Source organism: Polypterus senegalus, chromosome 5, assembly GCF_016835505.1.
Source record: "Polypterus senegalus isolate Bchr_013 chromosome 5, ASM1683550v1, whole genome shotgun sequence".
NCBI lineage: Eukaryota > Metazoa > Chordata > Cladistia > Polypteriformes > Polypteridae > Polypterus > Polypterus senegalus.
The window spans coordinates 182,100,987-182,173,075 of record NC_053158.1 but is presented as its reverse complement, the minus strand read 5'-3'; the positions used below and the strand labels follow the sequence as shown (position 1 = coordinate 182,173,075).

Here is a 72,089-nt window from a genome sequence, read left to right as displayed (position 1 = left end):
TCCTCCTCGCACAAAGAAGCAGATACCAGTCCTGCTGCTGGGTTGATGCCCTTCTTACAGCCCTGTCCAGCTCTCCTTGTGTAACAGCCCGTCTCCTGGTAACTCCTCCATGCACTTGAGACTGTGCTGGGAGACACAGCAAACCTTCTTGGGAATGGCACATATGAATGTGCCATCCTGGTGGAGCTGGACTACATGAGCAACCTGAATTGTCTGCAGTTACCGCCTCATGCTACCAGTAGTGACAAGGACTCTAGCAAAACGCAAAACTAGAGAAGAATCAGTCATGAAGGATAAGTAGAGAGCAATTGTCTGCAGCCACCACCTGTAAAACCATTCACTTTTTGGGAGTTGTCTTGCTGTTGCCATTCCAGTGCATCTTTTGTTACTTTCATTTGCACAAAAGCAAATGAAGTTGATTCACAATCGCTCACTAATAGGACAGAGTGATATCCCTGAAGCTTAACTGACTTTGTGTTAGACTGTGATGATTAAGTGTTCCCTTAATATAAATATATAAATATACAGTATATATGGAAGCAAAAGTCTGTGAAAAGTGTCGTTATATACTACAATCCTAATTCACCTGACCAAAGAGATTTTACTGCCAAAACTAAACAACGACACCACCATAATGGCATGAACGCAGCTGACCACAAAGGACATAATGCATCTATCACTTTGCCTAAAACCCACTTCTATTTTAATGGAATATACTATAGGGAGGATGAAGGCATGTCAATGGGATCTCCGTTATAAGGCTGAACTGATTATGTAGCAGTTTGAAAGCATGGCTCATTTTCGTCTGTTCACATCAAAAGGCTACCCCAAGACATTTACTGAACAATGCCCATATAGGAGATGCCCCAGACCTCAGCAAACAGTCAACTCCAACTTGGTCCCCCACCGCACTTACCACACCCTCCCTTATCATTGTGGCGTGTCAGAAAGGACAGCATGCATCCTGTCCAGGTCTGGGATCAAGATAGTGCACAAACTGGCACTTTACAGACTGTCCTTTTCAATGCCAAAAGCAAAACATTGACCACAGAGACAAGAAATACAGTTTACAGCATTCCATGCAATGCATGTCCAACAGTATACATGGGACAAACATCTAAAAGACTTGCATCAATTATACAGGAACATCGCAATGCCATTAGAAGGAAAGACACATGTTCTCTGATTCACACACATTCAAGTTCCACCGGACACATGTTTAACTGGGACACTGTGAAAGTAAAATTTAGAGCCAATACTAATAGTGTCAGAGAGCTGGTCGAATCGTGGCTCTCTAATAAAAATGCCATTAACAGACACTTGGACTAGAAACCCAGCATATGCAGGCTTAAAAAGAAGAACATCCAAATAATAACAAAAAGACCTAAGCCGAATCCCATTGTATTAAAACCTGCTATATATTGCCTTTGATTCCTGTATGTCTAATTATTTTCCTCTGATGATGACACCTTGTAGGTTGTCGAATTATTAGGAATAAAAAACTATTTTAAGATATGTGACTAATTTTTTCCCTTTGTAGATCTCTAGCTACATTTACTATATATATATATATATATAAAAATATAAATACATTTTTTCTATTAAATTGGTACAGGAAAATAGATGAGCTCATTCTCTATTAGAGTGGTTCTAAACCAGCGGGCCATGGTCCAAAAGGCCGCCTCAGTAAACTTCCAGGTAGGCTGCAAGACGAGTGAAAGTAATTATGAAATACCAACAAAAATGCTTAAATCACTAAAAATGAAGGTTCGAAAGAGGGTGTCATACTTACGCAACTGTCATGAGGCCTGTTTCTTTAATGTTCAAAACATATCACATGTGACTTGCAATAATGGTCAGTTTTCTCAAGGACCCCATTTAAAGTGTGTTTTATATATACTGTAGATTGTATCCGTATATAGTTTACATTCACACCTGCAATTTAAATGCATCTCCAGTCTCCAGTTTCACCACTGGCCTTCTCTATACTTCTCCATTAACATCCTCAGAGCAAACATTACATCTGTAATGCTCTTTCCTGGCATGAAACCATACTGCTGCTCACCAATCATCACCCTCTTCTTAACCTAGCTTCCACTACTTTTTCCCAAAACCTCATAGTGTGGATCATCAATTTTAACCCTGTAGTTAGTGCAGTTCTGCTCATCTTCATTATTCTTAAAAATCAGTACCAGTACACTTATTCTTCACTCCTCTGGCATCCTCTCACATTCTAAGATTGCATTAAACAATCTGGTTAAAAACTCCACTGCCATCTCTCCTAAACACCTCCATGCTTCCACAAGTATGTCATCAGGACCAATGGCCTTTCCATTCTTCATGGTCTTCATAGTTGTCTTTACTTCCACCCTGCTATTCCGTTGCACTTCCTAATTCACTATCTCCACATCATCCAACCTTCTCTCTCTCTTATTCTCTTCATCAGCCTCTCAAAGTACTCCTTACACTTGCTCAACACACTCTTCTCGCTTGTGAGTACATTTCCATCTTTATCCTTTATCACCCTAACCTGCTGCACATCTTTCCCAGCTCGGTGCCTTTGTCTAGCCAATCGGTACAGGTCCTTTTCTCCCTTCTTAGTGTCCAACCTCTCATACAACTCATCATACTCCTTTTCTTTAGCATTCGCCACCCTTCTTTTCACTTTATGCCTTATCTCCATGTAATCCTGTCTACTTTCTGCATCTCTCTGACTATCCCACTTCTTCTTCGCCAACCTCTTCCTCTGGATACTCTCCTGTACTTCCCCATTCCACCACCAGGTTTGCTTGTCCTCCTTCCTCTGTCCAGATATCACACCAAGCACCCTTCTTGCTGTCACCCTTACTACTTCTGCTGTAGTTACCCAGCTGTTTGGTAACTTTTCATTGCCACCCAGTACCTGTCTTACCTTCTCCCTGATCTACACCATGCAGTCTTCCTTTTTCAACTTCCACCATTTGATCCTTGGCTCTGCCCTCACTCTCTTCCTCTTCTTGATCTCCAACATCATCCTACAGACCAGCATCCTATGCTGTCTAACTACACTTTCTCCTGTCACCACTTTGCAGTCTTAAATCTCCTTCAGATTTACTGTTCTGCATAGGAGGCAATCTACATGTGTGCATCTTCCTCCACTCTTGTACATCACTCTATGTTCCCCCTTCTTCTTAAAATACATATTCACCACAGCCATGCCCATCCTTATTGCAAAATCAACTAATATCTGACCTTCTGCATTCCTTTCCTTGGCACTATACCTACCCATCACCTCCTCATCTCCTCTATTCCCTTCACCAACATGTCCTTTGAAATCCGCTCCAATCACCACTCTCTCTCCCTTGGGTATACTCTCCACCACTTCATCCGACTCTTTCCAGAAATCTTCTGTCTCCTCCATCACACACTCAACTTGATGGGCATATCCACTAACAACATTCATCATCACACCTCCAATTTCCAGCTTCATAACCATCACTCTGTATAACACTCTTTTTACTTCCAAAACACTCTTGACATACTGTTCTTTCAGGATAAACCCTACCCCATTTCACCTCCCATCTACACCGTGGTAGAACAATTTGAACCCACCTCTGATCCACCTGGCCTTACTTCCCTTCCATTTAGTCTCTTGCACACACAATATATCAACCTTCCTTCTGTCCATAATATCAGCTAACTCTCTCCCCTTACCAGTCATACTGCCATTTCTACATTCAGTTCCACTCTCTTTACCTTCCTCCTCTCGTCCTGCCTCTGAGCATGCCTTCCCCCTCTTCTTCTCCTTCTTTGGCAAACAGTAGCCCAGTTTCCGCCAGCCCCCTGTTGGCTAACAGTACTGGTGGCAGCCGTTTTTAACCCAGGCCTCGACCGATCCGGTATGGAAATTTGTATTGTTGTCCGCATATTGATCTGACAAAAGTTTATACCAGATGCCCTTCCTGATGTAACCCTCCCCATTTATCTGGGCTTGGGACTGGCATGAAGAAACACACTGGATTGTGCATCCCCTGTGACTGGGTTGAGTGATCGAGTCAATGAAATTTGCATTAAATATACTGTATATATAGAGAGAGATTTCTATACTATATTAATTATTCTTATTGTGGAAATCCCTAACAACTATTCAAACCTAATTATTCCTAAAAGATTATACAAATTGGTCATTTTATTATTTTGGCTCTTACAATTTGACTTTTCATTTTTTGATCTTACTCACATAGTAATGTGTAACATGTTGCCTTTCAAAGTTAAGATTGCTGTTGTTTTTCTTTGGTTCTTGAAAAGAAAACTTTATGTAGTGATCTTCTTTCAATGTCCTGGAATAGTTATCAGTCTGTTTTGAAAAGAAATACACAAACTCTTCTAAAGTCATTTTAAAATTAATTGAATCACACTGATTGATCAATATAACTAATTCACCACTTTCTGTTTTTTGTATATCCGCATTTGTAAATGGACTTGGCCAGGTTTTACTCACATATGAGATTGTGTATCTTTATATGACTATCTGGCTTATTCAGTGGTAAGTAAATAAAATGCTGGCTTCAACTCTTGAGGCATTTAAGGATAGGGCAAGCGGAGGTGAAGCAGAGTGCAGCAGCAGTCTAATTGCTCATATAAGCCATCTTTTCATATTTTCATTAACTGTACTGATTTGCTCTTTTTAGCTGAAATGATTAATCATTTTAAACAATGAATATTGTTTATTTTAAGTGTAAAATAGCAGTAATGAAGATTAGAATGTAAATAACAAGAATTTGTCCTAAAAAGTCAATAGAATTGCTACAGTAGTCCATCCAACTGCTTTCAGACCTGTTTTATCCAACTGAGGTCTAAGCAAGGTGGAGCCTTTTCTAGCTGCATCAGGCACAAAGCACGAAACAATCCTGAATAATTTGTCAGTCGATAGCAGATTGCAAAAGGCCAGTCTAATAATATAGTGAATTAACCTAATTATGTTGAGATGTATAAAGAAAACTGGAATACCTGAAGAACATTCACTGAGACATAGAAAGGACAGGCCAGGATCTGAACCCAATCTCTTGACAAATTGACAAAGAAGAGACAACTATTGTGCTACCATGACACCTGCTAAAATGTACTAATTTCTAGATTTCCATATTTAACTCTGTGGATTTTCATGATTTACTAAAATAGTATGTTTGATTTAAAAAGCCACAGGAAAGAAAGAAAGGCCTTTTTTATGGAAATGGTGTTTTGGGATTGCGTTTCCCAGAAACATGTCAAATATTTTGGCAATAAGGGATAAAAAACAGGCCCTTCAAATTAACATTTACATTGCTTTTTTTTTAGCTCTATAAAAAGGCAGTTCAGGACAGACTTCAGTACGCACAACGGCTCTTTTACAGAGCGCTGTTTGAGTCAAACCAGCCTGAAACTATTGGCATAGTCCCAGGAAGAAATTCTGAGAAAGAAGGATGTTGAAATTGTGAGAGGCCAAATGAAAGGGTGTGCAGATCCTTGGGTTTGCTATGTTTGTCGCTGACCTGGCATGACACAAAGGTATTCACTAGGGGAAGACTGACACCTGCTGGTCACTACTAGTAGAGCCATTTGGCGTCAGGCCTGGTTACCCAGCTGTTTAAAATGATACTTCAGTAAGAGGGAACTCCTTTTAACCTGGTTATTCCTCAATACTTTTTTAACAATGCCTTTTACACAACAAACAAAGGACTTCATGTTTTAACATAAGAGTATTTTAGGCAAACCATCTATAAATAAATACTAGCAGTTAGGCAATGAAATGGAGAAAATGCCATATGAACCAGGCCAGAGAGCAACTGTGGCATTTTATTGCATCCTCTTTAGAGCTACAGACTGAACTCATACTCTGGAAGTATAGAATCTATCTATCTATTTATTATATAGTGCCTGTTATAATCTATCTATCTATCCATATGTTTGATATTTGGTACACTGTATTAATCATATATATATATATATATATATATATATATATATATATATATATATATATATATATATATATATATATATATGTGTGTGTGTGTGTGTGTGTGTGTGTGACCATCGGCTTAGAAGCAGGCAATACAATGCAAAAATTAGGGGTACTACCCTAGTAACCCCATTTATTTCTTAACGCAAAAGAAAAGAAATAAAATTAACAGAAACAGTCCCGACAATAAATACAGGCTTCAAAAGAACTGAAATGGTAATATTTGTCATATTTTGTCATAACTGAAATCTCCTATATAACACATAATTGTTCATCCAAGCTCCTATCTTCTCCGTTGTCCTCTCAAAACAATACCAAATTCCCGTGGTTCCGTTTTTTATGTCCTTGGGACATGAAGGTTTGGGCCTTTCTTCTGACCTTGCTATCAGGATGGGTTGCCCTCTATCGTCCAAGAGTAAACCTGCTTAACTCAGCTGAGCTGATCAGGGTGCCCTCTGCCTCTTTCCAGTTTCCTAAAGACAAATTTACAATCTCTTCTTCCTCTTTTTTCTCCTGTTTACAGATTAGATTTATTCTCCGTACGTGTGGAATAGGTTTTTCTTCCCCTGTTCCCAACCATCTATTATTTGACTGCTTTGTTATCTTTACTCTCCACCAAACGCATTTCCTCTCTGTATGCCTGTCTTCATGATTCTATTATTACATCTATTCTAGTCACTCAGAGATGGATCACTGAACTACTGTATCCATGTCAATTCCATTGTGTTGGAACACAATTTTCAAAAACAAGTACATTTATTCCAGAAAGCTAATTATCAACACATCCAATATCAATTTGTTAACAGAGTTTATCACTATCCTAGAAAGTGTTTCCTTATTAGCACTTTTCTCCATACATCCTGCGAATGTCCCACTATTGCATTTCTCTGGGCCTCAATTATTCTTGTTCTCCTCTCCATTTTATTTGTCTCTTTCCCTTGCTGCTCTACCATTCTCCTCTTTTTAGATTTTTCTACTCTCTTTCTCTTTTCAACAACAGCTACAATAACAGCCACAATCCTTATAGTTTCCTGATTGAAGAACCGTGACCTTGTTACTTTCTCTGTCTGGAGGTCCTCTTTTAATCACCTTGCTCTGTTAGAACTGTCAATGGTGTATCGGCACAAACCATTCATGAGTAAGGAGACATTATTTCTGTGTTCAGGTCATGGATGACAGCAAGCTCATCTTCTCCTTCTTCTTTCAGCTGCTCCCATTAGGGGTCGCCACAGCAGATTATCTTCTTCCATATCTTTCTGTCCTCTGCATCTTGTTCTGTTACACCCATCACCTGCATGTCCTCTCTTACCACATCCATAAACCTTCGCTTAGGCCTTCCTCTCTGTTTCTTGCCGGGCATCTCCATCCTTGGCATCCTTCTCTCAATATACCCAGCATCTCTCCTCTGCACATGTCCAAACCAACACAATCTCGCCTCTCTGACTTTGTCTCCCAACTGTCCAACCTGAGCTGACCCTCTAATGTACTCATCTCTAATCCTATCCATGCTCGTCACACCCAGTGCAAATCTTAGCATCTTTAACTCTGCCACCTCCAGCTCTGTCTCCTGCTTTCTGGTCAGTGCCACCGTCTCCAACCCATATAACATAGCTGGTCTCACTATCATCCTGTAGACCTTCCCTTCCACTCTTGCTGATAGCCGTCTGTCACAAATCACTCCTGACACTCTTCTCCACCCATTCTACCCTAAATGCACTCTCTTTTTTACTTCTCTTCCACAATCCCTGTTACTCTGTTTATTTAAACTCATCCACCTTCTGGTCCAACTTAATTTGCAAATTTTATTTTTTTCTCACTCATGCAGATGTGAGGGCTTCTGGGCTTTGTCAGTGACCTACATGCTTTAATAATTTATGTTTAACTGTATGGCTCTGGGATGAGTTGGGATGAGGATTTGCGACTGGATGAGGGGGGATGCAGTGGGTGGAGAGTTCAAATTAACATATGAAAATATTTTGCTTTTCTGTATTCTTTCGATATTTAAAATCAAATCAAGAAAAATGTAAAAAATTAGCACTGCTTTTACGAATCGCATAACAATCGGCATATAACAAATTCTCCATCCATTGGAATAACAAATGCAATCCATTTTATCACTACAAATTTTTTTGTGATGAATAGTCTATTAGAATGTGAATAGATGGTGCACTGCAAACATTAACAATGAGGTCTACATTGAAAAAAGATTTCTATCCGTCTTAGATGGGTAGCACAGGTTGGCCAGCCATATCTGTGGATATATGGTTCCAGGACCACCCAGGGACAGGCTCATGACTTATATAAAAACACTAGCAGAATACCCGCGCTTCGCAGCGAAGAAGTAGTGTGTTAAAGAAGGTACGAAAAAGAAAAGGAAAAATTTTAAAAATAACGTAACATGGTTGTTAATGTAATTGTTTTGTCATTGATATGAGTGTTGTTCTCATATCTGTCTATATATATATATCTCTATCTATCTATATATATATATATATATATATATATATGTTGTTCTCATATCTATCTATATATATATATCTCTATCTATCTATATATATATATACCCGCGCTTGGCAGCGGAGAAGTAGTGTGTTAAAGAAGGAAAGAGAAAGAAAGGGAAACATTTTGAAAATAATGTAACATGATTGTCAATGTAATTGTTTTGTCACTGTTATGAGTGTTGCTGTGATATATATATATAGCAAAATACCCGCGCTTCAGCGATGTCATGTGTTAAAGAAGTTATGAAAAAGAAAAGGAAACATTTTAAAAATAATGTAACATGATTGTCAAAGTAATTGTTTTGTGTATTTGGCGGCAGCGTCAGGAAGTTGTTTTCGGTAGCTGCATCAGAAAATGTACCACAACGTCTGACACGCCTCCTTTTTACTGTTTTCTCACAGCTTGGATTGCTGCTGTCATATATATATATACACACACACACACACACACACCTAGCACACACTAGGGACAGTTTAGAATCGCCAATGCACCTAACGTGCATGTCTTTGGGAGGAAACCGACACAGACACGGGGAGAACATGCAAACTCCACGCAGGGAGGACCCAGGAAGCGAACCCGGGTCTCTTAACTGCGAGGTGGCAGCGCTACCACTGTGCCGCCCCCACCAGAATCATGCTACTTAAAATGATTTCAATCTCCAGAACATATTAGGTTATAAGCTTTCAATGAAGGTTCTAGATGAATTAGTTTGCACTTTCACTTATCTTCACTTGCAGATATCTTCTTCAAGGGATAAGGAAACAAAAATGAGAATTAAGCACGACTTTGCTTTAAAGAGGAACTCAGTACTATATTGAGCTTCCTACTTAAGTTTTTAATGGTTTTTTAAGCTTTTACTTCTCCTTTTCAAAAATGAATCATTAATATCTAAACATTATAAATACCTCAAAAATATTTTAACATGTACTAAATAGAGTACATGTTGAAGGACTAAAAGAGAATAATAACCCACAAAGGATTAACTTTCATATTCTTATAGTGTGCTTACATGACATTGAAAAACTTTTTTAAAACTATCCCTAATTTTTGCTTACTCACATGTGGATAGTGTGATTTGCTTTCTTAATTTTATATAATATTATGATAAAGTATGCACTTAGAAAATCTTATAAAATATTTACCAAGTCTGAACCAGTCATGGATCTTTAGAAAAAATAGTTCTACTTAGGAAAAACCTAATCTACTATGTGAGTATTCTACTCAGGGAGTGTCTAAACAGGACTGATCAAGGAGAGGCCTGAATACGAGAGGGGAGTCAGCCCATACACTACGACTCCCCATTGACCCAAGAGGTGCATCAACCAAGCACAAGACTAGCATAAATTCATACTAGTTGAGACGCTCCACCTCTCTAACATTCCATGCATCAAGGGACCATTCTGGATCAGAGGCCAGCAGTCCTTTTCTCTCATTCCGTCCATCCAGAGGCCATGCTGGAGACCAGTCAGCTTACAAAGATGAAGAGCCACCTGGTTATGTAGGCACATTTGATGCCTACACTCCTAGTAAAAAGAGCTGCTATCCATCCAGGTTGTATTTGGTTTGATTTGTCACACTAATTACTTTGCTTCTGTTTTAGGCACATTAGAAATTTTAAGTTAGAGAATGTTAATCTATAATACATCTTGTGGACTATGGCCGGCAGATTATCCCGGTCAATACCCCCAAGCCACCAGGTGGAGCTCTCCCTGCAACGTGGAGATGCCCCGAATTCAGGCAGGGCGTCATGGACCTTGGAGTTTTCCTTCACAGCCCTGCTGGATACCATGGGGGCCACCAGGGAGGCTCAAGGATTTGTATTCTCCGTATAGCCCGGAAGTACTTCTTAGTCATGAGGACAGAAGAAATAAAGTATTTCAAGACGAGTTTTCACCTGAGGGATCAGAAGCACTTCCGGGTCAAGGACTATAAAGGATTATGGGAAACCCCAGCAAGTTGAGCTGAGTTGGGAGGAAGGGTGACAGCACATCTGGGAGTGGAGGATTTATTGTGATTATTGATTGTTTATTGTGTAGTAGAGATTGAGGTGCTTTGTGCACTTTATTGTATTAATAAATTCATCATTTATCTGGTGTCTGGCGTCTGGTCTGAGGGTTCAAGGGGACGACAGCGCCCCCTATCTGTCACAATCTATAATGCATGAATAAAAGTGTAAGTCTTCCCTCCTGCTTGATTTAGTGCTCTGTCTTGTTGTCTAAGGTCACATATATAAGAAAAAGAGGGAAGTATTTAGCTGCAGTAGCAGTCAACTCTGATGGAGACCTTAAGGGGAGATGCACATTACGACTGCATCTTTGTGACAAGCTGTTCAGTGTAATCATATGAGGGCTTAAGTGGTGATTTAGGAAACTCTTTCAGGTCTGTATTATAAAGTCTGAAAGTGAGAATAGGGTCACCCTAGGATCCTTCCACGATAAAAAAAAACACTTTGCCCTTTAACTTTGCTGGTAGTGGTTCTGTTGTAAATACATTTGTCAGTACAGTAGTGCTCAAGCTTCTAGCTGCTAAAGAGATGATCCACACCTCATTTGCTCCTTGCATTCTGACCCCAATTATTTCGAGTTAATAGAATTGCAGATGGGTCTAATGATGTCACTCCATTTCCAAGTTTATGTACTTGTGGTCTATGAAAGAATGCACAGCCCCGGGTTTTGGCTTCTTGCTCAGAGTCATCTCTACTTGTTTAAATATTTACATGTAAGAGTCCACTTATGGTGACATTGATGACACTCTGTGTTACATACTAAGTATGTACAAGAGCAAGTGTGTGTTATCATAGTAACCTTTTAATTCCAAAAATGATGACAAAAAGATCAAAGTCAAACCAGATAAAAGAATCAGACAGGAGGGTTAAATGCAGGTGAAATACAAAAGAACGAAACAAAAAGAAGACTATAGCATTATGTCTGCTGAATCTTTAGGTGTACCTACCCACAAGGACAAGAGTGATAGCCAAACACAAAAGACAATCACCACTAAATAAATAGCAATTGATTAGCCATTTAAATATGTGTCAAAAGAAAAAAAAACTAAAATGCAAAAACATCCATCCATTGTCTAACCCGCTGAATCCGAACACAGGGTCACGGGGGTCTGCTGGAGCCAATCCCAGCCAACACAGGGCACAAGGCAGGAACCAATCCTGGGCAGGGTGCCAACCCACCGCAGGACACACACAAACACACCCACAGGCCAATTTAGTATCGCCAATCCACCTAACCGTCATGTCTTTGGACTGTGGGAGGAAACCGGAGCGCCCGGAGGAAACCCACGCAGACATGGGGAGAACATGCAAACTCCACACAGGGAAGCGAACCCAGGTCCCCTAACTGCGAGGCAGCAGCGCTACCACTGCGCCACCGTGCCGCCCATAATGCAAAAACACCACAGTACATTACAAATAAATAATCAGTGAACAATAAGACTAAGCTGGTGCTAAGAAACAAAATAATCCAAGAAAAGCAAACACTTAATTAAAAAACAAGCAAAACACCAAAATCTTGAAGATAGAAATCTTAAGTCACAAAACAATAACGTAAATCTTTATTACAAAATTCACTGATTAATTTAAGAAGAGAAAATTGTCCAGAAGGGGCAGCACGGTGGCACAGTGGTAGCACTGCTGCCTCGCAGTTAGGAGACCCGGGTTCACTTCCCGGGTCCTCCCTGCGTGGAGTTTGCATGTTCTCCCCATGTCTGTGTTTCCTCCCACAGTCAAAAGACATGCAGGTTAGGTGCCTTGGTGATTCTAAATTGTCCCTAGTGTGGGCTTGGTGTGTGTGTGTGTGTGTGCGTGCCCTGTGGCGGGCTGGCACCCTGCCCAGGGGTTTGTTCCTGCCTTGTGCACTGGGATTGGCTCCAGCAGCCCCCCTGTGTTAGGATATAGTGGGTTGGATAATGACTGACTGACTGAAATTGTCCAGAAATTCACATGCAAAAGTGCTAATCATTAAATAAGGCATAAATTCACTAATCCTACATTGATTTCCAAGTGTTATGATTCTTGTTGTTTTTTGTTTGATTATCATTTTGATATTATTTGTGCATTATTTTTCTGCTATTTGTTTTATTTTAATGCTTGTTCTGGTGACACCATTTTATTTTATTTTCACATGGCCACAGTTGTAATTATATACTCATTTGAGATGATGGTGCCCTGACCTCTCTATCCAGGGGTCAGATTTACAAAGCTTATATGTGCACAAAAAGAAGCCCGGAATGTGCTTACATAACTTTCCATGTAAAAGTCCCATTCCAGAATCACTTCAGGGATCAACAATAGGTAAGTAAAGTTTCTAGTTCTCCAAGCTGCACTCCTGCTTTAAAACCTTATGCTGCCATCTAATGGCTGCAGGGACACATATGGTATTCTGCTAGTCCTACATTTGGCAGCACAACTGTACCATTTCTGTGTCCTTGACCTGTTAACTGTCCAAATCCTCTTTTTTTATATTAGGTTCCACTTTTCTCTTTCTGTTATGGACTTGTTTGTGCAATCTTACATGCTTTTTACTAGCCTGGAGATCTTTTGATTCCTTTATTAACAAAATGGCCCCTGATTACAGTTATCGTCTTCTACATCAATTGGTCTAGTTTATCTTGGCACAGTTGCTCCATAATCTCACAGGTCATCAGGCCATCACAACTTTAATATGGCAGAAGTATGTACAGTTAGCATGCATCACTAAAGAAGCTGCCAGAGTAGAAGTAATATGAGTCAAGCATTGACTACGTGTTTTTCTGTTTGACAAAAATATATCACAGCATATTTTCTTAAATCCACCTTTACTTACAGTGCCACGGTTTCTTTTCATTAACCATTTGTTCCAAGCAAGTATGTCTGGTTCTGACACAGTGTTTACTTCAATGCCATGCTACGCCCATGGCTTCTTCTTGTTTGCTTTCTGTGATCGTAAAAGTAGGTATGTCCCCGACAATAGATATTCAGTTTTTGAGCTAAATCACTAATGAAATAAGTTAGAAAAAAGAAAAACCTGTTATTGTACTTTAGATAGAAGAGAAAACCTTTCCATTGTTCATTCAGATTGATGTTCTCTTTGGACTTAAAGCTGGTCTTTTTCTCTGATCTCATACTCATTTTCATGGGCTCAATTTCCAAAAAGAGGAAGGAAGGAGGACGAGGAGGTTAGAAGAACACACTGATACAGCGCATTGCCGCACGTACCACATGACAAGCCAACTCAGGATCCCAGTTTAGGACCCGAGTGCAGCCATGCAACAGGTGACACCTCGGCACCACACTGGTTCAGATGGAATGGACCAGTGTGAGGTTATTAATGGTGGCCAATTCTGCCACCAACCCCCAGGTTTTTCCCTGCAGGTTGAAGGGCCTACATGCAGGGCTGGATGCAGATTAACGTTATACCTAGGATGGAATTCACAAAAAGAAACTAAGAAATTACTTTAGATGCACACTTTATTATGGATAAATTTGCTATTTATGCACATCAGTCTACACTCAATAAACCATAAAGACAAACTAAAAACATGTTTCAGGAAGGTTGCACTGTGTTACACGCTGTGATTGTGGTCAGGGTGCCCTGTTTGATTGTGAATTGCAGATTTTATATACGCAGGTATGTGTCTTTCTAAACAAAGCTCAATCAATTCGGTTTGCCACAGGATAACTAAAGCAAACAGGATGCACTGACCACAATTTGTAGTCTCATTGCAAAGGGTCGGAATACTTCTATGAATAAGAGGTTTCAGTTTTTGGATTTTAATAAATTTGAAAAAATGTTTTGACTTTGACATTATAGGTTATTAAGTGTAGATTAATGGGCATAAATGGCAAATTTATCCGTTTAAAATTAAATGTACTACACAATAAAGTGTGCAGAAAGTGAAGGGTGTGAATACCTTTTGAATTTATTGTAAATCTACTCCATGTCTGCATAACCATCCATCCATCCATTATCCAACCCGCTATATCCTAACTACAGGGTTATGGGGGTCTGCTGGAGCAAATCCCAGCCAACACAGGGCGCAAGGCAGGAAACAAACCCCGGGCAGGGCGCCAGCCCACCGCAGTTCACACGTACACCATGCACACACACTAGGGACAATTTAGGATCGCCAATGCACCTAACCTGCATGTCTTTGGACTGTGGGAGGAAGCCGGAGCACCCGGAGGAAACCCACGCAGACATGGGGAGAACATGCAAACTCCATGCAGGGAGGACCCGGGAAGCAAACCATGGCCTCCTAACTGCAAGGCAGCAGTGCTACACACTGCACCACCATGCTGCCCTCTGCATAACCATTTAAAGCACATTATTTGTTATTCCTTCTCACTACAATACTGTACCTACCTCTATTGCGATAGTATTTATTGTCAAAGAACAAACATAAGAGAGAGGAAAAAATAAAAATTAGTAACATAGATAGAAGTAACCCTCAAAAACCCAGATCAGTAACTGTAGCGGAAACAACCTTGGTTTTATTATTAGCTTTACATTCTCTTCACACTTAATATAAAGTATTTTTTGTGTGATCCTTGAACTGAGCCGGACCTGTTCAATCGGTTTATATTTCGTTTTTAAGTTTCTTAATCAAAAAAATATATCAAAGTATCTTTAAGAGACATCTCTCTCAAGCACAAAACAGAAACTTACTTGACTGCCTTTTCACTCAGAAGTGAGTTTTCGCCTCATCTCCAGGCATAAGGGTGGGCCTGTGGCCCAGAGCCAGAAGAGGCTCATTTAGGGCAGATATGCAATGCCTGTGAATCGGTGTTTGCTTTTCAGGGTGAGCAGGTATTCCCTTAAATAATTTATACAGAAGAGAGGCAGAGGCAGACCTGTGTTTCATGTAGCCACAAGAGAAGCTTTGTAGAAAACAATAATAAAATGACTGAACAGACATAGCAGTCAGAAAACAGCTAAAACTTAAGTAGGCCTTTAAAACATGGAAAAGAGCGATGGAACATTTCCATATTGTATGGAATCACAGCTGTCCAACATTCGAATGAGTTGAGCTTCAACCAAGTTGGTAAACTACACACAGTGGCCAAATATATAAAAGGGACAGTTTTGTCTTGGAAAAGCTTTTCGGAACACCTCTCCTTTTTGAATTCACAGATTCTTTTTGATGTGGAGCCCTGGTTATATAACACACCTCTATTGGTACTTTTGTTTGCCTATTCATACACTTACCAGCCTTTGGGGATATGCAGTTCAAAGTTGAAATGCACTTGCGCCCAGGACTGGAGTCCACTACCTTCTGTCAGCAGCTCCTTCAGACTTCACCCCGGTACGACTGTCATTGTAGCCTTCCTATTAGGTGTGTGCCCCAGTTGACCTACACTAGCTGAGTAAGAAACTTGATTATCAGCCCTCAGTGGTATAATAAAGTGAAATGTGCAGTATCTATTATAAAAAAAAATACGGTCGGAGGGAATAACTAGGAGACAATACGTGATCTTCATGTTAAGATCATGGAAGACAAATAAAAGACCCGCGAGACGAAGAGCATGGTCAAGGAGAGTCTCGCGTGGATATAGAACATGAGATTCTAGCAAGACACGCCCTACTTACAAGCAATATCAGATCACGGCCAACAAAAAAAATCAGCAGTGTAAAGGCACGCAGCACACACAGATATAGGGGTCTCAGTGCATATAAAGCGTATAAAGGACAATATGTTATAAATGAAACATCGACGACTAAAAGATCACATTAGCGCAAACAAAAGGAAATTAATAATCAGGACCAGGTGTAATTAAAAAGTTGCAGGACAAAGCGAGGTCAGAAATAAAAGGAAAAGAGCAGAAAACAAAGTCTTTTCGCATTCGCATCATTCAATGCACAAAACATAGATTTACATAATAATGGAACATATGCTATGAGAATCTGTGGTCCTGCAACGACAAGTTTAATTTCAAAGAAAACACAATTCGGTCAGGTGTGTATTTATGATGATGGGGAAGTGATCACAACGCAAGCAGCAGAGATACGAAGTGGCAAAAAGGACAGCGGCTGTACAGGCTTTAAAATGATCGAAGGACAGCGCGACAGCAGCTGATCCAAAACGTGAGTAGTGTTATACGTCCTGCAAGAAAGAGATTTAACCACACCCGGGGCCGGAAATAAAGGACAATTATTGTTTTTACAATGTAGACAAGGCAATGAGAGATCATTTAAAACAAGTCCACAGACATCTAACCTAGCAGTTGTTGGATTGCCTTTGGCAGACAAGCATCATGTGCTCCCAGCTCTTAAAACAAAGACATGCAACAAGCAGAACAGGCAGCTCGCAAGCAGCAAAAAGACAGCAGATAAACCAAACACGGGGGGTGGGCAAGCAAAGTGAGCAGGGGATGGAGCCCCCTAGTTGAATAAATTTTAATCTTTAAGCATTATTCAAATAGAGCAAAATAAGTTAAATAAAATGTGGCAATACTGTAAACACCAATATGACCTTGTACTACTGCTAAATAATCCAGGCGGCTCAATTCTTGCATTGCTTGAAGAGTCTGCAGCAAGTCAGAGGATTCTTGGCATGACTCTTCTCACTTCCATTTTCTCCTCTGATCAGCATTTTTTGTACTGATTCTATAAAGCTACGCTAAGTGTGATGTGGTCATTCTGTCTTCAAGAAATTATAATTAAATTTCTTGTCTCCAAAAATCTTTCAGAGCTCACATACTTCTCCCATTAGAGTCAGGAGGCTATTGGATGGTGGGCTTGTGTAACTAAGAACAGGGGTTGAAAGAAGTGCTCATGTGCAATCATGCAAAGTTCATATAACCTCTAAAATCAGCTACTTTAGCTCATGACATATTAGATGGGAACCAACAACAGAGAATGTTTGTATAACTTTTATAACAACTTTTGAAATCACACAAGCATTATTGTAGTAGTTACTGTATCTAAAACAAAACATGCATAGCCATGCAAGGCAATATAGCAAAGTAAATCACACTTTCTGCTAATTACCTGGTAATTCTTCAGCAAACACTAAAGCAGTAAGAGACAAACTACAATCTCTGTAGCCAAGTAACATGACAGTAAGGCACTGTAGTAAACAAAAGAACAAAACAAACAGAAAAACTAGAAATCTTTGTAAAGGACTATTCTTTAAACACTACCAGAAAAGTTCTGCTGATTTCTCCAACAGGGAGGAGTTTCCTTGATCAGTTCTGTATTAGATGAAGACAGGTTCACTGGCTACCTTAGTGACATCACCTGCATGAATTCCAGTTTATTAACTCAAGCATCTTAACTTGTCGTCCTAGAATATTAGATTCTGTTATACATGTTATACAATGTCAAGATCCAATACTGTGGATTTGAAGTCATGTTCACTGAGCACACATTTTTTCTCAAGGTGCAAAATGGATGGGCAGAGGATTTGTCTCGTACACCTCAATTAACCCATTAGACCCCTGAAAACTTCAAAATCAAGTTCAAGGGTGTTCCTTAAAAATATCTGTCTGTATAATAAAGCACTCCCATCTATGTGTCAATCTGATTCATTCATCCATCCATCCATCCATCCATTATCCAACCCTCTATATCCTAACTACAGGGTCACGGGGGTCTGCTGGAGCCAATCCCAGCCAACACAGGGCACAAGGCAGGAAAACAAACCCCGGGCAGGGCGCCAGCCCACCACACATCTGATTCATTAGATTCCCTAATGTTGCTTAGTCAAAAGAGATTGAAACATGAAACACCAGGAAAAGCAGGTTGACACACATGAGGATATTGAAATAAAGGGGCTGGAGGAATGCTGAGAGTCACCTTCAGAAACAGAAAGTATTTACAAGAATACAAATGATATTTTCATGCCAAATAATGGAAGCCCGTCTGCTATTGGTTGTAGTCAAAAAGCTGACAGGAGGTGAGCAAGATGCCTCAAAATAACAGTCTGAAAAGGAAGCTTTATGGGAGGGAGCGCTGACCAAGACAGTTTGAGATACTCAAGGATACAGAAGAAAGATACACCTAAGGCTCGATATATCAAATATTTTTAAATGTATTCTTTTGCCTGATTTTGACAAGTAAGGTAGCTAGTTTTTTATAAAGATCCAATGGTGTTTCAGAGAAAGTACTTGTTTAAAGTACGGATTTTTGTACGACTAAACAGATCAGAAGATGATAGTAGAAATACCGGAACAAAATACATATAGTATAACAATGGCACTATACCAGTGCCTGACTCAACACAGACAGACACAGGAGGCACACTTAAAAAACAAATATTTTATTTTTCTTCACCTGTGGGCAACACCTTCCCCATTCCCACAGGCACAACACAGTCTCAATAAGCACCAAACACAATCACCACAAAACTTTTTATTCTTCTTTTCTCCTCCACTCCTGTCTGGCAAGCTTTGTCTCCTGACTCTGGCTCCCGGAGTGGTGGCTGCTGGCTCCTTTTACAGCCCACCTGGAAGTGTTCCAGGTGTTTGCTGACCCATTTCCAGCTGCACTTCCAGGTGTGGCAGAAAACGCGACCACATGGGCTCAGGAACCACTGCAGTGCCCCTTTGTGGTGGCCACGGACCCCAACAGGATTGAGTTCCAAAATCCCATGCCCGTGGCCCCGATGCAACCCAGGGGGTCTGCCATCTAGCGTTCCAGGGGAGGTACTGTCCTAACCAGGCTTGCTCCTCCAGTCCATAGAATGAAGAGGCGTCCTGGCCGGACAAGAACCCCAGCCATCTGTGACAACAGTCAAGCAAACGGTCAAAACTAGAATAGCACGAAACCCAGTTTTAGTGGTGAAACCAGTGATGCCTTATAAAGATGCTAAAGTCAGAAAATGAAACCTCCCAGCCACTGTTGTTTTGAAAAGTGAACTAACAAAGAAAGTCTTGCAAAAAACAAAGTTTTATTAACCACAAAATAAACTGGTGTGTGTAGAGGCTAACTGCTGTACATTTGGTTTGGAGCTGGCTGGTAAGGGATCCATCTCATGCCATTAATCTTAATCCCTTAGTTTCCTCTTTTCTTATTCCTTTTCTCTGGTGGGGCTTGCTGTTTCAGTCTGGCCTCTCTTGCCTGTCCGCGTGGACATCAGTAGTTTTTAATCTGATATGGAGCTCTTTTTACAGGGCAATTTTGGGTGCCATGTGGGGGTTGTTGTTGATAATCTGTTCCTCTTTGAGCAATTCCTAAAAGTGTTTTTTGTGATTACTGAAAAAATTTTGATCACAAAAAAGATAAATCATTGTGTGATCACTGCTATATTTATACTGTCACATTCGATGACATCATCAAATGCGATGATTGCAGTCATGTGACAGGAACCAACATGGAGTCATGCAAACAAAGAAAAATAAAATTGTAACAATAGTGTTTTTAAAACAATACCAAACCCAAAAACTAATGCTAAAAATGAATCCCCAGTAACAAAAAGCACACGTAAGGACAAAACAAATCTGCATACTAGTAACTTAAAGGCCAGGGGAAAAAATCAACTAAAATAAAAACCAGAATCATACAGCAATAGTGCTGCAGCACCTGGCAGACAGCTTTTCACAGACTTTGTAAGACGGCAGTGATGTACGAGCATTTAGCAGCAGCCCATCCAGCAGAGACTTTCATAGAAAATTAATAAATACAGCAGGTGCCATTAGTTCTCTTGGTCTCTGTGATACAGAAGAGTGTGATGGTGCATAGAAGAACATGATAGAGATTGCTGATATTGGCAGTCCTCACTCTAGGGGAACACTGCTTTACCCTCACAATGACCTGCTTATGCCATCTGTGCTTTTAACTAATCAGAGCTGTAGCACTGGTCTGTGGCAGGGTGGCTGTTTGGTTCATGACATGTAGTTAGCTCAAACCACATAATCAAATAGCCATTTTAGCATTGCACATACAGCATCTAACTATATATTGTCAGGGTTGGGTCACACAGTTGCACAGATTCATTCAGGGTTTTCAAGAAACATAAACTTTATTCTTAAACTGCATAAGAAAGCATAAAGCAGAGGATGTCTCTGGGAGAAGAAAGACAAGGCAATAAGACATAAAGACATCTGCTGCACAGGCTTTTAAATGTTTGAAGCGATGCGCTAGATGCAGATCACGCGACACAGGAGCTGCAGCAGCAACCAGCAGCTAATTGAGCACAGAGGAGGTAAAAAACTGTATTTGTTTCCCATTGTATCACTGTTTAGGAGGAGGTTTTGGTGGAGTGACCACGTCTTCTAGGAGTGCATTCAGCCCCCCTCTTCACAATACAGTATGTAATGAAAAGTGGATGTCTAAGGTGTTGCTGGTCAGAAGTAAAAGGTCTGGCGATTGTGTTTCAATGTATGATGCAATTTACCTACATAAGATATTCATATTCTAACTGATAACATTCTTCACACTTAAATTATTGTATACTAGCTGAAATACCCAGCGATGACCGGGAGGGAAAAAACATAACTTTAAAAATAAAAATAAATTAACAAACAATAAACCTAGGTTCGCTTCCCGGGTACTCCCTGTGTGGAGTTTGCATGTTCTCCCCGTGTCTGTGTGGGTTATCCTCTGGGGTGACCCTCAATAATAATTTGGTTAAAAGTGGGTTTGTTGCTGTCATCCAAAAACAGGAGTAATGACACAGGGAAGGAGAATTTTTCACTTCAAATTGGTCATATTACTTGACTAGGCATTGTCAAATAATACATATTAAACCAGACATGTTGCCTTGAGCGCAGTGGGTAGCGCTGCTGCCTCGCATATTCTCCCCGTGTCTGCGTGGGTTTTCTGTGGTGGGCTGACACCCTGCTCAGGGTTTGTTTCCTGCCTTGCGCCCTGTGTTGGGTGGGATTGGCTCCAGCAGACCCCCATGACCATGTAGTTAGGATATAGTGGGTTGGATAATGGATGGATGGATAAAGACTCACTAATGTGCTTGTCTTGTGGTGTTGTATGTATGTTATCATCCAGTTGATGCTCTGAACCAGCCAACTATATATAATTTAAAAAGCAACAGGGGTGCGGTGGTACTCAAAAATTAAGAATGCTGGCAGTCATCTCCAGTTTGCCTTCGTGTTTTTTTTAATTGTTTGAGAAAAACATAATTAAAAAAACACAATGTTGTAAATCTAAATAAATTAAGAAAGAAACACTCACTAATGTCCTTGTCTTGCGGTCTTGTATGTATGTTATCATCTAGTTGACGCTCGGAGCTGGCCAACTGTATTTAATTTGAAAAGCAACAGGGGCGCAGTACTGCTCATAAATAAAGCATGCTGGCAGTTGCCTGGTATATACTAACTGTGTAAGCCCATGCTGTTAAAAGAATGGGATCCTAGAAAGTATTTAAATCGTCAGAACTACTCTGGGCATCTCTCTGCTAGAAGGACTCATGTTGCCGAAGTGCTCGCATCGTTTGTGCATTAGCAGCTAAGCGACTGTCTTTCTTAGGAGGTTTCCTTTTGCTGGTGTGCTGGCCTCGCTTGCGTATCCTCGGAGCTGGAGCCCTCACCCCGACTCTATGTCTCACTTCCAGGCCGGACAGACACACACACTTCCTTGCGTAGAACTCTATTTAATTTCAAAAGCAACAGGGGCGCGATGGCGCTCAAATATAAAGAATGCTGCCAGTCATCTCCAGTTCGTCCTCTGGTAGTCATTCCAAGTGTCAACTGGATGATAACATGCATACAAGACCGCAAGATCACCCCCCACCCTACCCAGAAGGGGGTGGGTTATGGTTGATTTCACCCTACAGTATTTTTAGTCGACCAATGAGGAACATGTGTGACACGTTTCATGAAAATCGCTCCAGCCGTTTGGACGTGATGCTGGAACATACATACACACATTGACTTTTATATACTGTATATACAGTAGATTCTTCCCCTGTACCCCTGTACATGTGTCCTTTGTTTTTTATAAACAAGATGTCTTCTTTTATAGTTATGTGGAAGACATTCAGATCTGCTACTAAACCAAAATGACGAGGCTTTGTGAAATACCTAGTAGGCTGGTTGGAAGACATTAAAACCTCGATGTCACAGAATTTTCTTAACCTGAATGAAATAAAAAATGAAATGATAGTTTGGACCCCATGATTTGGCTGATACTCCTGAATGTATCCTTAGCCCCATTGACACCTTACGATAAACCTACTGTAAAAAAAAACCTTTGAAGTATTATTTAATAAAGTCATTTAAATTTCAAAAAGTAGACAAAATTAGTTATTAAATTCAGCTTTTTTCAGCTGAGCTTTTAAGTCAAGGTTAAGCCTTTTCTCACTTTGTTCCTCACTCATCTTGGTTTGATTTCAGTAACTCGTTGCATACAGGAATCAGTCAGTCATTCATCTGTCACTTACAGCTGATCTAAAACGCTGCTGCTCTACTCTTGACAGACACGACTCCTATTCTGGATTCTCTTCATTGGTTGTTTTAAGACTGATTTTTAAAATTTTACTGTTTGTCTTTTAGTCCTTTCAGTCTTTTATTGCACTCCTGCAAGGTCACTTAGGTCTTCTGACTGGACTGTTGTTCCCAGGTTAGGAGCATAAGCTGATACAACACATTACTGCACCAACCACGTGACAAATCAACTCAGGATCCCAGATTAGGACCTGACTGCACCCATGCAACAGATGACACCTCACTTCAGATGGAATGGAACCAGTGTGAAGTTTTTTTATGGTGGCTGGAGTGCCAATTCTGCCACCAACCCCCAGCAGATGCTGAATGCAGATTAATGTCATTCCTGGGACCGAGCAATTGCAGGTTAAGGGCCTTGCTCAAGGGCCCAACGAAGTAGAGTCACTTGTGGCAACCTTCCAATTGCCAGTGCAAATCCCTAGCCTCAGAGCCACTACTCCGCCACTCTGTTGTTCCCTGACCAAGGTTGAAATGCCGGGGTGATCATACCTTTTCAGTTGCTGCCCCACAATTCTGGAATGCACTGCCACTTTACATTAGACCTGCACCTCCTTTAGCTGCTTTTAAATCACACCCTAAAACTCATTTTTATTCTGTATTTTGTAATTCTCATTAAATTTTTGATTGATTTTCCCATTTGTTTTATTAGGTTTATGTCTGATTTCAATTTTTATGTTATGTTTACAGTTTTTATAGGTTTTACTTGTACAGCACCTTAGTCTACATTTTCTGTTTTTCAAACATACTGTACTTTATAAATAAATCGACATTATTCCATAGTACCAAAGTAAGACTGCAGTGTTCAGACAACAATGTAACACTGATGGGACCCTCAGTTACCATAAGGTATTTCACATGCTGCTTGTTCTTGGCAGTTCACATTGTAAAATGTTTATGATGTCTTTATCACCTCTCATCTTGTTTAGTATAATTTAAAATGTGGCCACTAGAGTCCAAATGCCGTTACCACATTCCACCTCATTTGGCTCATCTTCACTGGCTTTCTGGCAAGCTATAAAAGTGTTGTGAATGACTGAGCTATAAAATTCTACTATGAATGGGTGAGTTATAAAACTCCACATTTTACAGCTCCTATGTGCTGGAATATTCTGTATGAGTCTGTTTGTGAGACTTAAGCCCCGTCTCTCATCTGATTCTCTGTATACTGTAACTATCCTTCTCCTATTTGCTCCCATGACATGGACTCAATGGTGTTTTACTATGGTACAGCTTCTCTAGTTTCAGATGTTTTTGTATTTCCACAAGGCATTGTATGCATAATGTCTTGTCCTTTCCTTTTTCCCAGGGTTCTAATAAGTACTAAAGTTCTACTTTGGCTTTATTTTTTTATTGTGGTTGTCTTTTTAAAACTGGCAAAATAATTGTAAACCACTTCACATAGGAGCATGCTGTTTACAATGTTGTATATAATAAAAATGTATTTGACTGATTGATTGATCCTGCTCCATAATGAAAACGCCAAGAACCCATCACTTTTACAACCATGGATCTGTGAATAAAAACTACAGGAGCACTCATCTGTTTGTTGACAATGTTGTGACAGATGTGCCACCTGACATTGTCACTTTTCACCACGACTTTGTAGCTAATGTGGCATGTACACATGTACAGTACATTACCTGGTTTAAGACCCACCAGTTACAGTATACATCTCTATTGAATACTCCCCCAAAAACACGTGCTCGTGCTTCAGCCTGAAACCTTCATTCAGTTGGTTTCCTAGACTAGCACTGAATATTTCAGTCCACTGTCTTTCAAAAACGGGGTGCCTTTTATCTGTTACCTTCAAGATCAGTTTATCCACCCATCCTCAAACCCTAGAAATCTAATTATACTGTTACAATGAGACATATTCTGGTAGCTCTGCATATAAGGCAGGATCAGCTCTAGAAAGGCACACCAGTCCATCGCAAGGCATGCTCATGCTCAACCTGGCATGTGTCATAATGTTAATATTTATGTATGTTCAACCTTGTCACATTTTGCAGTATTACTTTTGTTATGATGTTTTATTTTTTGATATTATCATGGCACTATTTGGTTTAGCATTTTCATGGAGGCCTTCAGCCATTCTGCAATGTAATTTTCATGATGACTGCCATATTTGTTCAAAGCTACTCTGTTGCCATCATGTGACTGATATTGGCATTATGCCCTATTGCTGCTATTTAATATGGTGGCACACACGCTCAGGTATCAAAACTTTGGATAAAAAAGCTTTTTTAATGGTAATTAATAGTGTAGACAGGGGAACCACTTAGTTCAGGCACGATGAGTTTTTCTCTTTTTTGACTTTGATTCTTGACTTCTGTTTTTCTTTAACTATTTGTTATCAAATTCCAGTCTGTTCTAAGTAATCTTCCTTGCTTTTGTTAACATCTTCATTTCCTGTTCCATCTTAATTAAATCCTTAACTTCTAAGAATTCCTAAATTCTTAATAACCTTTTGACTAGCCACCTTCAGCAGAATATAAGCATGGAGCCTGGGATCTGGAATAAAAATCTCAGCATCCGCAGAAAAATTCAAATGGACACAGGAAAATGTATAGACTCCAGACACAGTGACATTGCTGGGGTTCAAAGCCAGATCCTGGAGCTGTAACGCACCAGCACAAACCACTGTGCCACATGAACCTAAAGAAAAGCGAAAACTAATGTAGCCTGGTCAATACATGTTTTAAATGTTTTAAATATAGTTTGCACTATATACTTCATCAGCACATGAAGAGGGGCTCCATCTTGCTGGTAACTGCTCAATATTTAATATTTACATATTACAATTATGTTATAATGCAATTATAAGGGTTTCTCTAATAACTAATTAGCATTTAAACTGACTAATTAAGGATAAGCTAAGGAAGTTGATCATTAGGACACTGAAGGAATGGCTGCTGAAAACAGGACTTTATAGTTTTATGCCAGTCAGTCAGTCATTCTCAAACCCGCTTTATCCTAACACAGGGGTCTGCTGGAGCCAATCCCAGCCAACACAGGGAGCAAGGCAGGAACAAATCCCCGGGCAGGGTGCCAGCCCACCACGGGGCACACGCACATACACACCCACACACCAAGCACACACTAGGGACAATTTAGGATCGCCAATGCACCTAACCTTCATGTCTTTGGACTGTGGGAGGAAACCGGAGTACCCAGAGTAAACCCATGCAGACACGGGGAGAACATGCAAACTGCATGCCGGGAAGAAACCAGGAAGTGAACTTAGTTCTCCTAACTGCGAGGCAGCAGCGCCACCGTGCTGCCCTATAGTTTTAAGTGAATGATAAATTAAATCTGACATTTCATGTGGGAACAGCCATTAGAAACATGTTCTGGCTGCGTTTTAAATCAATTAAATGGTATCCTGATAAAAAATTGATTTCAATATCTATCATAAACATGAACATTTGTGGGTGTGTTCAAATCAATACATGTTCAGTGGATATACAGGTATATTTATGTTTAATTATGTCTTAATTAAAGCAGAATATTTTGTGGTGTTCATATATATACATGTTTAGTTGACTAAATAACATGAAAGAGTGCCTTAACATCTAATAGAGAGTGGTTTATTTAATGTAAATGTTATTTAAATTCATATGTGAATGAGATGGGTTTTAAGTACTACAGTAGATGTATTTGTAGGAAAACAGGTGAAATTTCATTTTATTTGAGAATTCTGCCAGCACTACATCTACTAATGAAGGTATCACCACAAAAATAAAGATTCATGTAACAGGATTTACTGTGAAAGAACAAGAACCTGTGCACTTGAGATACTGTGGTGGAGACGGCTACCAGAAACTTAATAAGCCAAGACCCGGCCCTATAGGGTTATACAGTGTGAGGTTAAAGCAAATGAAGGCTAAGAGTTGCACTAAAAAAAAACAGAATCCTGTTTTCATTTTTAATCTCAATGCAACCTATAAAATTTAACCCTGGCTCTTAGCAAAAGAAAATGGCAGTTACTGCCTCAAAAGTGGAATAACAGTAACAGAGGGGAAGTTGTGGCTAAATTGTTCAGGCAAAATATACATTTAAAGCAACTGGGATATGTTTGTAATACAATGTAAAAATTGCCTGGTAGCAAAAAGGTACCTTGCCATCATGACAGGTTTTTGATTTAGTACAATTCCTTTTGAAGTGAGTTAAGTCTGTTGAGTATGTTGAGTCTGCCCTAAAAGAGATATCAGATTGATTCATGTCATTATTAAATTAAATAAAACAATAAAGTGGAAAAAAACATTAAAGGCAAGGTGAAGAAAACAATACATTTGAAGAGCCTGTGTCTTGAAGAATCCAGAAAACATTTGAAGTGTTTTGAAGAATCCAGAGAAAATTTTAAGGTCAGGTCAGGTCAGGGATGACAAAACAGCTCAAAATTCCAGTTGACAACCCCTCAAGCAGACACGCGGTCCAGTCCCACCCTCCAGTAAGCATCCCTTTGGCCTGATCAAGCTCCTCGAGTGCTCAACGACGAAGATCCTATGAGCCGGATTACCCTCAAGGAGTCGCACCACATGGCCATAGTGCTGTAACTGATGCTCCTTCACAATGCAGGTAAATGTGCCTCATTCAGGACTCTGTGAGCATTAAAAGAAGAGAAAAAGTTCATTGGAGAAGCCTGTCTAGAAGAAGGATGAAAGAAGTATGTAAAGAGACAATTCACAAATACAACACAAAGTGTATTTTAAAAAGGCAGAGTGGTGGCTCTGAGGCTAGGGATCTGCACTGGCAATCAGAAGGTTGCCGGTCCAAATCGTAAATGCCAATAGGGACTCTGCTCTGTTGGGCCTTTGAGCAAGGCCAATAACCTGCAATTGCTGAGCGCTATGAGTAGTGAGAAAAGCGCTATATAAATGCAAAGAATGATTAAAGAATTATTACATGTATATCAAATCATCTCAGAAATAGCTATTCTTCTGGCATTTTCACACACTGTAAAGTCTAGACAGAGCTGAGATGGGTCAGATTAACAAAAACAACCAATGACTGGGAGTTCTGTGGACAAAAATGCCTGATTAATGAAAGAGAGCAAAGAAAAATGGACAGATTTGTTCAAGCTAATAGAAAAGTCACAAATACTCAAATAATACAACTTTAAAATAGTCATGCACAGAACAGCACCACTAAATGCACAATGTGCTGTAGCAGCAGAACAATATGATGGTTCCACTTCTGTTATTTAAGAATGTGTAGGTGAGGCTGCAGTTGACACGTAATCATGAAAACTGGATGACTGAATATTGGAAGCATGGTGTCTGGTCTGACAAATTTTAGTTTCTTTTTGAAGAGTCAGAATTTGGTATAAACTGCATGAATCCATACATAAATTCTGCCTTATGTCAACAACAGATTTAAAGGTTTATATGTGCATCAGTAATGGCGCTCTGCCTGATAACATGCAGTGAATACACTTGACTTGAGCATTCCTAGTTTTCATACTCATTCTCTGTATGTTTAGCATTTGTTTGCTCAGAGGTTGATGTGCTTGCTGTTTCCTGAGCAGCTCTTCTTTTCTCCACCTTAGCAGCCTGCTCTTTCTCTTCTTCCGTCAGCATCTTTTCGCATTAAAACTGATTAAGTCAGTGCTTGTATTGCAATTACTTAGTACGTTTTCCTTAATTTTTCGCTTAAGCTGGCACTTAAGTCTTCAATCTACCTCAAGAATGATTTATGAAATGAAGAGGTAGGAGAAGTGACGGCAAAAGTGGTAGGGATGAGAATGGCGCCCGTATGCATGCGGTGCATGGCCACCCTGCTGGCCGCTGCTGAGAATTGATTCTACAATAAAATAAAATAAAAATAAAAAGAGGAAAAACCTTGGAGGTCAATCATCACCCCAAAAGCGGATTGCAGATGTTACGTAGTATATGTGTACCACATTTCAGGTCAATAGGTCAAACAGTTTGCGAGCTACAGATGATTTAAAATTCTGGACAGACAAACGAACAGCCACGGTAGCATATTATATATAAAGAATATTGTCACTTGTGCAATGAAATTATCAGTTGCATGTGCTAATCTACATGCAACACATAGCCACTCAATTGCCATGATTAATAAGTATGAGTTTTACCTCAAAGTTTTTGTCTTCCTTACCTGAAAAAGCTCAGAACTACTCAGCATGAAGTATTATTATTGCTACTCAGAATCAGTATTTTAGGAGAGAATTCCAAAATAGCTTACAGATATTCTTAAGCAATACACCTTCTTTTCTTTTTTGCATTTTGTTTCATAATATGAATAGCAAACCTGTTATATACTCTTGACATGTTTGCACTGGGAGAAAGTGAAAACTTAAAAGGAACAACAAGTAACACAAATTGGTAAATTGAAACAATAAGACATCAGAGGCTTAAGGATGTAAAACGGTCATGTTATTGATGTTGAGTATGTTATATATTTTATTATAAGTACAGTCAATTCAGAAAGTATGTAGACAAATTGACTTTTTTCACATTTTGCTATGTTGCAGCATTATGCTACATTCATTTAAATTATTTTTTTCTACATCAAGTAATACTCAGTAACCCGGAATCACAAAGGAAAAACAAGGTCATATACATTTTTGCAAAAATGCAAAACATAAATAACTAAAATATCATATTGACTGAAGTCAGACCCTTTGCCATGACACTTTAAATTTGTCTCAGCTACATCCCATTCTATTGATCATTGTTGAGATGTTTCTTCACCTTGTTTCGAGTCCACCTGTGGTCAATGATTGGACATGTCTAGCAAAGGTACACACCTGTGTATATAAGGTGGTGCCACATTTGACAATGTGTATCAGAGCAAATACCAAGCCATGAGGTTGAAGAAACTGCCTTCAGAGCTTTTAGACAGGACTGTGTCACGGCACAGATCTGGGGAGACCTACAAAACAATTCATACAGCATTGAAGGTTCCCACATCCACTATCTAGGTGATTTAATGTGGTGTGCAGTACCTCTGCAATAGCATTAGTAGTTTACAAGGTGTATAATAAAGAATAAAATATATAAAACAATCAGTACAACTGTTCAAAACAGAAAATAAATACTAATATTTGTTTTTTAATAAATCTTCCAATTTACTGAGCAATTCCCATTGGCTATGTTCAGGTGTCATCTCGGGCTACTGCAGTACAAATAAAGACATGGATATTAGGGGCTTACAGTAGATGATGTTCAAGTTATTGGTGTTGAGTATATTTTTTATCTTATTATATGTGTCTGTAGTAGAGAGAGGGTGATAATCAGCATTTTCGACAAACTGGAGCTCAATGGCATTTAATAATCACTGGTTTTATGGTAATACCTGCAAATTTCAGTAACTATATAGAGGTAAATGGAAAATGACGTGCTATTTGGCCAATCAACAGTTCTGTTTTAAGTAAAGAGTGGATGTGCTCTGATATTGCTGAACTTAAATGCAAGCTGATTTTCACCAGAAAGGTAATGCAAATCAATAACTGTCAATAGAATTCTGAATCAAAATAAGTTTCACAGTGCAAACAAGTGTATGAAATGCACAAAACAATCAGTACAACAGTACAAAACAGCAAATGCATTCAGATACATCTGGCTGATCTTTAGCAAATTTTTCAATTTAGTGAGAAACTCCCATTAGCCATGTAATGCAGCATCTTTCCCGACAACCACGGAACAAATGTCAAGTATTTCACAAAGAGAATGACTTCCAAAAGTGTCGAATGTACTTTCTGGAATCGCTGCTACTTTCTTATGATGGTGAAAGTGTCGCTGTGGAAGGCGCCATCTATTTACTCATCGGATGCGATTTCATCATTCTACAAGGCCACGCCTCCGCGGCTTGTCATTGTCGTCGTGGTGTAGTCGGCGCGCCGCTTTCTCCGCCTCCTCCTGGTCTTTTCGGCTCATGCTGCAGAGAAGTGCAGCTGCTCTCCTTCGGGTTTGCTTCCTCAAGCCTCGCACTTTCCCTTTAACCCTCGTGTGTGGCACTGAGCCGCTCGCCCAAGCAGCCACTCTTTCCTCCTTGGCGGCGGGGAGAGCAGCAGCTGGTACTTCTTCCCGGACGAGCAGGAAGGTCGGAAGAAAAGAACAGCAAATGGACGGATGTATCGAGGAGGTGCTGGCCCCTCTCCGGCAGGCGGTGCGAGAGCAGGTGGGCACCACGAGTGATTTTAGGGTAGAGTGATGGAATGAAATGGAATTAGAACTGGCACCCCAGGTTGCGCGTAGCTGCCCAATTTATTTTATATGTAAACGGTTCCAAAGGGCCGTGACACACTAGATACCTCGATCGCTACTATGGATTCTTAGCTTTGTCATTCTTTGGTAAAGCGGAACTGAATTGCTCGGTCCTGCGCGAGTTTGCCTGTCACTATCCATCCGTTGTTTGTCCAAAATGAGCTTGATGACCTTAACGGTTATATTTTTTTAACATCCTTTTTAGCGTTTTTCTTGTTTTCAGTAGTGTTGCAATGAAAACTCCAATAGCTGTGCATTTGATGATAATGTATTGGATAACTATAATTGTAAAAAATAAAACTCCAAAAGTACAGTATGTCATTCTGTTCGCTTCCGTTATGATTGTCTGTGCTTGACGCTGTACTTGGACTTGTATTTGCTTGTCGCGCCGTTAATGTTGGTCACATTTCACGGTTAAACGTAAAAGCAACCAACCAATTTAGAACCAGATTCTTGTTGATCGCTTATTTTTTCTTAATTCCAAGAGACTGTTGATTTTCCCTTTTTCGTAATTCGTCTTGTTTGTTGAATTTGCAATATTGAGCTGCAGTTGCATCACAGCTGAAGATTACAAAAAGGGTGTCAACCCATCATCCATTGTCTTATATTAAAAACTTCTGTCTTATTTTTCCGAAGGGAGTGAATTGTTTTGATTTATTCAGCAGTTGCGCCACGTTCGATATGAGTAGGATCAGTAAGCCGACATTGTTCACTTCCTCTACTTTACATTACAACTGCTTGACCGTCCATGTGGAAGGGGCAGGTTTTTTTTTTCTGTTGTTGTTGCTGGTTATGTTGAAGTATATGAAATCCCACTTTTGGGTGTGGGTTCCTCCCTTTATGCCACGTGTGTGGTTCGCACTCAGTACTACGCCAGGAGCACTAGTCCGTGCGCGGATCGCCTACAACTGTCAGAAAGAGTTTGACGTATGTCTGCCTCTTAAAGGAGCAGACACACCACTCGTGTTTTCCTTACCTTGATCTTCGCTTTGTGTACCAGCCGCACCCCTTGTAGTGTACTTCACATTAAGCAAGCAGCTGATGGGTATATACCGACTAGCCTATTGTTTCATGCAGGAGTCATATTTCAGAAACTTTCGGTTTTGAATTGTGCCTTGTTTTTTTTAACTTTTGTTTGTCTTTGGTTGATCAACTAGTATTACTGGAAGAATTGTGTTTTTTTAGGGTTAGGAGTGTTATTATACTGTCTAATAATGTGGTTGCATCTCCGTTTGTATTTTTAAATTTATTTTAAAAACAAAACGATCCAATATAAAAGCAACAGAATATACAGGGAATAGTCCATGTGGCTCTGTACTCAACTCTCACCTGACTGGGGTAGTTGTATCAAAAAAGAGCCCATCTAAAGTGTGTTATTGTATTGAACAAAAAAGATACACAAAAGGGTTCAGCATAAGCTTGGTGTGCGTACTTTACAGTTTAATTAATGAATTCTTACACATTTTTAACAGATCCTTGTAAAAAGAATGTGATTGTTTTTTCTGGTTGAGGTAATATAGAACATCAGTTTCCCACTGAGTTATATTTGTTATTTGGTACACTATATTAATCCCCAAGGGCACATTGCCCTTTTTTTGCTTGGCCTTTATAGAAGATGGGTTAGGATTCTTCCAGTTGTGCAGAATTAGTCCTTGTGTATGTAGTGGGTATATACTGTAGTATCACAACACGTTCCAGCCCTCACTGTAAGTGCTGGACTGGTATCCTGACTGGAATGGAAAGTGATTGATGCATCTAAAGAGTCGATGAACTAGTGGAGGTAATAAGCGGAGGCGCAATCTGCCTGGGATGGCTCTAGGTTCTTTTCCCAGTGTGATCATTTAATGGATAAACAGGGGGTAGATGGGTTATTAGAGAAAATGTATCCCCCCCGTGCGAAAGGTGGCTGTGCTACTCTTTCAGAAGGGCAACCCCATTTGGATCCCAGGGTGCTGCCAGGAGAAGGTCTCTATATTTTGGGGAACTTTTGCATGACTAGTAAGTGCTTCTGTCGTGCTGTGTTGTGACATAGGAAGTGTTCTTGGGTCCAACACAAAAGGAGCCATCTCGCCTCACTTAAGAGTAGTCAGAGCCAGGAGTACAGTGGATGAAACTCACCGGAGGAGTGGAAGGAAAGAAACTTTAGTTGAGGTAATTATACTTTGGACTGTGATAGTCTGTTTAATGAAAGAACTATGCAAATAAACAACCTTTATTTGAACCTGTGTCTGTGTTGGGTATAATTGTTTCTGGGACTGGGAGCTCAGCAGCATTCCCTTGTGGTCAGATCATAGTAACACAATGTTTTGCTATCTGATATTGCTACATTTTAGATTCAAGAGAATCTATGCAAGTAAAATCATAAGCTGTTTCTTTGCCTTTTTGTTTGCTAATCGCTCAAAAATGCCTTAACCAATTTTCACAAAATTTTGCATGTTCCTTGCTGACGTTAAATATGGGCTATATGTCATATCTGGGAGAGGGTTTATAACAGGATGGGGACAACCCAAAAACCTACACAGACACAGGGACTACAATTATCAGGCAGCAGTAGTGCATTTTGACGGATGGATGACTGCAGGTCAAAGCATGATTTTAAAGACCACAGATAGTTATAGCATTTTCTTTTAACTAATCTGGATGACAGTTGTGTTGAGTTCAATTACATGCACTTTAATATCCCAGTTATTTACAGAAACACAGTTTCAAAAATGTCATGTAAACCCTTATTCCAGTTAGAGAAATTGGGATATTGGTTAACACAAGTAGATTTCTCTGGTTATATGACCACATAAACCTTTAACCAGGTTGCATTTAAGGATATCTTAGTCTGAGCATGCCCGTTGCGCTTGTTTACCCTGCACATTTGTTTGCCTCGCACATGCATCCATCAGCCACAGGTACAAAATGGTGGAAGCATCTACAAAGAGAAATGTCTTGAGGCAACTGCTTGAGAGATTGCATTATTCCTTCTCCAAGCTGAAATAGTCTATCTCAGTATCTTAGAAATCACTACATTTATGTTGATGAGCTAACTGAATGTACAGTGCTGAGTTCAGCAGCATAATCTCGGGAGACAAAGGCTTCCTGCTTGTTTTGATCCACAGCAGCTGATGATGGTGGTTAACTCTTTTTTTTGTGCAGTTTAATGACATTGGAGCATTTTGCCATGGAACAGGTCCATAAGCGAACTGGCACATATAAATGGGGGTTTTTAAGAAACCAGGTTTCTGTTTTAATAGTTCTTCACCTTCTCCCAGCTTTGGGTGTGTGCATTTAATTGCAATTCTCTCACTGGATTACAGCTTTTGTCTAAAGAGTATTTCTTTTTGCCTCATTGTGGATATTGTTTATCCATGTTGAATTTCCAAAACAAAGTTTTTCCCTGTTTATTCATACTGGCAGCACAGGGTACTTTGGCTAGTCTGAGACTTATAAATATATGTTTGCCCAAAATGGCCTGAGGGTATAACTTTCATAAAATGTGACCCTGCAGTCAGCACTATGGAGTAGGTACGCAAAACTTTCGACACCAACTCCTCCGTTTATGGTAGCACTGACTCCTTAATTTATGGTGCCACCAGTTCTGACTCCCCTGTTTGTAATTAGACTAATATATTTACTATATTGGTTAAAAGCACACAACATAAAAGATACAAGACATTTCAAGAATGCCACTGAGAATCATCCGGTTACTTTTTAGCATCCTAACCTATTAAAATTTGAGTTTAAATGCTGTAGCAATGCCACTGTGTTTCTTTTAGATTCCTTATTAGGTAATGCTTAGAAAATGAAAAAAAGAGGCTATATTTGTATCAACAGGCTAGACAAAAAATAGTTTAATTGAATTAGTATAAGTGAAATTTTAACACATTATATTACAACTTACATTTAGTCAGAGTCGGTCCCATTTTTACTAACTCTCATTCGTGTGACCTAATAATTGCTTCTGACTCCACAGCCCTGCTTGCAATGTTTGTGCTTGATGACATCACTCACAGGCTGGATCTTGGGCTTCGTGGGTTTTGCTTGTTAGTCCAGTGAATTGAATCTAATTTGATTCATTGACTGAGTCTAATATTTGACAGTAAGGTGGAGAAGGGTATAAAATATTGATAAATCAATTCTGGTGTCTGCTTTGAATTCTAAGTGGGAAAAGAAAAAAGCAAACAATTGCTCGCAGTATCTTTTTAAAATGCACAGCCTTTGCATTCACCACTCTGCACTTAATGCATTTTGAAAGGCAGTCACCATCTTTAGTGCCCTTTTTCTTAGGAAAACACTGAAGTGGGAATGTTGATTTGTCTAATCAAGTATCACCTGCATGTTGTCCTTTAAGGTGTAAGTTATTACCTGTTGTTCAAGGCCAGGCAGGTGGTGTGTTTTGAAGAGTGCTGGCTATGCACCTGTCACTCACCACAACAGGAAAATGATGCCTGTGAATGCTGAGGAATATTTAACCCTTTTTCTCACTGTAGCAGTGCTTGTATTGTACAGTTTATACACAGCACATTTTTCCAGAACTACACATGTACATAATGGGCGGCACCGTTGCGCAGTGGTAGCGCTGTTGCCTTGCAGTCAGGAGACCCGGCTTCACTTCCTGGGTCCTCCATGCGTGGAGTTTGCATGTTCTCCCCGTGTCTGCGTGGGTTTCCTCCGGGCGCTCCAGTTTCCTCCCACAGTCCAAAGACATGCAGGTTAGGTGGATTGGCGATTCTAAATTGTCGCTAGTTTGTGCTTGGTGTGTTTGTGTGTGTGTGTCCTGTGGTGGGTGGGCACCCTACCCGGGATTGGTTCCTGCCTTGTGACCTGTGTTGGCTGGAATTGGCTCCAGCCGACCCCCGTGACCCTGTGTTCTGATTCAGTGGGTTGGAAAATGGATGGATGGATGGACACATGTACATATATATAATTTCCAGTAAATACCAATACCTTCTTGGTTTCAAGATATTCAGCAGCAGAGGACTGCAGTAAAGCTTTTATTTAAACAAAGCATTACAAACCCGAGCACGTTTGAAGCGCCTGGTCTTCAATGCGCAATGCAGCAGCTGTTTTGAATACTTGTTGAATGGTACTGTTGGCTATTTTTTCTTTTCATTTTGGGTTTATAAAGAGTATTCATGCAATTTGGAATAATGACAAGGTTGATGTAGAACTTTACTTGAAAATCGTGTTTGTGGTTTTTCATTTTTCATAAAACACCCACAACACTACCAGTAATAATTCTCCAAGCTGAATACCATGGAAGAAAAAGATGCAGCACAATAAAATGAAGTACACAATATGAATGTACCTCTAGGCTGTGACTGCATTGCTTAGGATTGGTTTAATTCAAATTGTAACAATTAAATGTCTCCCAAATAGGCTCATATTAAAACTTGTGTTCAAACATGTTAAAAAAATCATCTTCTGTTTTTTAATATTTTCTTTTAATAGAAAACATCTCCTTTTGTTTGTTTCTGGCTCTCTAAAAAGTTGTCTATAGTGTGCTTCTCTTTTGAAAAACTCTTTAACGTTGTACACTGAGCAGTCGGGGATTTTGTGTTTTCTGCCTGCTTTTTTCATGGACACAATAAGAATTATTGGTCAATGTTATCTCTATCATGAGTCCTGGATTATAGGACTCTCGGACAATTAGCCCAGTGCCACTTCATAAATCACACCTATGACCATCCACATTGCTTGTTTTAGTTTTATGGCCAGTTCTGTGTAGATCTAATTCTTCTTTTTTAGGCCTACCGACTTTTTCACCAAGGTGAAAAGTAAAGATCAAGAGAATTTTGTGTAGGTCGGTCTCCATTGATTTAGCTGATTCATTATTATACAGCTACCTTTCTAATTTTGTGTCATTTGCAGATAAAAGAAAAATGTTTTTATTTAGAAGAATTTTAAGTACATTTTCCCAAGTGCTGATACCTGTAGGGCACTGTGTTTGACACCACATTATGTAGAAAAAGATTCTTATACTATAACCATTTTTCCCTAATGTTAAACACTAGTCTTGCATCCACTCGCAAATTAAATCCTGAAACTTTGCTGCTTGTTGTGTAATTATTTGTCAGTCTCCTTTTTTTGTTTAATAAAACAATGTAATATAATTTTTTCTTCTGTTCACTTTCTCAACATTTTTTCTTCCATGTACAATTCCAATGCATTTTTAACACCAGATTTCCCCACTATAAACCTGAGCTGACCATCCCTTAGCTTAAACTAAACAGCTAGCTTCTTTTATATTTTTTTTTGTTTACATGCAGTGCTAAGTTGAGTCTCCTGTTATATTTTAGAGTTTGCTCATTCTCCTTTTATCACAGATTGTTGGAATGTTGGCTAGCTTACAGGCCTTAGGTGTTACCCTAGTGTCTTCTAAAAAATTAATGCCAGGTTTTGTATATTTTTGAGGGAGGCTCGGGCTAGGGTGGTTACTGTAGAATAGATGCTGTCCGCTCCTTGCTGTTTGTTTACAGGTCTTTTTGTTACAGATGTGTCATTTGAACACTTGTTTTTATGCCATAAAAGCTCTTATATAATTTTAAATTTGAAAACTATTCATGCCCATGGTTGGAGATTCATTCTGTGTATATTTTTCAAGCTGAATACTGCTTTTCATGAAACTCGCTAGTGCCATTCACCATCTCCATTTATACACACACACAAATATTATTATTAAACTTGTATTACTGTCTAATTTGTAATGTGTTTACCAGTATTGGTATAGTATATCATCCCAATAAATGATATGTGGACAGTTCAGATCAGGATGTAAAATTAAGCATATTAAAAGAGCAAGTTCAATATCTTTCAAGTCAAAGATATTTCTTCACAAACTGGCATACAAGTGTTAGTCTTGCAAAATTGTGCTCTAAAGTTAAACATTTTCAATATATATATATAAAAAATATATTGCCCTTACCGTCACTTTACAATAGAGGCTACTGGGGCATGGGGTATCACCGGAGAATAAAAGTGTAAAAACTTCCCAAGTTGTTGAGTATTGATCTTTGTCTTTCAATTACACACGCATTATAAAATAGTTTTTACATGTGATTTTTGCATTTGTCTTCTTCCACAGTAATCTTTCATCCAGGGGGTGTGATTTCCTTTTAAAACCTCAAAATAACATTAACTTTTGTGATTGGTTTTGTTTTGATTTACTTTCATATTTATGTGAGAACACGCGCAAGCAAATAGAAAACATATTGTTGCCATGAGAAAAACATTACCAGGAATATGTGATAAAATTATTATTTACAGATCCATTTTGTTGTCACAAACATGCATAGGAAGATATATTTTCTTGTATCAAAACTTTTGTTGCTTCATTGGAAAGTTTTTATGCTTTTATTTTTCAGTGGTGCCCCATGCACCATTAGCCTATATTGTAAAGCCCTGCACCAATGAGGGCAAGATATTTTTATAAATTAAACAAAAAAAAAAAAGCTTAACTTTAGAACACAATTTTATATGGCAAATGCATATATAGCATGTTTGTGAAGAAATAACTTTGACTTGAAAATTAAAAATACTGAATGGATAAAAATGTGTACAAATCTTTTTTCATGCAGAAAATTATGATGACCTTCAAGGGGATTGAAAGCTTTTGCACATCACTGTACATACCAGATTTCATGTGAATTGGTTGAATCATTCATAAGTGATGCTCGGACATTCAGACTGACTGACATTCTTAACTGTATTTGTATAGATTACATAGCACGAGAGGGAAAAGGGACTCGTTAAAGGCAGGGATTGGACCAGTAAAGTTTTATATATGTACATTTAAGTTTATATTCAATAAGAAAATTTAGACTTGCTATGTTGAGTTTTTATATATTGCCTTGTGGTTCCTGGTGACTGCTGTGTTGTGCAGTGCCTCAGGTTTATAAATGGGCACATATTAACTCTGTAATTTTTTGCATGGAGTCCTCCTCATCATTAAGAAGATTCCATAGCCCGGTTACAGAGACAAGTTCATATTTGTGAAACTGAAATGCAGTTTTTTTGTGTTTTGTTTACTTTAATTTACCATTTTTAGGAGCTGGCTGTGCAACCACAAGATGATATAGTGGACAGAACTAAGATTGGGGACATTTAAAAGTAGCTTTTACTGTGTCCAGGACCAAGATGAATATACATACTAAATTTCATGCAAATTGGTTCAACCATTCACTGGCAACATCTGGAAATACAGGCAGATGGACATTCTTAACTTTATTTATATAAATTAGTTTAGAGCAGGGATTGAACCAGTAATATTTATATATGGGCATTGGAGTCGGTGTTCAATAATAAAATTTAGATTTGCTATGTATAGCAAGGGGATTATCCTGTCTTGCACCCAGTGCTGGCACCTCCAGGTGTTGGTTCAGAAAATAGAGTGGATGGATGGGTTTGTTTGTGTGTGTGTGTGCTTGTAACCTGAACTAACTGGTGATGGAAAATATTATTTTTCTTACCCAAAGGGAGACCTGGTGCGCAAGCTGAAAGAAGAGAATGCACCTGATGTGGAAGTGAGCAAAGCTGTTGCTGAGTTGAAAGCACGGAAGAGAATCCTGGAGGCCAAGGTGTGATGTTTCGCTCTTCTCAAAGAAACAACAGTCTAATGTCACTGTTTTCTTAAGGGTAAATTTGCTTGATGAAGTTACATCAATTTGAAATGGTGCAGATGTCATTAAGAGTATAATTGGGAGATTGGGTTGGCGGCTTGTCGCTGCTATACCAGTGTGGTAAGTTATATGCCCTTATAGCCAAGATAGTATAAAGCATAACCAGCTAAAAGTACTGAGAGAAAAATTAAATTAAGATTGCAACTGAGCAGGACACACTTTGTACAACACATCAGTTACTGTCCATAATTCCAGCATGGCTCCTTTTACTACCTCATTTCAATATAATTCCAGAATTAATTTTCATTACATGACTGTTCATCAATGAGAAGGAGAGAACCCTTCTTTTTGCACTCCCTAATGATTTCCAATACCTAGACAGGTGCATGTAGACAAACAGCTTATAGTTTTATTTATACTGTAGATCACCTTATAGTAGCTATGTTACTATTACAACATTTAATTAACGCCATAATGTTAAATTTTCTTAGCCATGTGTGTATCTTGTGTGACTTTTTTATGGTAAATTCTAAGTTGGACACAAGGCTTTTTTATGTAGTTTTATGTTGAGTGTTTTATCTTTTGCCCTGTGGTTCCTGGTGACTGCTGTGTTTGTGCAGTGCCTCAGGTTTATAAAAGGGCACATATTAACTCTGTAATTTTTTGCATGGAGTCCTCAATGTCACTAAGAAGATTCCATAGCCCGGTTACAGAGACAAGTTCATATCTATAAAACTGCAATGCAGTTTTTGTTTGTTTGTTTTAATTTACTTCAATTTGCCACTTTAGGAGCTGGCTTTACAACCAAAAGATGATGTAGTGGACAGAACTAAGATGGAAGACACTCTTAAAAGAAGGTTCTTTTATGATCAGGCTTTTGCTATCTATGGAGGTATGTAAGATCTGGGCATTACCTTTACCTAATGTAGCAGTAACCAATAGATTATTAAAGATATATTTTTTTAGGTGCTCCAATTTCAGACCTGAAGGGTTAAGTGCAACAGTCATGTCATAATATATCTGTATATATTCATCTTAATATGTGTATTATTATCATATTAAACTAACAAAACTGTAAGGCACCAAACTGGCAATGTTTGTTTTTTTCCGTTTTGCAGGTGTTAGTGGTCTTTATGATTTTGGTCCAATGGGTTGTGCTCTTAAAAACAATATCATTCAGATTTGGAGAACTCACTTTATTCAGGAGGAACAGATTTTTGAAATTGACTGTACAATGTTGACACCCGAGCCAGTACTTAAGTAAGAATTCTTACTCTTTTTGTGCTTCTTTGTGTTTCCACCATTTTCAAAACAGTCGTGCAATGAAGACATACTTAAGAGAATTTGTGTGCTTCCACTAGATTTCATTACAGTTGGTAGCTGCAAATATAAATATCCACTATTTGCTGTTGATAGATTAAATAACAATTTTAGATTTTTAAACATGCGTTAACTTTTTAATGTGTTCTGTTTTAGAAAATACTGTTTTAATTATTTGTAGTATCTTTGATAGTGATCAGTTGTGTTTTAAATGATGCCTCAGTTAACTGATTGAGTCAGAAGAGCTCAAAAGAGGAGCTGAAATCAATGCAGATACAATAGTTTGATGTGTTTAGCTTAGTTTTAAAATAAAAATATATCTTGTGATAAATGTAAAATATTCAAGAATGGTCTAGTGTCATGTAACTTTTACTGTTCTAACCAGTGTCATGAATTATTTTAGATGTTTGTGTTTCACGTTTTTAACATGTGATGATATAACTTGTGGTATGTTTTAGTATTCCATACACATTATTTTCATGCAACTTAAGATTTGATTGGAGAAATTAGTTTAGTTAATTGACTTTAGGCTTAATTTATAATCTGGAACCCTTTTTGGATCCAGACAAGCATTATGGAGTGCCAAAGAGAAATATATATTTGTTTGTATGCGTTTGTATGTAATTTGTATTTTTATAGACTAGGGGTTTTGAGCTTCAAGGAATCTAAAGATAACATAGGTTTTTCAGCTTATGGTGAAGTTTTGGAGCGATCATGTTGGCATTACCAGGTCGATCTATCCCAGGACCACCCAAGAATGCGCAGTACGAGTCATGCTAGCCTTGGGGTGCTGGGGGAAAAAGTGGGCCTGAGCTGACAGCAAGGTTAATTTTCAGGAAATACAGGGATTCCTCAGGTTATGACACAGTTCTGTTCCTACAGCAGTGATGTAACCCGAATTTTGGTGTAAGTCGAAACACACCCTAGCTTAAGTCACTTACTGTACCGATCCTAAACCATTTGCAAAATCATAATCTAGAACATAAAAACACAACTAAGCCAAAGGAAAAGGACATAAAAATACTTTACTGTACACTGTACTGTAGTAACAGAAAAAACGACAAAAAAATGAGTGTAAAAAAAAAAAATCCTTCCCTTTATTCCTTCTGATCTCTTTACAATGTCTAATTTCACTTCCATCGTGATGGCTTTCCTGTTCTTCGCAACACTACCATCTGAAGACTCTGACTTTCGTTTAGGAGCCATAAGGGCCAAAACGTCGCCAAACAAAGCAAAACAAACAGAACACTTGTGGCGCATGCAACCAAACTAGTTCGCTAACTCCCTCACTCAAACGCCACATACTTCCGCCGCATGCAACCAAACTAGTTTGCCCATATAGTCTGTAAGTACGACGCTAACGGCGTAAGCCAAAACACTCACGTCTCAATTTTTTTTAAGTTTTTGTGGGAGTGAGCGTTGTAAACTCGAAACGTCATATGTCGAGACATCGTAGCTCGAGGACCACCTGTAATTAAGTGAGCAAAGTTTCCAGCAAACCCAACATATTAGTTGTGATAAACACTTTTTTGGGGAGCACTGGATAGCTGCCCCAGTAAGCTCTTGCTGTATTCCAGTCATGAGAACATCCATAATTGCTCCTGTTTAAAATGGTGAGTTTGTCCCCAGTGTACCTCATTACAGCCTAGTGAGGGGTAAAGCTAATTGTAAACAAATCTTATGTTTTATCTTTTAACAAACTACCAAGTATGTGTGCCGTGTTACTGTTTGTCTAAAAAATAGAATTTAAGCAACTTTCACCTACATACATGTTCAGTTTTTTCCTTATTTACTTATCTTTTCTAGGAACAGACATTTGCTAAAATCTAAAAAACATTCTTTATGAAAATAAGAGGAAGCTCATTGCATTGGTACTCAACTCTGTAATGTCTTTTATTTTCTCTGTTGAGGAATGAAACTTGCATACTCTTGACAACATAGTAAAATTAGTCATTGTCTTTTTCTGCAATATCACGTGTAAGCAGAAAAACAGTACATTTCAATGAAATGTCAGATTCAAGGATTGAACAATTAGAGTACAGAAAAGATGAGTCACTTTTTTTGTTCCCCCTTTCAGGACTTCCGGCCACGTGGATAAATTTGCAGATTATATGGTAAAAGATGTAAAAAATGGAGAGTGTTTCCGTGCAGATCACCTTTTGAAAGGTATGTGAGATGAGTGTTTTTAACCTTTTAATTTTAGTGTAAGCAAGAATGTTATTTACCTAGTTCCTACTGTTCAAAGGAAACCACAGTGCCATCCAATTTCCCAAACATAATAGTACTTACTACTGTTGAAGTATTGTGTGTTTGATTTTTATCCTATGTTGAAAATAAGCATTGACTTCTTAAACTTGGCAGTAGCATAAAATGTAGAATGTTTCAGGGCTTACACGAATTATGAACAACTTGTTTATGAAAATTCAGGTACAGTGAGTACGGAAAGTATTCAGACCCCCTTCAATTTTTCACTCTTTGTTATATTGCAGCCATTTGCTAAAATCATTGAAATTAATTTTTTTCCTCATTAATGTACACACTGCACCCCATATTGACAGACAAAAAAAGAATTTTTGAAATTGTTGCAGATTTATTATAAAAGAAAAACTGAAATATCACATGGTCCTAAGTATTCAGACCCTTTGCTCAGTATTTAGTAGAAGCAGCCCTTTGAGCTAATACAGCCATGAGTCTTCTTGGGAAAGATGCAACAAGTTTTTCACACCTGGGTTTGGGGATCCTCTGCCATTCCTCCTTGCAGATCCTCTCCAGTTCTGTCAGGTTGGATGGTAAACATTGGTGGACAGCCATATTTAGGTCTCTCCAGAGATGCTCAATTGGGTTTAAGTCAGGGCTCTGGCTGGGCCATTCAAGAACAGTCACAGAGTTGTGAAGCCACTCCTTCGTTATTTTAGCTGTGTGCTTAGGGTAATTGTCTTGTTGGAAGGTAAACCTTCGGCCCTGTCGGAGGTCCTTAGCACTCTGGAGAAGGTTTTTGTCCAGGATATCCCTGTACTTGGTCGCATTCATCTTTCCCTCGATTGCAACCAGTCGTCCTGGCCCTGCAGCTGAAAAACACACTGAGGAGAGGCAAGACACATGACAGCCCGCATGGAGTTTGCTAAAAGACACCTGAAGGACTCTGAGATGGTGAGAAATAAGATTCTCTGGTCTGATGAGACCAAGATAGAACTTTTTTGCCTTAATTCTAAGCGGTATGTGTGGAGACAACCAGGCACTGCTCATCACTTGTCCAATACAGTCCCCACAGTGAAGCATGGCGGTGGCAGCATCATGCTGTGGGGGTGTTTTTCAGCTGCAGGGACAGGACAAATCTTACCCACTGTATAAAAAGAATATCATTTAATCTTTTTTTATTCTGCTTTGTAAGAGGAAACAGAATTTTTAAAGTTTGAAGACTGTGCCTGTGACACAGTAGTGTGAGAAAAGCGCTATATAAATGCAAAGAATTATTATTATTATTACAATCAGCCAGTCATCTTAGATGTCTTCCTAAGTACACCTCACAGCAGCTTACTGAACAGATCAGGACCAAATGTTCGAAGAGGGGCTTGATGATGATGATAATGATGTGCAATCACAGTCTCGGTCATTCTCATGGCTCATACTGTTGCATTCACTTGCTATGGCTCAATCAACTTCTCTTGTGTGTTGCACATGTGACTATGCACATTTTCTTGAGTATCATGGTTCTAAGAAAGATTGTGAGAGGCCATTCCTTTGAATTTAAAGCTTGAAGTGATAAAGTGTAGGTAAAACACCTTATTAAACAGTATTTATTGAAGGGAAAGTGCCATATTATGGGTTATTGTATTGATATAATGATAACTTGTTCTGTTACTACATGCATTTTACTGTTATATGAGAAAAAAATTGGGAAATTATTTGTGGTCAGGGAACACTTACATATTTTTCCCATTTAAAGAAATATTAATTATGAGGTTTCAGGAACAGATTAGTTTTGGAAAGCAGGGGAATCCGGTATATAATTAATAATTTTTTCTTTGCGGAATTGCTAATTAGATAGACTTGATTTGTACTGTTTGTTGGTGTGTATCACTATTTGAAATAAAAACATTTTACTGGAAAGTAAAGCTGTGCGGTACTGCATGAATACCTCGGTGGGCATCCTGTTTCTAAAGCATGTGAGCAGGTCTGCCATTTGTGAATTAAAATGTTCACATTTATGGTAGTTGCTCTTAGCTGATCAGTGGCAAGTTCTTTTTTCTCTGTCAGTCCTATACTCACTTGTTTTGCAGTTCAGTAAAGCACATTTGGTAAAGACATGTTTTAACAAAATATGACTGGATGCTGAAAGCCTTCTCCTCACATAAATGAAAAGGGGGTACAAAGGCACAGCATGCATTGCTTTTGCTTAGTGTTTAGGTTAAATATGTTTATTTGTCTATGACTTACTTTTCTGTAAATATCACCTTGAAATCATTTGATTGTTTATATTACAATTGCTGCAAGACATATGGATATGTTGTGGCATTTTAGAAACTTTGGAAACTTTTGCTGACACTTAAAATGAAAACCTGTGGTATTGTATTTTAGCATGGTAGTAAGGTTACAATCCTAACAGACTGAGTTAAATAGAAGATTGGTGTGCGCTGGTGAGTGAAGTCATCCACTCTGCTCTGTACTTGTTTACGGAGATCCAAGTTATTTTATTATTATTAATGATAATGCAATTTCTTTTACATTTTTTTTTTACCTCATCACTGGAAAAATGTTTTGGGAATATTTGACGAAGTATTGGAATTGTGTCTTGTTTTTGTTTTGTTTCCTTTCGTACCACCCGAATGCTGTTTGTAATACCTTTTTGATTGTTTGGTTGAATACCTAACTGCATTGATATGTAATAGCTGAAAAATATTAATTTACCTGTCTGTTGTTTATTTAAAAACTAGGCAATTTAAGGAGAATCTGTACAATTATTTAAAAAAAAAACATTGTGAACGTTGCCAGAGCCAGTTTAATAACCATTGGTTTTAGATAGGGGTGTCACAATGCATGCTGTAAATGTGACAACTAATGCATTATAACTTTGAAATTTAATTGCATACTTTAAAAATTTAACGTCCCTAATATACACTAACCAGCCACAAAATTAAAACCACCTGCCCAATATTGTGTAGGTTTCCCCTCGAGCTCCTAAAACCAATTTGACCCATCGAGGCATGGACTCCATAAAACCTCTGAAGTTGTCCTGTGGTATGTGGCACCAAGGTGTTAGCAGTGGATCGTTTTAAGTCCTGTAAGTTGTGAAGTGGAGCCTCCATGGATTGGATTTGTTTTTCTAGCATATCCCACAGATGCTGTGTCAGATTGAGATCTAGGAAAATTGGAGGCCAAATCAGCACCTTGTCATGTTCCTCAAATTCCTGAATAATTTTTGCAGTGTGCATTGTGCATTACTGAAAGAGGCCACTGCAATCTGGGAATAATACCATTGTCGTGAAGGAGTGGACGTGGTCTGTAGTAATCTTAAGGTAGGTAGTAACACCCATATGAATGCCAAGACCCAAGGTTTCCCAGCAAAACATTGCCCCGAGCATCACATTGTTTACGCCGGATTGACTTCTTCCCACAGTGCTACCTGCTGCAATCTCTTTCCCAGGTAAACGACACACATGCCCAGCCATCCACAAGATCTAAAAGAAAACTCTGTGGTACAGTTCTGATGATCACGTGCCCATTGTAGGCAGTTTTGATGGTGGACAAGGGTGAGCATGGGCACTCTGACCACTCTGTGGTGACGTAGCCCCATACACAGCAAACTGAAATGCACTGCGTGTTCTAACCTCTTTCTCTCCTGGCCAACTTTAAGCAAATTCTTTGGGATTGGACCAGACAGGCTGACCTTTGCTCCCCATACACATCAGTGAACCTTGAGTGCCCATGACCCTTTCGCCAGTTCACTAGTTGTCCTTTCTTGGACAATTTTTGGTAGGTACCAACTACTGCATACAGAGAACACCCCATAATACCTGCCATTTTGGAGATTCTCAAACCTATTCATCTGGTCATCACAATTTGGCCCTTGTCAAAGTCGCTCACACCCTTACGGGTTGCCCATTTTTACTGCTTCCAACACATCGCCGTCAAGAACTGACTATTCACTTGCTGTCTAGTATATCCCACCCCTTGACAGGTACCATTGAATAATGTTATTCACTTTGCATTTCATTGGTTTTAATAATGTGGCTGATTCATGTACATATAGAGTTTATCTATGTGCTTCATGCAATGTATACTTCTATTTGTTTTTTTTAGCAGAGACATGAAAGTAAGAATCTCATTGTACTAAGTACATATGACAATGTAAGTGACTTGATATTGCATTAAAAAATATTCAAGCACAATTGTCTGGAAGGTTTTTGCACAAGTTGTAAATTTTCAGTTAAATTCCAACAAGCATTTGCTCATAGAGTATTAAATACTATTATGAGTTACTCTTAAGTGTAAATGTTTTAATAAGTGATTCAAATAGTCAGTGTTTATCACCAAAATAATAATCCCCAGGAAGTGAATAGGATTTTTGATATATTCAAACATTCTTCTTCCATCCATTTGTCAGAGCCTTATGAGTAACATGGGTTTAACTCGGTAAGCTGCTCTAGGTGACACACTCTAGCACAGGCTAACACACAAAATGGACTAATTTAAAAACTCCAGTCAACCTGAAAGATTGTTTGAGGAAGACAAAAAGAATCATTTGAAGAAACTGTCAAATGTGGGGAGAATGATTTAAATGGTACAGGGAAAATATTCTGAGTTTCATATGGTGTGCAATATATAACATTTTGATATTTTAAGCTTAATGTTGGCATTTATAATGTTATACCATTCATTCTCCTGTTTTATATAGATTTTTCCTGTTTGTTTTTGTTTAAGCTCATTTACAAAAGCTGATGTCTGATAAAAAATGCACTGCTGAGAAAAAAGAAGAAATGGATCAAGTTATCACTCAGGTATGACTGAAGCACTTACTTTTTTTTTTTGTTTTTGGTTTATTTTCGAAATAGTTACTCAAGTATAATGCTTCAGGGTTTAGCACTGCTTCCACACACCTCCAGGGACTTGAGTTCAAGTACGAGACCAATTAATAACACAACAACAACATTTATTTATATAGCACATTTTCATACAAACAGTAGCTCAAAGTGCTTTACATATTAAAGAATAGAAAAATGAAAGACACAATTATAAGACAAAATAAATCAACATTAATTAACATCGAATAGGAGTAAGGTTCAATGGCCAGGGGGGATAGAAAATTACTGATCTGGAATTTAGATTGTTAGATTTCAATGGACAAAAAAATACACCTATATCATTTACTCTTTTGATTCTAAAATCTCTTACTGTTTCTACTGATTTTAGATATCATGTAACCCATCTTTACATTATAAAGTGTCTTTGGGTTTGTATCGTAGAGAAACGTTAATAGTTCTCATGGCTTTGACTCATCTGACAATGTTTAATAATGAAAGGCAGAGGCCAATGATCTTACTTTGGAGATAAAGCATACTTTTAGGGCTGTAAGCTGTTCAACTGCTCATCTGCATGCATACTTACATACTTATTTAAAAAGATTATATTATATGTGTGAAGTCTTGTTTTGTCTTTTTGCAGTTAAGAGTTGCAGTTTTACCTTATTTAATAATTAATCTTTTCCCCTCTATAGATGGACAACTATAACCAAGAACAACTGGCAGATCTTTTTACAAGGTACAATGTAAAATCTCCAATAACCGGAAATGAACTAAGCCCTCCAATGTCATTCAACCTCATGTTTCAGACATCTATTGGACCAGGTGGAAATACTCCAGGGTAAGCTGAAGAAGAGAAATATCTGGTCTTGTTTATCTTTTTTAAAAGATTTAACTATAAATTATGCATATGGAACATTTTCCGAAATGTTAGAATATGGATGCATTTGCAAGTTTACCTCTGCTTTCTGTTTTTTTATCTTGTTACAAGTTGAGTATTTTCATTTTTTTGTATTTTTTTTCCCCTTTTTTGTGTGTCAGTCTTTAACAAAAGAATTTTAAACATTATTTTTCACCATTCATCGAGAAAGCAGTTAACTGTGCACAAGTCAAAGACAGACTAATCAGATGTATAGCTACAGTTATCTTCTTCATATCCCTCTTGTATTACAGCGCTATTTTTAAATCATTGATTCTCTTTAAAAATCAACTTAATTCTATTTTGTGTTTCAGTGGAATGAGTCTGTTATTTGTCACATGAGATGCACACAAATGAAGAATTTAAAATGGGGAAGTCTGTCTTTTTCAGGGCACAGAACTGCATATGTGGAAAACAATTTGTGTTTGCACTCTTCCACTAAGTAATAAGAATAAGGAAAGTCTCCAAAAATCTCTTAATTGTTTTAAAAACATGCAAACTCCACAAAAGTGGCTCTGTAGGTGAGATTTGACTTTCAGATTCAAGCTTTCAGGTATTGATAGTGCCCAGCATCTCCACTGTACAATTTTAATATTTAAAAATGAAACTTGTATGCAACTTGGGACAGAGAATATTAACTGCTGAGGTGTCAAATAGTAAAAACTCAGCAACAGAAACAAAAACAATATTTAGTGTTATACAGAAGTTGTGTTTTAGCCTAGTAGTGAAGCTTATATAAGGTTTAAGAAGAGAACACCTTAAGGAAAGGTGTAACTGTGCATGATGTTTTTTTTCCAGGTTGTGAGCTACTACACATTTAACAATCTGTACAATTTTGCTCCAGTATGACTTGAACCTTTATCTTTTACAAAAGATTATTCATCTTTTAGGCACATGAAAGTAGTTCAAGTGTCATTTGCAAGTATCTGGATACTGCATTCTGACAGTGTTAAAGCCTATTAAAATTCTGTGAATATTTAATATAACAATTGTCAAGTAATTACTATTAATTTTAAAAATGTTTCAACAGCCATTTTAGTACTTAGACATTTTTATTTATTTTTTGCAAGATAGTATATATTCTATTTTGAAGATTAAAGAATGTAATACAATTGTTTTTGGCATTGATGGCTCTGTTTAATTTTGTTAACATGACTTTGTAGTTTTTGGTATAATGTATTCAAATATTGAATGAAGTTGCGTACAAATCATTTTATTTTCTTACAGAAATGTAATTTTGTATTCTACATTTTAATGTTGAGTTTGTGACTTGTTGAACTTTTTATGTCCTAGCTATTTAAGGCCTGAAACTGCTCAGGGAATCTTTTTGAATTTTAAACGTCTTTTGGAATTCAACCAAGGAAAACTACCCTTTGCTGCTGCACAGATTGGAAACTCCTTCAGAAATGAGATTTCTCCACGGTCTGGCCTTATTCGAGTCAGGTAACAACTAACAGTTTACAGTATGATTTGATATGCTTTTGCAAGTTGTAAAAATTATCAGACCTGATAGACTTAAAAAGGTTTGGGGCAGCCACCTGTATAATATCCCCAGCTTCAATAGGTTAAGTTTTCCAGACAAGTTACTGGTTTGGAGTCCAGGCATGAACTGACTAAGGTTTGGAAAGATGGCGGTTTTAAGTGATAGACCCAGAAGTGACATAGGGGAACTGGAAGTGACCTCCTTCTGACGTCATCTTAGGGGTCGGAAGTGATGTCTTCAAAGCTGAGTCAGATAGGTTTTCCCGCAGCTGTTCTGCATTGGCAACAAGAGAAGGTTTAGTGCACCCCGCCATCCCCTGGCCTGGCGTGGAATTACCTTCGCTTGGTCCATACAATGTCCTCCTACTCACATGTTTGTGACAAAGTATAATAAATAAATGCATAAATAAAGACTTCACATAATAAACATTGTGCTGTGGGCACAAAGTCTGCAAAGTATTAAAATTTATTTGATTTGACTAAAATGTTACAGAATGGCTGAAGTTTCCCCAAGACCAATTGTTTTTATGTATTTGAATTTATTTTTTCATTGTTAGCCACGGTTGTCCTTTTTAAAGCTATAAGAATAAAGAATCACTCATGAAGCGCTAACAAAACACTGGTTAAACAGAGGATGTTGATGGCAGAGATTTTGAGAAGGTGTTTCAAGTTTGTAAACCAGGAAAAAACTAAAACCTGTCTGGCTTAAAATAGTATTTAAATGACAAATATTGTTATCATTCTAATGAAGGAGGTGAGAGGTTCTTTGATCATTATTGCAGGGGAGTACTTGTATAGTTAAAATGGCATGAGCAAAAAAATGACTTTATTCAACATAGAGTTAAAGAAATGTTATCACTGCCAAGATGTGATATTTTGATAGTTTATTTGTCCCCAGGGGGAAATTTGGCTTTTTACAGAAGTTCTTTAAATAATTACTGTAAATATATACAGTATGTAGACAGATAGATAATATGTATATACTATGCGCATACTATGGTCTGAGCACACACCAGAGGCACTATTTATATAGAAAGAAAAAGAATTAAAATGCTTCGCAGTACTTTTACCTGGTGTCTTAGGTGTCTGTCTGTTGGGTTAGAGGAGCGACAGTGCCCTCTAGTGTCACAGTGTATTGCCGCTGGTTCGTTTCTTAAAATGTTTCTGCTGAATAATTTACTGGCTGTCCACACATGTTATATGCTGTTGTATTGTTTGTCATTTTTAAATTGCAGGGAGTTTACAATGGCAGAAATAGAGCACTTCGTTGATCCAAATGACAAGCAGCACTCAAAATTCAAAAATGTAGCAGACCTGGACATTAATCTATATTCCTCAAAAGCTCAAACTAGTGGACAGTCTGCACAGGTGATGAAGCTGGGTGATGCAGTAGAACAGGTAGGATAAAAGTACTAATCTGTTTAAGACAATAGTATGTAAGGGCAGGCAAAAAAAAGATGGGCAATAGGTGCATTATCAGCGCATTCCTAACTTTTATCCAATTTTTGCAAACCGTCTAATCTGTATGATTTCTAGAGTGCATTGTTTATTTTAATTTGCATGTGAATTCTAAATTATCAATAAACTTACCAATGTGCCACAACTGCTGAGTCAAGTTCTTCTGAAATGCAGTAAAGCAATCTAAAATGTTGTGAGATACCAAAAAGATGTGTGTATCCTGACTCCCAGCATGTGTAGTGCAAAGTGCTGACAGATATTGCTGTGTATCTCGGGTATAGTGCTATAAGATTGATGCATTTAATAGAAAACTAATCGCCATATACACAATGATAAGTCAGGTTTTGTTTTGTTTTTGTTTTTTTTTAAACCTGCTCTTTTTGTGTGAGTTTTGCATGAATTCTGCAAGTGTTGATGTACTGCTATGATTGAAGTAAGTTAAATGTGGAGGCTTTATATTATGTAAGAGTTGAGAGTTGTCCTTTTTTTCCAATATATTAAAGTTTATACTTGCAGGTAAACATTTTAAATGTAAATATTTTTTTCCTATATGCATGAAATTTTGTACTTGCACAATTAGATGACATTTGTACTTTTTAGCAGTTAATTTTGTTTACTTTTTGATGTGTGTAAAAAGATTACTCTTTTTACAGGGTGTGATCAATAACTCTGTTTTGGGATATTTCATTGGAAGGATTTACCTGTATTTGTTGAAAGTTGGTATATCAAAAGACAAACTCCGATTCCGTCAGCACATGGACAATGAAATGGCACATTATGCTTGCGACTGTTGGGACGCAGAGACCAAAACATCTTATGTAAGTTTTTCAGGTAGTATGCTGAGATTTCCATTTATTGTTTTGTGTGCTATATGATTAATTTTTTTTTCCCTTTCTTTCTGCTAAAAGGGATGGATTGAAATTGTTGGCTGTGCCGACCGTTCCTGCTATGATCTGTCCTGCCATGCCAGAGCTACAAAAGTACCTCTTGTAGCAGAGAAGCCACTTAAGGAGCCAATATCCTTTTTAAAAAATAATAATTATCGATTTATTCTTAAGTTTACAGTTAGGAGTATTATTTGCTAGTCTTTCCAAGTGACATACTTAAAATTGATAATTTAAAATGGAGTCGATTGGTTCAGCACCCCTCAAGGCAACCTGTCTGGTTTAAATATGTATTCTTTGACAATGCCTAGTCAAGTAATATGACCAATTTCAAGTGAATAATTCTCCCTCCCTGTGTCATTACTCCTGTTTTTGGATAATAACAACAAACCCACTTTTAATCAAAAATTATTGAGGGTGACCCCAGAGGATAGAAAACTTGAACAAAGTCATCTTCTCACAAAACATCTATAATATTAGAATACACTTGCTCTGATCTGAAAATAGCTTTTAATCAGTAAAGTTCATAAGGTTTATTTTGTAAACTTTTAGCTCATTAATGCCTTTGATTCATTGATCCAGACAGTACCCTTATTTGAAGTGGAATAAGGAAGCACAGTTGTATAATTGTCACTTTTGCTTGTGTTAATTTATCAAATAGTCATTAACATCAGCATAGTACACATTGGAGTAGGGAAGGATCTTTACAAATGATGCTTTTTCTTAAGCTGTTGTGATAAGAACTCTTGGTCTATTTATTTTATAATTTCATGAACCTTATTTCTGTTGCCCTCAATACATATATGCAAGTTAAAAATTACTTCAGTGTCATAATATTTATTCTTTAGAATGCTTATGTGTTCTTATTGAAACTCAATTTTAAAAAATTCTTTTATGATCTTTTGGCTAATCTCAGATTATCTCTTATAGGTTCAAAATTGTAGAAATGACCAGTTACCCTAATTAACAAAATGACCAACCATTTGATCGTAGTAGATTTCATTGTCATTAAACTGAATTGTACTAATTTTAATATTTGCTACAAAATCCAATCATATATGGATGTATACAGAAGGTGAAAGGAGAGACACTTTTAGACAATTGTTTGATATGGGCTACATATGAGATAAGTAGCCATTTGCTTACACTCTTGGGGTCCATCTTTAAGGTTTGCCTGCTGCACTGTCAAGTTACAATCTAAACTTAAATTTTAACTGTCCTGCAGTAAAGGGGAGACACAGTATTGAAAGCAAGTGGAAAGTGACAAATTGGTGGCTACTAATAGTATACAAATGCAAGTCTTAGTGCCCTCTGGGTGGTTACAAAAATATATACAGCATTGTATAGAAAGGACAGCATCAGTTTAAGCCTTGCATTTTCTTTGTCAGTGTTCACTTGATTTGATGATTTTAAACACATTGGGTGAGAGCCACTGGTCTGAACCATTTATAGTTCTGAGATATTTATGGTTTTTGTCTGAATTTATTGTAGGCTGTTTTCAAAACTTTAGAACCATCTGCCTTTCTTGAAGTTTTAATAGACGCTAAAATATTGAAAATGGTGTCAAGACCACTTTCATCAAAGAATACTTGTTCCTAATTAGCTTTTTTGCTTCACATTTTGACATCTTTTATTAACAATTATTCTGTACAAGTATCCTCTTCTAAAGTTGTATTACAAATACTGTTTATTATGTTATATAGGCATGCAGTGTGGCACAATGTTTAAGGCTTTGGACTTCAAACCCTGAGGTTGTGGGTTCAAATCCCGCCACTGACACTGTGTTCCAGCCACCATGATTGGTTTGGAACGGCACCATTCACATTATCATTGGCTTTTCGTGTAGCCTTTATCAAAACGTGGATGGAATCAGTTCTATAGACATTGTATAGACCATGTCTTATAATTTCTATTGAGGAAAAGTTTATTTTTCGATAATTATCTTTATCGTTTTATCGTCCAGCCCTAGTTGTCATAAAAATGTAACTATTGTAGTAGCCTTAACAACAGTGCACAAAATTGTCAATGTTGTTCAGTTTGAAGCCAACAAAGGAGCAATTGGGAAAGCCTACAAGAAAGATGCAAAACTGGTGATGGAATATTTGAATATCTGCGATGAGTGTTATATCACTGATCAGGAAAAACTCCTGAATGAGAATGGGTAAGTTTCTTTGCTCTAAAATGGGGCACACTACAGTTACAGAAAATGCTGAATTGAAATCATGAGCTGGCCATTTCATTATTTGTGACATTGAGCAAATCACTTAACACTGCCTGTACTTGAACTGTAAAAAGTATTGACATACTTGCAAAATGCTTTGGGATGAGATTCTGTAAGTTATATGGCACCTTTGAATCATGAATGTTGTTTGGTGCTCTGTTTTTCTTTAAACTAAGCAAAATGCTAACTATATAGAGTATGCATTGATAGGGCTAATTACTTTATTGACAGTCTGCCTAAGCAGTAACAAAGTGCAGAAAACTATAGTTTGTTTGTTTATATAACAGTGGTATTTGAATTCCTAAATCTGGTATTTAGCGTGAATATCTCCACCATGTATTCTAATAAGACCATGAAAATTAATATGTTCTAGTTTTAAAAAGCTCACTTTTAATTTGCCACATTTAGCAATCAGATTATGACTAGATGCACTAATATTCTTTATCATGGCTTTTGTGAAAATTCAGAAAATAACTTTGGAAAAACTCCTCTCCTATGCTGTTAGGGCAGTAGAGCAGTAGGGCAAATCGCAGGTTACATTCCAGGTATATGCAACTCTGGTGCCTGATTAGAAAGTTCAAGAGAAATTAAAACTCTTGCTTAGAGAAATCCATTAAACTAAAAAGAATACAAACAGCCTCATTTGTTTTCCCATATCAGACAGCTATTTGACAAAAAGCCCTATTGCAGGCTACTTCACAGTAACATTAATAAGTTCTTGCCATATTGTAAAAAATCAGGAGTGTGCTCCCCTCGACGTTTTCCTCTATCTTGGTCTGCAAAAAAGTAATCAAAACCACTTCCAGTTGCGCAATATTTCTCAAATATATGTCTTTGTTTCTCATCATAACTAATTGATAATATCAAGACACAATCATTTATCTTCATTTATAATCAAACTTTATATTAAAATGATATTTTCGCACTTAGGGAGGTCAAACAGTGGTGACATTTTTTAATGATTACATATGCGTTAACTAGATTATATGCAAAGTATAGTCACCTAAAAACATAGAAAAAGTGTTAGTATTATATAATATTTGTTGCAATAAATTGCTATAGATAAAACTGAATTTAGCTACATTTAATTATAATGGTGGCAGAAATAAAAATATCATAAAATGAAATGTGTTTCCAGAAACATGACGGAGACGTAACAGGTTATTGTTCCCTTTACATTTTTATATTCACATGGCGTGTTCAATGTTTACAAGTTATTGTTAAACTTTTGATGTATAAATTAAAATAAAATGAATAATAGTTATTGAAAGAATATGCAATATTGAGTACAGTTTTTAATATCGTGTATAGATTTATATTTCCATGATACAAAAAATTTGGATGGTTGTTTAAATAAAATACTACTTCCAGTTGAGAATTTTTTCTCAAATTTCATATCTGTTTGATTTTTATCATTTATAAATATCTCTACAAAATTTGAATCATCTATCTGTAATTATAACCATAGTTTGCTTGAAAGTTTGCAAGAGTATTCAGTTAAAGTACCATGTCCGGTTGTCAGAAGTAGCCTTAAAGTTGCTAGGATTCCTTATTTTTGATATAAAGCAGGTGTACATAATCTCGTTGATCTAGGTCAAAGCGTTTTCGAGTTACCGTGTTTAGACACAGACAATTTCAAAAATGGTATTTTCAGACTCGGGAATGTCTAAAACTTCAAGATTCATCAAAATCTCGAGGTCGAATTTTTTCACGATTCCTATACTTTTTCTGTACTATATATATATATATATATATATATATATATATATATATATATATATATATATATATATACATTTTTATATAGAGTGAGAGGTTGATTAAGGTTCTTTCAATTAAGTACGGTGAAATTTCATACATGAAGTATAGTATAGGATATCGCAGTAAATTTTCCGTTGCTTTTTTTTTTTTAACTTACACCATGGGGTATTTTAGACTGAATTGTGTGTTACTGTATGTTCTTTTAAATAAGGTACAATTTTAAAAATAGTTGCTTTACTAATTAATCAAACATATATTTCCTGTTGTCAGTTAATTTTGGTACTTCTGATTTTTAGTGAGTTTACAATTGAAACAGAGGGCCAAACATTTAAATTGACTAAGGAGATGGTGAGCGTGAAGAGATTCCAAAAGACGCTACATGGTATGACAACCATTTTTATATGTTTATAATTTTAGGTATCAAGCACAACAAAAAAGTATTGTCGTTAATGACCCATATATTAATGAATTTATTAATTTAAATAAAAAATTACTGGTAGATATCTTTAACATCTGTGCAAGAGGAATAACATTTGTATCTTTGTACTTTAAACAATTATTATAAGTTATTTTGTTTTCTGTATTTAATGCCATTTGTTTTTCAAAAGTGTGTGCAAGTGAATTATAATAACACCGTTCCACTGGAGAACATTTAATTACATTTATAGAGGCATTTAACAAATATAGTAAAACAAAAAGTAAACAGCTTCAGGTGAGATCTTGATATCAAATTTTTAATTTTGTTTTAGTGGAAGAAGTTGTTCCCAATGTAATTGAACCTTCGTTTGGCATTGGAAGAATTATGTATTCCATCTTTGAACACACATTCCATGTCCGAGAAGGAGATGAACAAAGAACTGTAAGTGCTTTCTAAAGACTACTACTTTTTACATGTTTTCATGTTGTGTATATTTTAAACTACGGTGCCTAGTTAACCATGTTCATTTTAAGATTCTTTCTAAATGACAAATACACAGCTGAATGCAGGAAACTCGCTGACCATTTAAATTAAAAACAGGCTTTTCTTTTACTGCTTGTTTTTGGAACCTTAGTCATGCCATAATGATCATTATAAGTGCAGTATACCCTCACATGTTTATTTCTGACCATTATAGGGCTATACATGATCTGTCTGAATATGTCTGAATTAGGCTAGACATTTTTATTCAGTTTGGTACTTTTTTACTTTTCCAAACCTCTAAGGAAGCCAATCTTGTGAAGGGTTGGCTGATGGACATTTTAAGTGTAGTCCACAACATTGCACAGCAGAGTCATAGCGTCATAGAGTTACAGAATTTTTTCCTTTAGAGAATTAAATACACTTAACTGAAGTGGATCTGATTATCATATGTAGATGTATTACTCAGTACTTTCTTATTGTTGTGTTGATGATGATTATTGCATTGTTTTCTTTAGTTCTTCAGCTTCCCTGCAACTGTAGCACCATACAAATGTTCTGTCCTTCCACTCAGTCAAAATCAAGAATTCATGCCTTTTGTCCGTGAGCTCTGTGAGTATTCTGCATTTTTTACTAAACGAGAATGAAATGGTTGTGCTTCAGATGACATAACATTAACAGTAATCAATTGGCAAACATTTAATGAAAGCTGAAACCGGGGGAAAAAATGTTTTTACAGTAAAACCTTTCTCACCATTATTATCTTGAATTCCTAAGGCATGACAGGTACTTCTTTATGCCTTAAGAAGAGTATTATAAGCACAGTCAGTGGGTTTGAAGAAATAGCTTTTAAATGTATTAGCTTATCAGAAACAACACACTAAAGATTGAATAATATGTTTACCTACTATTAAATAGCCTCAAGTGCATTAAATACATTTCTCCAGATTGCTCACTGTCACAACTGGCCCACAGATGGTGCCTTATCCCTTTTTTACCATTCACAGACTGCAGTTCATCCTCTAACACTTGTATTCCATCAAAGCTGATATCGGGCACCTCAGCTTGGGACATGCAACCATCCTCTGCAACTGGATTTTGGACTTCTAGCCTGTGCTGATTAGTTGCATGCCCAGACGCAACTCCATCGTTCAATTTGCTGATGACACAACCATCCACAAATGATCTAATTTTTCTGAGTACAGTCTAAATTTAGATATTAACTAAAAACAGCTTCTTTGACTAAAAGACAATGAAATTGCAAGTTATTTGCACACATGAATATGTTCCCTGCATTTTTAAACTGGGGGTGGACGGGTGAGCATTTCATCTTCTTCTCACCAAAATATGACTTGCCGTTTACATTTCTTAGCTTGTATCTCTGTTGAGGTTTTAGTACAAAATTTAATTATTGAAGCAAAAGCATATACATAATATATGCTTTCTTGTACATGTTAGTATGGGAATGGCTTACCAGCACAAGTGTGTAAGGTTCTGAAGCATGTGAATGATTATTGATGGCAATTGAAATATTTTAGGTAAATGTATAATAATATTGAAACACCATATTGCACCAGGTTAAAATTGACATTAAATATTCCTATTAAGGCTGTTTTTAAAAAATTATATGATCTGGAACTTTAATATATAATTCAGTCAGTCATTCTCCAACCCACTATAACCTAACACAGGGTCACAGGGGTCTGCTGGAGCCAATCCCAGCCAGCACAGGGTGCAAGGCAGGATTAAATCCTGGGCAAGGCACCAGCCCACCACAGAACTTTAATATATATTTAACTTTTTTGTGTGTGTGTGTATATATATATATATATATATATATATATATATATATATATATATATATATATATATATATATATATATATATATATATATATATATATATAAAATTTATTTATTTATGTATTTTTTTATTTGTGTTTTAAAGATCTTGAACTTTCTCTCTGTCATTTTGCATTTTCCTTTAGCTGAAGCTTTGACCAGACATGGAGTTTCACACAAGGTTGATGATTCTTCTGGTTCTATTGGACGCCGGTATGCCAGGACAGACGAGATTGGCGTTGCCTTTGGCATTACTATTGATTTTGATACAGTTAATAAGACACCGCACACAGCCACTTTAAGGGACCGAGACTCAATGCGCCAGATCAGGGCTGAGGTATGCCAACACTTTCTGTTGTGTACAATAATGCCACTCTTAAGTCATTTAAGAATACAAACAGTATGAAAATTCTTTGTAGTCCAGAAATTGAAGGGTTGCAGCACATTCAAAATTTATTTACAATAATTACATAAGGAGCTTAATTTAAAAAAGTATTCATTTATATTTATTTTTTCCTCTCAAAAGAGCCAAGAGCTGACACAGGTGCCGATGACGGGCAAAACAACTTCATTGTCTTTTTTTGCTTCTGCAATGATTAGCATGTAACTAGTTTTTGGTTTGGTTATAAGGAGTAAATTAGCCAATTTTTAAAAAGAGAGATAAACTTTAGTGTAAATTTCTGGAGTGATTTAGCAATTAGTTGGAACAAAAACCTTCACACAGCAGCAGCCCTTCTTGGACTAAGTTGAGCAGCTAGCCTTCAGATGACAATTTTTAATGGTTGGAATTCTCTTATCATTAAATGTTTTTTACATTCTGTCATTATAAATACAACGTAACGGATTTGACAGCATCAGAACCACTTATTCAGCTGAAACGTGAAGGAAACACGTGCGTAAGTCTACAAAGCAGCAAATTTAAAACGCTTTACTTGCATTGCTTAATATGACCAGTAGATGTCTCTCTTGTAGATGTTACCCCTCATTTTTACCTTGCAGAACATTTGAGTGTTTGGTTGAATTTTAAAAGGTCAGTTCTCAGATTTGTATCATTAACTGCAATGTTGAAACCTCATCCTCTATCCTTCCACTCTCTTCGTAGATATCTGAGTTGCCTACAATTGTGCGTGACCTTGCAAATGGAATCATAACTTGGAATAACGTGGAAGAGAAATACCCAATTTTTGAAGGTCAGGAGACCGGAAAAAAAGAGGAATAATCTGCCAGCCACTGCAGAGTCGTCAATAAAAGAACATTTATACTTCTGAAAAACAATTGTATTGTGAAATCAGTATCATCCTTCCTTTTTGTTTCACCACTGAATCTGGAAAGCCAAAATTAAATTGTAATTATGATTGAATAAATCATATTTAAAAGTCTTGTGGTGTTCTTATTATTTTAGTATTTATAAGTGAAATAGCACTGGTCAACAAAGATTTTGTAACAGAACAACATCTGGCCGGGTGCTTTAAAAATACATTTTTATGCTGATTTTTAGAAACGTACTCTGACTTTTTCAGCCACTCATAGTTTGGGAGTTGTGTCCTTTTTAAAACTGTTTCTTTAGTTATATATTTTAATGGATGGCCGGGTTCCACGCCCGGCCCTTTTGCTTATTTTCCGGGGAAGCCACTAGAGACTCCGCACTACATTTCCCCGGGACGCTTGGAACCCTCAACTGAGCGGGTGAATGGGCAGGAGTTTCCTGCCTGCTTCCACTCCCGCAAAGGTCAAGCCAAAGGGAGTCGAATGTGCGGCAACTGTGGCCACATCTGGCGGTGTTGTCCTGTGAGGACGTCCAAGTGGCAGCGACGTCGGGGCAACACCCCCAGACCATTTGCTTATATTTCCACAGGGCAGAACTGTAGTGCTGAGGACACCAACTCCCCATTATGGAGAAGACCAGCCCTCGCGGGACGGGCCACTGAGTCTCACGAGACTCATCTGGAAGAGGGGTGGTGTAATGGACAGCCGGGTCCCATGCCCGGTTGGGACGACCCTGCTGTATATGGTCCGGGGGAGCAGCCATGGACTTCTCAGTACCTCCACCGGGACGCTTGATGGCAGCCTCCCTGGTTGATGATGCCTCAGTTTCCCGCAGGGTTTCATGGGAAATGGAGTTCTCCCCAACCCTGTGGGGACCCAGGATGGCCGCCAGGGATTGAGACAGATAATTAAGCCCAGCTGGTTTAATCAACAGGCCCACACAGGAGTGCAATTGAGAACAGGTGAACAAGCAACCGGAGGACTCCCGGGAGGGCCATAAAGGAGCCAGCAACCACCACTCTGGGCCAGAATCGGGAGGAAGAGGATGAGGTTGCCTGAGAGGAGGAGGAGGAGGAGGAGGAGGGTGGGAGTGGTGGTGGTGGAGGTGGTGGTGGTGGTGCTGGTGCTGCCAGCGGAAGGATTGCTGTGTGTAAAGTAAGGTGCTTTGGGACTGTGTTATACCTGTGGGGTTCACGGGGAAGACGTGCCCCACAGGGGAAGAGTGTTTGAACTGTTGAAGTGTTTGGGCCTGTGGGACATGGGGAAGACGTGCGCCCATGGGTGAAGAGAAAATAAAAAAAGTTCTGTTTAATTTACACATGCCTCAGTGTGAATCTGTTATTAACAATATATATATATATATATATATATATATATATATAGATTTTTTTTTTTTTTAAAGTGTACAGGTTATACAAAGTTAAATTCAGGATTAAATTGTTTTTATTGCTGTTTGTGAACATTTAATCACTTTTCAGAATTTTCTCTGTAAATCTCATGCATGGTGTTTCATCTTGGTAGAGTAATATATTGCTCTACTTTCCCCTATTGTATTATTAATAAGTAACCTTTGTCAGAATGCCTAATCTCCCAGACTTACCACTGTTTATAAGGTATTATTGTATATAACTTCTCCCCACCTTCCCCTCTGTATCTATAACCTTAGGCAATTAGATGTAGTAAAAAGAGAAGCAGGAGTTAAGTTACACATAAAATAATGTATTATTGATAATATTCATAAATAATAACAAAATGCAAAGTACATTTGAATATTGGCAACCATACAACCTGATAAAATGGTGATGTGTAATTCAGGTGGCACACAGACTTGTAGTTACTTAAAATGTCTCTAGTTAAGGCATCATTGGTGCTCAGCTTTCTTCAGAACAGGCCTCAAGCCTGTTCAGTATGGCTGAAACTGTGCTGTTCATTGTGTTGTCTTCATCATGAGAGGTTAGCAAGAGAAAGGTACTTCTTCATCATCACAGGTTAGCGAGAGAGAGAGAGTGAGATAAAGCAAGTAAATTTATAGGTTTTCTGTCCAACCCCTACAGCCAATAGGACATCATGGTACTTAAAGGCCTCTGAGACAAGCCAATTCCAAACAGCCATACCTCAGACCAATGAGGGAAATAGAACATCTTAACACCTGCCACCAAACCATATGTCAAACATCCTGCGGAGGGTTGAAAGACTTTAGCAGAGAAACACTTGCCAAACTGGTTTAAGACACATCCTCTCCCAACTCTGTCGTAAAATTACAAAGAGACTTAGTTGTAAAATTAAACGTAAATGCTTCTCACTAAAGTAACACTAAATTACATTGCTTTGCCTAAATTACAAATAGATATACAAAATATTCATCAAGTTCTGCAAAATCTCACATCACAACACATGGTAAACAATATCATCAGGACATTTCTAAAATGGAAAAATGACACCAAGGCCAGTGGAGCCCAGTATGCTGTTGACGACTACTGGATCCTTTAAGAGGGATATCCCTCAGTGCAGAAGAAAATTGCACACTTCTACTTTTTAGGCGAGACTCTCACAGCGTGTACAAAAGTGGTCTCAGACTCTGGTCCTGGAGAGCCGCAGTGGCTGCAGGTTTTCATGCTAACCCTTTTCTTAATTAGTGACCTCTTTTTGCTGCTAATTAATTTCTTTTGAATTAATGTTACTTGACTTGCTCCTGAAGACTCAGACCCCTTAATTGTTTCTTTTTCCTTAATTAGCAGCCAAACAATAATGAGATAGAAAATGAACCAAAACATGACCAGCAAACTGTCGATCGTACAATATCTGAAAATAAAGGAAGATGAAGGTCTCAGGAATGTTGATCTGCTCAGGTCCCCTAAACATTTTAACGGTGCTCTTAGAAAAGTGAAAATCAACAATTTTGAAAATGTCCGCTATTACACAATGAGAGCAGCAACAAGCCATGGAGTTAAAGAACGGGTTTAATTAACGAAAAGACTCGGCACCTAATGAAGCAACTGGTTGGAGTTGAAGGCCCTGACTTAGTTGGTCTTTTGTTGGCTCACTCACTTCACATTTAATTTCTGTTTGGGTGCAATTTAAGGAAAGAAATGAAGCAATTCAGAGGAATGATGGAGACATTCAGGGGAACAAATCTTAAAAATCAAGTCAATTAAAACAAAAGGAAAAGAAGTTAATTAGCAACAAATTAGTCACCAATTAAGAAAAGGTTTAGAATGCAAACCTGCAGCCACTGCGGCCCTCCAGAAACGGAGTTTGAGGCCACTGCTGTACAGTATGTGTAGTGTGAATATACATTTACTCTAAATTTGAATTGTGTCACTTAAAACTCCTTTTGTGTCATAGAGAAAGTCTGATTAGGACATTGAATCAAGCACAAAAAATACTGCAAGATTCACCTTTATTGATTTATGTCACAAAAATAAAGTTAGCCAGGGTAACTGGATATTTTGGAAACTTATCAAAGTTCACGATTCTGTTGCTAATTGATTTCCACTTTTAGAGATTATCAAGAATATTTAGAAAATCCTAAAACTGGTGATTTCTTCAAAAACAACACATTTTGTAGTTTCTTTCTTAATTCCATTTTTCTGTACGCTTCGCGTTTTAAGTCTTTGATGTTTACCACCTTGAGGACACTTAATATTCTGATTAATTCAATGCAATATTATTGTCTCAAAATGGAAATTTGGTTTTGTTTTTTTTTACTTTTAATAGAAAGACTTAAGGCATGACTTAAGTAAATGTTTTAAGTTATTTTGTGGCCATTTGCTGGTTGTGCCATCAGTACAAGAAGAGACTGCTACCTCTGCAGCTTCACCACTGCTTCTCTCATTGCTTCTGTGCAGAATGCATCATTCTAGGCCTGGCAGCACCTCTGCCAGTACGTGATAAATGATGGGCATACAGCCTATGTGGCCTCTAGCGGCTGGTTTTGCCAGTTTTCTAGAACATTACCACCTGACTGTGTTCCTATGACCTCAGGTCACTTAGCCATAAACTGATGCATGACTGTATTGCATATTTACCCACACACTGAGACTAGCAAAGAGAAAATATTATTTATAGGTTTGGACAATTATCTTGGCTTCTGTCCTAGAAAAATAAGCCTGGGTCACGTCTGAGTTTGATGCTAAACACTGAAAAGCTCTGCCCTCTCAAACCTGGGGCACATCAATGTTTGTGGCACAAGTAATCAGGAAAAAACATGAAGTGTAGCGTACATAAGTGAAGTATGATGGCCGCAGGCTCTCCTGACACCCAGAGTGGGATATCTGTTCTTGGCTTCGCTATAATTTAGTTTCAGGGAACTGGCACCTCATATCAGATTTACTTGGTGTTTTTAATTCTGTGAAAGATATAAACTGACAGACCACATCACCGTACTGGACGAGTCCTATTTTTGGATTCTCTGTCCAAGCTTCCATGACGTCTATAAAATGCTGCCTCGAGTATGCCAATAACTAATACAATGGTATTCATGACAGGCACTGACCGCTCTACCTGAGTCTGTTTGCCTTTTTTTCCAGCTAGCAGAAGTTAATGGAAATTTTTCATTTTCATGAATAGAGCTTCTATGTGACTGCGACTGTGAATTAGGGTGAGCACTGGGATACGACACCAGAGAATCTGATATTTTGAGTGAAAAGTGAGCAGATCATGTGCTGAATTAACCTGCCGACAAATTCATTTTTTTGCAGTCATTATGATTACCTTTTCAATCTCATAATCGGTCCTGTTTATAATAAGTGTGCAAAAAAAAAAGAGCCTCAGAACCTACTGTGCTTTTGCTTAGAAACTGAAAAGGGGTTCACTGCGCTCCTCCATCTGTTTTACAAAATATAGTTTAAAAGATAATTGTAAAAAATCTTAAAAGGATATTTTAATTTAGTCAGAAAAACCAAATGAAAAGGACATGGCACGTGCCAAAGCCATAGCAACCAGCTTGTGATTGGCAGCAAATGATTTAACAAGGATTAAACAGCTTTTCTCTACCTTCCTCTTTACTTGTTTTGATTGTTTATATCCCCCTTTTGAGGAATCACAACATTGAACGATTTTTTTTTTTTTTTTCACAAAATTGCTTCATGAAAAATGTTTGCTGATTATCATGTACGAATTTAGAGAAACATCAAATTACCGTATTTACGCATGTACCACGCACACATTTTTTCCCGAAAATTAGCATTAGGAAATCAGGTGCGTGTCATACACGAGGAAATGTAATTTGTAATGTTTACTTCTTCTGCTTGGGCTCGCTCTCTCTCTCGCTCTCTCTCACTCGCTTGCGCTCTCTCTCTCTCTCTTCGCTCTCTCTCTCTCTCTCTCTCGCTCGCTCTCTCTCTCTCTCTCGCTCTCTCTCTCTCTCTCTCTCGCTCGCTCTCTCTCTCTCTCTCTCTGTCGCTCTCTCTCTCTCTCTCTCTCTCTCTCTCTCTCTCGCTCGCTCGCTCTCTCTCTCTCTCTCGCTCTCGCTTCTCTCTCTCTCTCTCTCTCTCTACCTCGCTCTTGTTTTTAAATCAGTTTGATATCGTCATTCAGCATGGATAGTAGCAAGCGTTTACACTCCTTCACTGTGGGAGAGAAACTAAAAGTGATTTTGGAAGCAGAGAAGATAAGAAATCGGGCAGCAGGTCGCAAGTACGGTGTTCCAGAGTCATGTGTTCGAGATTGGCGACAGAAGAAAGAAAAACTTTCGTCGTGCAACAAAAACAGAAGGGCATTTCTTGGAAAACGTGCCCTAAACGCTTCCTATACAATCACAACTTGCATTGTACACGGGCAAAATGATTTTCGCGATTTTCTTTGTAAAAATTAGCGTGCGCGTCTTACACGAGGGCGCGTGGTACATGAGTAAAAACGGTAGCTTTTGTTGAATTTAGCTTTTTGAAGCATTTGCTGATGCTGACATGCTGCTTTAATTCATTTGAGCTAAAATAAAAGCTTTGCAGCCCATTTTCATTTATACTCTGCGTCTGATGCTTCTCTTTTCAGTGTCCGCAACGATAGGCCGCCAGCCCTGATGGACTCCACTTGTCCCGATGTCACTGGTGTTAGTCAATTGCTGCGGCAGTTTTGCACAGAAGATGTCCAAGTGTGAATGCAGAAAATGAATTTTTACCAACGTGTTGCACTTCATGGTTTTATATGCTTGAAGCATGTTGTCAACCAGCTGGATGAAGTTCATCTTCCTTAATACTTTGCTTTCACAAAATGTTTGCGTCACAAAACTTTTCCGTTTCACTCATCAGTAACTTTGAGCATTACTAACTAGTATAACGGAAGCAACCTTGATGTTTTGTGGCTGTTGAACTACTCGAGTTTTATGCAGAACAGAGGTGCAGTCATTGTAGCTACTCTCGGACAGATCCAGTGGACCAAGTCCAAATCCGGCACCTAGTCATTGTCTGTGCTTCCTCCTACATCATCAAAGTTGATCAGCAGTTTGATACTTCAGGGATGTACTGTATATGTGAGTAGGCAATATGATGGATTGGTATACCCCATCCAGAGTTGCTAGGAAAGGGTCAGATTCTATAACTAGGTTAAGCCAACTTGAAAATATTATGTTGTGGGCAACAGTGTAACACAGGGGTTCTCAAACTCGGTCCTGGGGACCCACTGTGGCTGCAGGTTTTTATCCCAACCAGCTTCATAACCAGTGACGACACCTGATGACACTGATCAAATTTAATTATCTGCCATTTTTTTCTCTTATTCTACATTTAGAAAAGCACAGCAGCGTGATTTTTATATTTATAAGACACTAGCCATGCCCCATGTATTCGTGAACCAGGACAGTGAGGAGGGCCCCGCCCAGCTGTCTACTCCTGACGTCACTCTTCCTCCTCCCCTCAGCCCGCAACCTCTGTCTCGGATTTGTGCGAATATATTGCTCCTGCAAGCAAACTCTGATTCTTAGCATAATGAGAGAAGTCACAAAATCAACCAGAATGTTCAAGCAAATTATAGAAAAAAAAAACATCTAAATCCGTTAAGTAGTTCTCTTGTTCGCTAACTAAGCAGAGTTAAGGTTACAGCCCGAGGCAGACGCGTGAGTGAGGAGGGCCCCGCAGCCCGATGAGTCTCTCTCGGATTTGCGCTAATAAATCGGTATCACAAGCAAACTATGGTACTTAGCGTGATGAGAAAGTCACAAAGTCAACAGAATGTTAAAGCAAATGATAGAAAAAACCCAATCTAAATCCGTTAAGTAGTTCTATCATGAAAAGTGGACAGACATACAAACAGAACACGCTTGGACCACAAAAGTTTTAAAATCGATTCTTAGCGAGCACCTATGGGCCAATGGTAACCTACATTCCAAATTTCAAGTCCCAAGTCCTCATGGTTTGGGAGATTTTGTGATGAGTGAGTCAGTGGTATTTGGCTTTTATATATATATAGAAGATTTAGAAATATTCCTTCTTTTGCTGTAGATGTAATTGCTTAACTCTCTTTTGTTGATTTCAAGCTATTTTCCCCTTTCTCTGTGCAGTTTTCCCCCTTCTTTGTATCTTATTAATGACAACTGAAAACGAGCAGAGCAGACACTCTGGCAAACAACACTGAATCATGAAAGGCTGTAACTACTGTAGCGTCAGACCCACTAATTAGGAAATAATGGATTAATTAAACAATTAGAACACCTGGAAAAGTGGAATGAAAATCAAGATGAAAATATTGTTACAAAGAAAAAAAAATACATTATTCCCATATAACTGCTTGGTACATTTTAATTTTTATTATTATTTTTTTTTACCAAACTTTTCTAATTTTAATATTGTTCCCAAAACACAGAACTTGGGAAATAACAGTGCACTTCATTAGTCCAGGAGTCCAATTAAAAAACAGAAGTTGGCTGCAACAAAAACCTGCAGCCACAGGGGGTCCTAGGACCGAGATTGGGAAGCACTGGTGTAACAGATCAAAGGCAGAAGTGGCAACACGAGTTAAAACCTGAAAACGTAGTCCTGTAAAAACATGCAACGTATGATGGATTCAGAAAATATCCGGACCCCTTCACTTTCAACACCTTTTATTGTACTTTAGTTTTAATTTTAAATGGATAATTTGCCAATTTTTGCTTAACAGTGTACACTCAATAACCCCATCATGAAAGAGTGAAACATTGCGGCAATTCCAGCTTTGAATCTTCATGGGTAAGTCTCTGCAAGCTTTGCTCACCTGCACTTGGGCACTTTATGTCATTCTTCCAGGCAGGTCCACTCCAGCTCCAACAGTTTGGATGAGACGAGTTTGTAAACTGACATCTTCAGGTCTCTCCGCAGATGTTCTATGGGGTTTTAGTCTGGTGTTTTGGCTGAGCCACTTAAGAAAAGCCAGACTCTTGTGCTGAAGTCTTGACTGTATGCACCGGGTCACTGTCATGCTAAAAGGTGAACTGTCACCCCAGCCTGAGGTCGCATGCGCTGTGAAGCAGGTTTTCTTTAAGGACCTCTCTATATTTGGCTGCATTCAAGTGAGGAAGTGGCAGCAGTGTGAATGTGCAGGTGGTGGATGTGGCAGAGAAAATATCATTGAAGCTGAGGAGGTTTGGCGTGGCAGCACTGGCATTTGAGTATGGCTGAGGAAGAAGACTGCCTCCAGTAAACCTTACATGAGTGATTTTGGGAGAGAAATTGCATTGTTTCTTACACTACTATTTATTAATTCATTTTATCATTATGGAAAATTGACTGTAGATTATTAGGCAGAATTTGCAGATTTATCGTTTTAAAATTGTATCTACAAAACAAAAAAGTGTCCAGAAAGTGAGAGGGTCTGAATACTTTCTGAATCCACTGTATAAGCAAACCAAACATGTTGGTAGAACTCTGCACAGCAATTAAAATTTATCATAATTTATTAGTTTACTAGTCATTTATTTTGTCTTACAGTAGTAAACGATAGCTCAGTATTATACAGTCAACACTAACAGCAGAAACTCAAATGAATATTGTTAATTGTGTAAAGTGCTAAATTATCATGTTGATAAATAATTGAAGGAATTTGTGATAATGCTTACTACCCCAAAATAGTAAGATACACAAATTTATGCACCCTTTAAGTTGTATAACAAAAAATCAACCAAGTGGAACAAAGTGTCCACACCTGAACAAAGGTAGGCCAAGAACACTACAGGATGACAGGACCTGCCCCAACTACATGAATCTGGTTGAGTGGACAAAGAAAATTTCACATACTCCAAAAAGAAATATTTTTCCACACATGAATACCAAAAAGCGAATCATGGAGAATTGGAGAAACTGGATCACAAGAACTAAATTGAGTTTGCCATAAATAGTTTAACAGCACACTGAATTACAGTATTTAGGTAAATTTACTAGTAATAAGATATGGAAGAAGATGATCCATTGTGGCAACCCCTAACGGGAGTAGCCGAAAAAAGAAGATAAAGGTAAATTTACTACTAATCCTAAGTTTTGCATTTTGTGATAAAATGTCCATGGTGTAGTGCATCCTGGGAAGTGTGGGCTTCAATAGGGTGTGGGTGTGTGCAAGTGTGCTTCACTCTGGGATTGATTGAGGTGCTTGACTGATGCATGAGGTGCTGACACATGCAAAAGTGAGCAGATCAGATAGATGCCTCGATCAAACCTCAGAGATAGCAGCGTATCACACTCACGCCAATCAGGCCAGAAAAGGGAGCCTGCATGGGGCAGGAGAGGAGAAAAAGAACAGAAAGAAAAGGAAAGAATGGAGGTTAAAGAAAAGGATGGGAGATGATGCGACACAGAGTGGAAGCTGATGGACGGCTATGATGAAACAGTTGGTGGTGATCGTGCAGAAGATGAAAACAACAACTTACAATATCCTGAAGAATATCTACAACCATTAAAAACATCCGATCTTACATGAATTAGATAGATAGATAGATAGATAGATACTTTATTAATCCCAAGGGGAAATTCACATAATCCAGCAGCAGTATACTGATACAAAGAAACAATATTAAATTAAATAGTAATAAAAATGAAAAAAATTTAAATAAAATTAATGTTAGCATTTACTCCCCCGGGTGGAATTGAAGAGTCGCATAGTGTGGGGGAGGAACGATCTCCTCAGTCTGTCAGTGGAGCAGGATGGTGACAAAAGTCTGTCACTGAAGCTACTCCTCTGCCTGGAGATGACACTGTTTAGTGGATGCAGTGGATTCTTCATGATTGACAGGAGTTTGCTTAATGCCCGTCGCTCTGCCACAGATGTTAAACTGTCCAACTTTACTTCTACAATAGAGCCTGCCTTCTTAACAAGTTTGTCCAGGCGTGAGGCGTCTTTCATCTTTATGCTGCCACCCCAGCACACCACCGCGTAGAAGAGGGCACTCGCCACAACCGTCTGGTAGAACATCTGCAGCATCTTACTGCAGATGTTGAAGGATGCCAACCTTCTCAGAAAGTATAGTCTGCTCTGACCTTTCTTACATAGAGCATCAGTATTGGCAGTCCAGTCCAATTTGTCATCCAGCTGCACTCCCAGATATTTATAGGTCTGCACCCTCTGCACACAGTCACCTCTGATGGTCATAGGGTCCATGAGGGGCCTAGGCCTCCTAAAATCCACCACCAGCTCCTTGGTCTTGTTGGTGTTAAGATGTAAGTGGTTTGAGTTGCACCATTTAACAAAGTCTTTGATTAACTTTCTGTACTCCTCCTCCTGCCCACTCCTGATGCAGCCCACAATAGCAGTGTCATCAGCGAACTTTTGCACGTGGCAGGACTCCGAGTCATATTGGAAGTCTGATGTATATAGATTGAACAGGACCGGAGAAAGTACAGTCCCCTGCGGCGCTCCTGTATTGCTGCACACGATGTCAGACCTGCAGTTCCCAAGACGCACATATTGAGGTCTGTCTGTAAGATAGTCCACAATCCATGCCACAAGGTGTGAATCTACTCCCATCTCAGTCAGCTTGTCTCTGAGGAACAGAGGTTGGATGGTGTTGAAGGTGCTAGAGAAGTCCAAAAACATAATTCTTACAGCACCACTGCCTCTGTCCAGGTGGGAGAGGGATCGGTGTAGCATATAGATGATGGCATCCTCCGCTCCCACCTTCTCCTGGTATGCGAACTGCAGAGGGTCAAGGGCGTGACGGACCTGTGGCCTCAGGTGGTGAAGCAGCAGCCGCTCCATGGTCTTCATCAGATGTGACGTCAGAGCAACAGGCCGGAAGTCATTTAGCTCACTAGAACGTGATACCTTTGGGACTGGGGTGATACAAGATGTTTTCCAAAGCCTTGGGACTCTCCCCTGTTCCAGGCTCAGGTTGAAGATGCGCTGTAGAGGACTC

At 38.3% G+C, this 72,089-nt stretch overlaps 1 protein-coding gene and 2 non-coding genes across 3 annotated transcripts; all 3 read left to right on the top strand.

The window, feature by feature from the left end:
- The first annotated feature begins 30,742 nt into the window (after positions 1-30,742).
- gars1 (glycyl-tRNA synthetase 1) lies at positions 30,743-60,836 on the top strand. Its single transcript, XM_039753697.1, has 17 exons — positions 30,743-31,016; positions 39,565-39,666; positions 40,498-40,600; positions 40,827-40,968; positions 43,106-43,194; positions 47,950-48,026; positions 48,743-48,888; positions 50,260-50,409; positions 51,684-51,846; positions 52,560-52,724; positions 52,815-52,922; positions 54,806-54,951; positions 57,069-57,154; positions 57,522-57,631; positions 58,189-58,282; positions 59,659-59,849; positions 60,615-60,836. The coding sequence occupies exons 1-17, from the start codon at positions 30,771-30,773 to the stop codon at positions 60,729-60,731; spliced, it is 2,235 nt and encodes a 744-aa protein (XP_039609631.1). The 5' UTR covers positions 30,743-30,770; the 3' UTR covers positions 60,732-60,836.
- LOC120530428 lies at positions 38,938-39,073 on the top strand. Its single transcript, XR_005633968.1, has one exon. It is a non-coding gene; the product is annotated as a small nucleolar RNA SNORA84 (small nucleolar RNA).
- LOC120530427 lies at positions 40,293-40,429 on the top strand. Its single transcript, XR_005633967.1, has one exon. It is a non-coding gene; the product is annotated as a small nucleolar RNA SNORA84 (small nucleolar RNA).
- Positions 60,837-72,089: the final 11,253 nt, after the last annotated feature.

Bases quoted from the DNA above. Each gene is read 5' to 3' on its own strand.
- gars1 (XM_039753697.1), top strand. From the start codon at position 30,771: ATGCTGCAGAGAAGTGCAGCTGCTCTCCTTCGGGTTTGCTTCCTCAAG. The intron at 40,601-40,826 runs GTATGTAAGATC...TCCGTTTTGCAG, and splicing joins GGCTTTTGCTATCTATGGAG to GTGTTAGTGGTCTTTATGAT. The intron at 54,952-57,068 runs GTAAGTTTCTTT...TCTGATTTTTAG, and splicing joins AAACTCCTGAATGAGAATGG to TGAGTTTACAATTGAAACAG.